Source organism: Mya arenaria, chromosome 1 (assembly GCF_026914265.1).
Source record: "Mya arenaria isolate MELC-2E11 chromosome 1, ASM2691426v1".
NCBI classification, from domain to species: Eukaryota; Metazoa; Mollusca; class Bivalvia; order Myida; family Myidae; genus Mya; species Mya arenaria.
The window spans coordinates 19,418,045-19,478,992 of NC_069122.1; the positions used below are offsets into that span (position 1 = coordinate 19,418,045).

The 60,948-nt window shown below is 34.5% G+C and overlaps 3 protein-coding genes across 3 annotated transcripts; 1 reads left to right on the forward strand and 2 right to left on the reverse strand.

The window, feature by feature from the left end:
* Nucleotides 1-11,146: 11,146 nt before the first annotated feature.
* Nucleotides 11,147-23,956, reverse strand: LOC128230544 (tRNA N6-adenosine threonylcarbamoyltransferase, mitochondrial-like). The gene is made up of 10 exons (XM_052942918.1): nucleotides 23,656-23,956; nucleotides 21,354-21,453; nucleotides 20,806-20,900; nucleotides 18,895-18,957; nucleotides 18,414-18,543; nucleotides 17,668-17,872; nucleotides 16,300-16,445; nucleotides 13,657-13,787; nucleotides 13,246-13,317; nucleotides 11,147-11,265 (listed from the first exon to the last, which is right to left on the reverse strand). The coding sequence occupies exons 1-10, from the start codon at nucleotides 23,865-23,867 to the stop codon at nucleotides 11,193-11,195; spliced, it is 1,227 nt and encodes a 408-aa protein (XP_052798878.1). The 5' UTR covers nucleotides 23,868-23,956; the 3' UTR covers nucleotides 11,147-11,192.
* A 244-nt stretch (nucleotides 23,957-24,200) lies between these two features.
* Nucleotides 24,201-45,477, forward strand: LOC128230543 (glycine--tRNA ligase-like). Its single transcript, XM_052942902.1, has 17 exons — nucleotides 24,201-24,452; nucleotides 25,329-25,430; nucleotides 26,140-26,239; nucleotides 27,233-27,374; nucleotides 28,580-28,668; nucleotides 29,536-29,612; nucleotides 30,731-30,876; nucleotides 33,881-34,030; nucleotides 34,627-34,792; nucleotides 35,188-35,352; nucleotides 36,369-36,476; nucleotides 37,893-38,038; nucleotides 40,796-40,881; nucleotides 41,548-41,657; nucleotides 41,958-42,051; nucleotides 42,937-43,124; nucleotides 43,809-45,477. The coding sequence occupies exons 1-17, from the start codon at nucleotides 24,228-24,230 to the stop codon at nucleotides 43,914-43,916; spliced, it is 2,202 nt and encodes a 733-aa protein (XP_052798862.1). The 5' UTR covers nucleotides 24,201-24,227; the 3' UTR covers nucleotides 43,917-45,477.
* A 799-nt stretch (nucleotides 45,478-46,276) lies between these two features.
* On the reverse strand, nucleotides 46,277-59,272 carry LOC128230548 (uracil-DNA glycosylase-like). The gene is made up of 5 exons (XM_052942931.1): nucleotides 59,143-59,272; nucleotides 51,495-51,714; nucleotides 51,130-51,177; nucleotides 50,129-50,307; nucleotides 46,277-46,527 (listed from the first exon to the last, which is right to left on the reverse strand). Exons 2-5 carry the CDS (start codon nucleotides 51,669-51,671, stop codon nucleotides 46,506-46,508), a joined length of 426 nt encoding a protein of 141 aa, XP_052798891.1. The 5' UTR covers nucleotides 51,672-51,714; nucleotides 59,143-59,272; the 3' UTR covers nucleotides 46,277-46,505.
* Between the last annotated feature and the right edge of the window lie 1,676 nt (nucleotides 59,273-60,948).

Below are 60,948 nucleotides of genomic sequence, written 5' to 3' on the forward strand. Positions count from 1 at the left end.
GTCAGCAATGTATGTGCCTTTCCCATGTTAACTGAATTATATAGTTGAATAATTGAACAAATATTTTGACTTGTTTAAATGGTTAACTACAAGGCATATCCTTGTAGTGTCCATGGTATTATTATTGTTTCACTCTGTGCATATAAACCTTGTCCTGTGTGAATATGGTTGCTATGTATACATTGAAGCATTATTTATATTCCTTGTATTAATGAGTTCATTTAAGAATCTTGCGCTAATGCCGTATGAACGCACTCGGGCACGCGAGCAAATTCCATGAAACTTGCTTGCAATATTTAGTCATTTAAATCCACCCTGCATAATGCCATGTCCACTTTATGTTTTCATGGTTTATGTGTATGTTATTTGTTAAGAAACCAAATAAGGAGCTATATGTATATGTATGTTCATATATATTATATATGATATATGGACATGTATATATGATCATTGTTTTGTTTAATTGTTTAAGTACGTTCATATATATACGATCAAACTTGTATGTTATAATTGTAAAAGTGAGAATTATCGTATTTGTAAAGTATGAATGGATATAAAGGAATGCCATTAACTGTTGATTTGTATGGATAGAGTTATTGTACTAGAAAAGCGCTCAAAAATAAAGATTCTCGGATAATCATGAGTGTGATGGAAGGCAGTTCTTTTATTTTAATTTTTAAATTTTGTTCCATGGAATAGATATTGATAGTAAGATTTTGTTAAATATACATATTGTGATAGAGCTGACACCGAATGTTAATAGAAGACTATGTTTAAAATGAAAAGATTTGATTGAAGGGAGCTAGATTAATCTTAAAGATTGTTAGCCATTGGGACATTAATAGTTAAGTCTGTGAGCTATAAATGAGTGCGATAAAAGGGACTAGCAACGATTGATAGTTATGACTGAGTGTGATTTAGAGGGGATAAAAAGATAAGTTAGTTAGTTATAAATGAGTGTGATGTAAGGGAGATTAATAGTTTAGCTTGTAACTTATGAATGATTGTGTTTAAGAGAGACAAATTTTAAAGGTTTTTAGCATAAATAAATGTTATGTAAGGGAGATTATTAGTTGAGTTTGTAAGCTTTGAATAGGTGTGTTTTAAGAGGGAATAATCTAAAATATTTTAGCTATGAATTGGTGTGATTTATTCGAAATTTATAGTCAAACCTGTTAGTTATGAATGCGTGTGTTTTAAGAGACATTAACATTCAATATTTATAGCTATGAATTAGTTTGATTGAAGGGAGATTAATAGTAAAGACTGTTAGCTATGTATGACTGAAATATAAGGAAGAATAATCTTTAAGATTGTTAGCTACGAATAAGTGTGATTTAAGTAAGATTTATCTTAAATAATATTTGAATTTGATGACATGGACATTATTCTTTAAGTTTTTTTAATAAACAAGTGTGGTTGATTGAAAAAAAAATCATGTGAGCGATTAAGGACCATCGTCGCTCTCTTGTTCTTTAAACTAACGTGTTGTTGTTTTTTAAACAAAAGATCATTATATTATCAAGGCGTCCAACCTTTTCAATGATATTATTTTAGGTACGTATAAGAAGAGCGAACTATGTTGTAAGATATGGAACGTGTTTAAATGATGTCAACACCTCATTTTGTGTAACTATAAGGTTGTCGGAGATCGGCTCGTTCTAATTCTAGTAGACCATACATGTTTACTAAAAAAAGATTTCAGCTTTATGTAGACACTAAACGTTGATCGGGTTTTGGGGAAATTCGGTCTATTACGATTGAGGCTGCCGATTATCGATAACTTTGTCTCGAAATCAAATTTTTCTATGTGGGTTTATCCTCGGAGTCCATCAATAGAAAATGCTTAAAACAAGATATAACAATTATTTTGCATTCTTAAAAAGCTGCATTTTATCATTGAAACAATACTTCAACATATAAACAGCATAATAATTTGCTTTATTGTTCATTCATGGTTTAGTGCACTTATCTTAAACGTTTTATGAACTTTTGACTTCAATTAATCTCAGTTAAACGAAAAATGATCGAAATGGCTTGTCCGATTATTCAAATGATCAATTAAGACCGATTTTAAATCTCCCGCATAACTATGTGTTTTAATGGAAAACCCTCCATTTAAGGTGTCTGACAAGTAGGTAGGAAATACTTATACATGCTTGATGTGTAGCCTCCGACTTCTCAGCAACGTTTAATAAAAATATCATCCTATTAGGTTGTTATGCATGCATAGGCGTTTTATTCTCACAATATACGTAGGTGACATTTTTGTCAATAAAAATATCAATCAAGCGTAATAATTATATTTATGTTTTATGTTGCTACTGCTTCATATCATGTAGTGCTGCCTGGGCACATTTGTTCCTATTCCAGCACGCATATATTTACCACATACTCCGCCCTTCTTATACGTACCAGAGCCGCCATCTCATTAGAAAGTTTTGGATTACGTTAATGATAAAAAAACATTATATGTATACATGTTAAAACCAAATGATATCAGAATGAAATAAAAAGAATGAATGTTTACATTGCTTGTTTTATGTTTTTGGCTTGATTATGTCCTACTTACTATTTAAGATGTATACTATTACACCACGTGTTTTCAAAGGCCTTGAAGTGACGTCATAACGTACGTAACAGACGACTGCCTCGATGAGAATAATTGCACGTTAGATGTAAGATTGGACCTGGTGCCGTATTCACTTACGTCTTGAGTCTGATTTTGAGACTCAGACTTAGGAAACTGATTGTTTAAATGTTAAAAATATCTATAACTTTATTAAAGATGTGTGCCTTATTGTATATCAGATTATGTATAACATATACAGCAATTATGGCCATATTTGCTCCTGTAATGACATTTGAACAACAAACTTAAAATTATGCCTTGCTGAGTCTCAAACTCCGACCAAGGATATTGGTGAATACGGTTCCAGGAATCCTGGCTTTTGGGCGTTAAACTTTCAAAACAAGATTAATGGTTGTCCTGCCTTTCGCATATAATATGTAAAGAGACTCGTTTATTTTCTTTTGCGTTGGCAACACTTTTTTTAATTCTATTGAAATTGAAATTTTTTATTTACTTTTATAAATAACCAATAAACAACAGCTGGCATGTACTCATTTAAAACGCAGTTTTTGAAAACCATTACCCATCGTCAGAGTTATGATCTCACAATGAGCCATTACCCATCGTCAGAGTTATGATCTCACAATGAGCCATTACCCATCGTCAGAGTTATGAACTCACAATGAGCCATTTTAATACCCATCGTCAGAGTGATGATCTCACAATGGGCCATTACCCTCGTCAGAGTTATGATCTCACAATGGGCCATTACCCATCGTCAGAGTTTTGATCTCACAATGGGCCATTACCCATCGTCAGAGTTATGAACTCACAATGAGCCATTACCCATCGTCAGAGTTATGAACTCACAATGGGCCATTACCCTCGTCAGAGTTATGATCTCACAATGGGCCATTACCCATCGTCAGAGTTATGATCTCACAATGGGCCATTACCCTAGTCAGTGTTATGATCTCACAATGAGCCATTACCCATCGTCAGAGTTATGATCTCACAATGGGCCATTACCCTAGTCAGAGTTATGATCTCACAATGGGCCATTACCCTAGTCAGAGTTATGATCTCACAATGAGCCATTACCCTAGTTAGTGTTATGATCTCACAATGAGCCATTACCCATAGTCAGAGTTATGATCTCACATTGAGCCATTACCCATCGTCAGAGTTATGATCTCACATTGAGCCATTACCCATAGTCAGAGCTATGATCTCACAATGAGCCATTACCCATCGTCAGAGTTATGATCTCACAATCAGCCATTACCCATCGTCAGAGTTATGAACTCACAATGAGCCATTACCCATCGTCAGAGTGATGATCTCACAATGGGCCATTACCCTCGTCAGAGTTATGATCTCACAATGAGCCATTACCCATCGTCAGAGTTATGAACTCACAATGGGCCATTACCCTCGTCAGAGTTATGATCTCACAATGGGCCATTACCCATCGTCAGAGTTATGATCTCACAATGGGCCATTACCCTCGTCAGAGTTATGATCTCACAATGAGCCATTACCCTAGTCAGAGTTATGATCTCACAATGAGCCATTACCCATCGTCAGAGTTATGATCTCACAATGGGTCATTACCCATCGTCAGAGTTATGATCTCACAATGGGCCATTACCCTAGTTAGTGTTATGATCTCACATTGAGCCATTACCCATCGTCAGAGTTATGAACTCACAATGGGCCATTACCCTCGTCAGAGTGATGATCTCACAATGGGCCATTACCCATCGTCAGAGTTATGATCTCACATTGAGCCATTACCCATAGTCAGAGTTATGATCTCACATTGAGCCATTACCCATCGTCAGAGTGATGATCTCACAATGGGCCATTACCCATCGTCAGAGCTATGATCTCACAATGAGCCATTACCCATCGTCAGAGTTATGATCTCACAATCAGCCATTACCCATCGTCAGAGTTATGAACTCACAATGAGCCATTACCCATCGTCAGAGTGATGATCTCACAATGGGCCATTACCCTCGTCAGAGTTATGATCTCACAATGAGCCATTACCCATCGTCAGAGTTATGAACTCACAATGGGCCATTGCCCTCGTCAGAGTTATGATCTCACAATGAGCCATTACCCATCGTCAGAGTTATGATCTCACGATGAGCCATTACCCATCGTCAGAGTTATGATCTCACAATGAGCCATTACCCATCGTCAGAGTTATGATCTCACAATGGGCCATTACCCTCGTCAGAGTTATGATCTCACAATGGGCCATTACCCTAGTCAGAGTTATGATCTCACAATGGGCCATTACCCTAGTTAGTGTTATGATCTCACAATGAGCCATTACCCATCGTCAGAGTTATGATCTCACAATGGGCCATTACCCTCGTCAGAGTTATGATCTCACAATGAGCCATTACCCATCGTCAGAGTTATGATCTCACATTGAGCCATTACCCATAGTCAGAGTTATGATCTCACATTGAGCCATTACCCATCGTCAGAGTTATGATCTCACAATGGGCCATTACCCATCGTCAGAGTTATGATCTCACAATGAGCCATTACCCATCGTAAGAGTTATGATCTCACAATGAGCCATTACCCATCGTAAGAGTTATGATCTCACAATGGGCCATTACCCATCGTCAGAGTTATGATCTCACAATGGGCCATTACCCATCGTCAGAGTGATGATCTCACAATGGGCCATTACCCATCGTCAGAGTTATGATCTCACAATGGGCCATTACCCATCGTCAGAGTGATGATCTCACAATGGGCCATTACCCATCGTCAGAGTTATGATCTCACAATGAGCCATTACCCATCGTCAGAGTTATGATCTCACAATGGGCCATTACCCATCGTCAGAGTTATGATCTCACAATGGGCCATTACCCTAGTTAGTGTTATGATCTCACAATGAGCCATTACCCTAGTCAGAGTTATGATCTCACAATGAGCCATTACACTCGTAAGAGTTATGAACTCACATTGAGCCATTACCCATCGTCAGAGTTATGATCTCACAATGAGCCATTACCCTAGTCAGAGTTATGATCTCACAATGAGCCATTACCCTAGTCAGAGTTATGATCTCACAATGGGCCATTACCCTAGTCAGAGTTATGATCTCACAATGAGCCATTACCCTCGTCAGAGTTATGATCTCACAATGGGCCATTACCCTCGTCAGAGTTATGATCTCACATTGAGCCATTACCCTAGTCAGTGTTATGATCTCACAATGAGCCATTACACTCGTCAGAGTTATGATCTCACAATGAGCCATTACCGTAGTCAAAGTTATGATCTCACATTGAGCCATTACCCTAGTCAGAGTTATGATCTCACAATGAGCCATTACCATCGTCAGAGTTATGATCTCACAATGAGCCATTACCCTAGTCAGAGTTATGATCTCACAATGAGCCATTACCCTAGTCAGAGTTATGATCTCACAATGAGCCATTACCATCGTCAGAGTTATGATCTCACAATGAGCCATTACCCTAGTCAGAGTTATGATCTCACAATGAGCCATTACCCTCGTCAGAGTTATGATCTCAAAAAGGGCAATTACCCTAGTCAGTGTTATGATCTCACAATGAGTCATTACCCTAGTCAGTGTTTTGAGCTAACAATGGGCCATAACCCTAGTCAGTGCTATGATCTTACAATGAGCAATAACCGTAGTCATTGTTATGATCTCACAATGAGCCATTACCTTCGTCAGAGTTATGATCTCACAATGAGCCATTACCCTCGTCAGAGTTATGATTTCACAATGAGCCATTACCATAGTCTGTGTTATGATCTCACAATGAGTCATTACCCTAGTCAGTGTTATGATCTCACAATGAGCCATTACCCTAATCAGAGTTATGATCTCACAATGAGCAATTACTCTAGTCAGTGTTATGATCTCACAATGAGCCATTACCCTTGTCAGTGTTGTGATCTCACAATTAACCATTACCCTAGTCAGTGTTATAATCTCACAATGGGCCATTAACCTAGTCAGTGTTATGATCTCACAATGAGCCATTAACCTAGTCAGTGTTATAATCTCACAATGGGCCATTAACCTAGTCAGTGTTATGATCTCACAATGGGCCATTACCCTAGTCAGTGTTATGATCTCAGAATGAGCCATTACCCTAGTCAGTGTTATAATCTCACAATGAGCAATTATGCCAGTCAGTGTTATGATCTCACAATGAGCCATTACCCTAGTCAGTGTTATGATATCACAATGAGCTATTACCCTATCAGTGTTATGATCTCAAAATCAGCCATTACCATAGTCAGTGGTCTGATCTCACAATGGGTAATTACCCTAGTCAGTGTTATGATCTCACAATGAAACATTACCCTAGTCACTGTTATGATCTCACAATAAGCCATTTCTCTAGCCAGTTTATGATATCACAATGGGCCATTACCCTAGTCAGTGTTATGATCTCACAATGAGCAATCACCATAGTCAGTGTTAAGATCACACAATGAACCATTAACCTACTCAGTGTTATGATATCACAATGAGCATTTACGCTAGTCAATGTTTTGATATCACAATAAGCCATTTCTCTAGTCAGTGTTATCATCTCACAATCTGCCAATATCCTAGTCAGTGTTGTAATCTCACAATTGGTCATTACCCTATCAGTGTTATGACCTCACAATGAGCCATTACCATAGTCAGTGTTATGATCACAATAAGCCATTACCATAGTCAGAGTTTTGATCTCACAATCTGACATTACTCTAGTCAGTGTTACCAGTGAGCCATTACCGTAGTCATTGTTATGATCTCACAATGAGCCATTACCCTACTCAGTGTTATGATCTCACAATGGGCCATTACCCTAGTCAGTGTTATGATCTCACAATGAGCCATTACCCTAGTCAGTGTTATGATCTCACAATGAGCCATTACCCTAGTCAGTGTTATGATCTCACAATGAGCCATTACCCTAGTCAGTGTTATGATCTCATAATGAGCCATTACCCTCGTCAGTGTTATGATCACACAATGAGCCAACACCCTAGTCAGTGTTATGATCTCACCATGAGCTATTACCCTAGTCAGTGTTATGATCTCACAATGAGCCATTACCCTCGTCAGTGTTATGATCACACAATGAGCCAACACCCTAGTCAGTGTTATGATCTCACAATGAGTTATTACCCTAGTCAGTGTTATGATCTCACAATGAGCCATTACCCTAGTCAGTGTTATGATATCACAATAAGCCATTACCCTAGTCATTGTTATGATCTCACAATGAGCCATTACCCTAGTCAGTGTTATGATATCACAATGAGCCATTACCCTAGTCAGTGTTATGATCTCACAATGAGCCATCACCCTAGTCAGTGTTATGATCTCACAATGAGTCATTACCCTAGTCAGTGTTATGATCTCATAATGAGCCATTACCCTAGTCAGTGTTATGATATCACAATAAGCCATTACCCTAGTCAGTGTTATTACCTCACAATGAGCCATTACCCTAGTCAGTGTTATGATATCACAATAAGCCATTACCCTAGTCATTGTTATTACCTCACAATGAGCCTTTACCCTAGTCAGTGTTATGATCTCACAATGAGCCATTACCCTAGTCAGTGTTATGATCTCACAATGAGCTATTACCCTAGTCAGTGTTATGATCTCACAATGAGCTATTACCCTAGTCAGTGTTATGATCTCACAATGAGCTATTACCCTAGTCAGTGTTATGATATCACAATGAGCCATTACCTTAGTCAGTGTTATGATCTCACAATGAGCCATTACCCTAGTCATTGTTTTGATATCACTGTAAGGCATTACCCTACTCAGCATTATGATCTCACAATGAGCCATTACCCTAGTCAGTGTAACGAACTCACAATAAGCCATTATCCTCGTCAGAGTTATGATCTCATAATAAGCCATTACCCTCGTCAGTGTTATGATCTCACAATGAGCCATTACCGTAGTCATTGTTATGGTATAACTATGAGGCATTACCCTAGTCAGTATTATGATCTCACAATGAGCCATTACCCTAGTTAGTGTAATGAACTCACAATAAGCCATTACCCTAGTCAGTGTAATGAACTCACAATAAGCCATTACCCTAGTCAGTGTAATGAACTCACAATAAGCCATTACCCTAGTCAGTGTAATGAACTCACAATACGTCATTACCCTAGTCAGTGTAATGAACTCACAATAAGCCATTACCCTCGTCAGTGTTATGATCTCACAATGAGCCATTACCCATGAGCATCAAAATTCCAGGCGTAAACGAATTATGGTTTTGAAGAGTCACCTGGTTAATCAGTAAAATTATACCTTTGAAAATATCTAAAACGTCACAACCCAGACCTTAAATATTAAGCATGTATCATTATATAGTGGTTCTTGACCAAATTTGCTAAAATAATGCCACTGGGGTCAAAGCTGGTCCCGCCTCAAGTTTCTCAGATTTTCTGTATAGTATATCAGTGTAGAATATTTGGAAAAACTTTTCTGGAACCGCAAGGTGCAAAACCTATATTTGGTATGTAGCCTCATATAGTGTACATTACCAAGATAACCTACATACATTCATAGCAAACAATGACAGGCTCAGCAACAAATGACTTCCATAGCATCCAATGACTGCCTCAGCAATCACTTTCTTCCGTAGCAACAGATGGCCTCCTTAGCAACCAGTTACTTCCATAGCAACCAATTACATCATTTGCAACCATTGTCTTACTAGGTCACCAATATCTTCTTAAGCAACCACTACCTATATCAATAGCAACTACATACATACATAACAGCCAATAACTTCCTTAGAATTAATAGCTTCCTTAGTTACATATGACAACCTTAGCAACTACTTAAATCCATAGAATCCAATGACTTCCTTAACAACCAAGGTCTTCCTTGCCAACTGCTTTCAACCATACCAACCAATGACTTCCTTAGAAATTAATGACTTCCTTATTTAATAATGACTATCTTAGCAACCAAGGACTTCCTTGCCAACTGCTTTCATCCATACTTACCAATGACTTCCTTAGGAATTAATGACTTCCTTATTAAACAATTACGTTGTTAGCAAACAATGATATCTTAAATATAACCTTCTTCCATTGCAATCATTGACTTCTATTGTAATCATTGACTTCTTTTGCAATCATGGACTTCTTTTCAATCATTCATGGACTTCTTTTCCAACATGGACTTCTTTGGCAATCATTGACTTCTTTTGCAACCAATGACTTTCTAAGCAACAATTGACTTCCTAAACATCCATTGACTACCTATGCAGAAAATTACTTTCTTTGTAACCTTAAACTACCCAAGCAACCAATGACAACCTTAGCAACCATTTTCTTCCTACATCCATATCAACCAATGACTTCCATAGAAACCTTTAATTTCCATAGCAAAAGTCGACTTCAATTGCCATCAATTTTGTTTTCCCTGGAAACAACTAGCTGACAATGTAATGACTTCCTTACATGGACCAACCTCCTTATCAACCATCAAATAACTGGGTATTTACTTACAACCTAGGAAAGCAGCAACATCATAAATAACCACCGATTTGTTGGTCATTTAACTGATGTGAGCGATATAATGCCATCTTGTATTAAAAACTAGTAGAAAGTATCTAAATGCTATGTCATAATAAGTATAATGATTATCTGCTTATTGCTCAACTCAATGTTATTCTGTGTTGTCCTAATTGGAGGAAATGCATTATGTCTGTGTCAAAGGCTCACTCGAATGGCTCAAATTGTCGCCAATTGGCGTCTAGTTAGATGAAGCCCTAGATGTTGAAAAATGGTGATCCGATGTACAACAAAACAATTTGATCTGAGAAAAGCCAACTTATTTTATTGGTCATATTTTTGGTATTTTATCAGGTTTTCAGTTTGTAACCAAAGTCGATTATGATCCTTGTTTTATGTTGTGAAACATGTGTGCCCAAATTCTTTTAATCCGTCTAACCATTCATGACTTATAGTTTACATAAAACCAGCAGACAGGCTGACAAACTAGCTTAACTTCTATATACCTCCGAACTTTGTTTTGTGGGGTTACAATAAGATATCGTCTTTGCATGTTAGTATTTTTGACATATTCTGATATATCTTGAAAACTTTACTTTGAGCTTTTCTTTCTTCGAAAAAATTATGAACACTGATGGATGAAGAAGCACCCGAATGCTATACATTAAAATGTTGTTGTTTTTTAAAAATGTATGTGTTAATAATTGATGTTTGTAATCACATCTTATAAGTAAAAAAAATTTGCAATAATTATTTTACTCCCTATTTTTATATCTTAAGCGGAAAACGGACGTTTACATTGTGTATTGATCACCTCAAAATGTGAAGTCTTGAATCTTAAAATGGCATTTTTTTGGAATTCCTCTAAAATCTTATTTTTATACTATATTCAAGAACAGTTAAGTTTCAACAACTCCTCCTTGAGTACCAAATTACCTTAACAAACAAAAATCATTTTTCCACAAAAGAATGGCACATTGGGAGGTATATAACGCAAAGCATGGCAAATATATTTTACATATATATTCATAACAACAACAAGCAACAAAATGTGTCACAATTTCATTGGTATCACTTTAATGTTTTCTCTGGTGACTTCTTCGCTGATGTCTTGACCTAATGGACTTCTGAAAAATATGTAAAGATACTTTTACTTATCAGTATAAACTATTGCTCACCTACAAAATGACCCATGGTCCAAAATATCATATATAGACTGATAATTGAACTTTTATGAAGATCATAGATTATACTAGGTTCAGTGTAGGAAAATGTGACTGACTTAGAGTTTGATTTGACAACATGGCTCACTAACAAACTTGACCTTAATTTTATAAAGACACTTAGCAAGACCAAGTTTTATTAAGATACTAAACATGACCCACTGTAAAATTTGACAAAGATTACTTAAAAAGCACACATTCTGACCACATTTTATTTACAATGTGTAGAAAATATAGATACTTGAGTGTTAACAAGCACATATAAGCATGGCATGATCAACACGGCAGAAATTGCCTTAAAATACAAAACAACGTATTCAAATTAACAATAGAATTACAGATATCAGATGTTTTGCTTGATGACCTTAATCTTTGATTTGTTGACTCATAAATCAATGAGGTAATTCAATGACCATGACCAATGTGCATGCCAAAATTACAGACTCTACACCAAGAGTAAACAGACAAATACGTTGATGATGCAGACGACAATGCTTGACAATGCTAGTATATCATACAGTACAAAGTGCATATTTATAAAAAAAATATTTTTCAATATTTTTTTACATATTCGGTATTATAATTTCTAGGAAGGAATTATAAGATTTTTTTTGCTTGACAAAGTAATCCCTATTGTGTCATCATGCTTTGCAGGTACTACAAAACACGAATAACTGTCTGTTGATATTTTACAGTCAGAATAACAGTAAGAACGCAAGACATAATAAAACAGCCACTTGAAACGCAAGGAATATAATTCACTTGGGCTTAAACACAGTTATATTTTTGTGCATATATACTCTTGCATGGGGATGAAAAAAACACACGAGCCATATTCAATAAGCAACTTGGATTGAACTTAAGTTTAAGATTAGAAACTAAGTGTTTTCATTGGCCTGTATATTTAGCTGACCAATAGGCTAAATGGAATAACTGAAGCATGTCTAAGGATTAGGAAACGGTCAATATTGAATACTGGTCCAGTCTTGCAAAAACATGAACATGCTTACAGGTACTTTAATCCTTTTATAAACAGTTTTACCTGTTTATCCTATGCAAAAGAAACGTCAATTATTCTCTATGAAAAGACCTGGCCCAATATCACGAAAATACTGAAGTCAAATCTCAATCTCAAATTAACTTTTTTGACCATATAACATCAAAATTTACTAAAAATCATATTGTTTTTACACATTTTAAAGCTGCACTCTCACAGATTTACCATTCCGACAACTTTTTTATTTTTTGTCTTCAAATGAGCCAATTTTTGCTAAAATCCATGGAAACCATTCATATAAGACTGCTGAAAAAACATTAGATCCCAGATCTTTATATTTAAGTTCATAAATTGATGTTTTATGCATATTCCTTAAACCGTTAGTAAAGCATTAATTTTCGAACGGAAATATGTAAGTCTGGGATCTGATCTTTTGTCAACAGTCTTATATCACTAGTTTGCAGATATTTACGCAAAAATTTGCCCTTTCCAAGACAAAAAATAAAAAAGTTGTAAAAATGGTAAATCTGTGAGAGTACAGCTTTAAGAGCCCATTCTATCATAGAATATTATGTTGATTAAACCTTTGGTTAAGTTTCCTATGAAAAAATATTACACAGCCAAAATAGTGATTTGAGTACAATCCATCATTTTTTAACAATTACACAAGTATAGTTTTGCCCTAGAGTTATTTTTTCTTTCAAATATCGACATTTTTTTATCAACACATTCCATTAAAAAAAATTTTTTCAAAAAGTATAAAAACATGCAAGATTTTGAATCATTCTGTGCTCTAATATGGTAAAATGAGTAAAGTCTGAAATTGAGATTTGACTTTCATGATATTTGGGCCTTATGAATGTAAACATAATACTGCCAACACTCACTTGGGCTTAAATTTTACAGCAATTGGGTCATCTGCTATTCCACGACCAGCTAGAAGCTTTTCCATGCCATTCCTACAACAGAAACAAAATACTGATTGTGATATTTATGGAACAGTGCAATTAGCTCATTTTATCAGTTGATGAAGTCTATAAACTATTAAAATAGTTTTGCACATTTTCATTTTCTTGTAATAGTGAGGCAAGCGATGATGATGATGATGATGATGATGTTGTTGTTGTTGTTGTTGGTGGTGGTGGTGGTGATGGTGGTGGTGGTGGTGGTGGTGGTGATGATGATGATGATGATGATGATGATGATGATGAAATGATGGTGGTGGTGGCCGTGGTCTTGATGGTGATGATGATGATGAAAATAATGATTATGAAAAAAAACGTAGCAAAACAACTAACCATGCGATCATAATGCCATTATCAGTACATAGGTGAGGAGGAGGGACGACCAATCGTGCTCCATATTTGTCACACACGCGCTGTAGTCCCGCTCGTAAGTATTGGTTACATGCAACACCTCCAGAAACAACCTGAAAACACCATCGCCACGGATTATCATCATTCAAGAAAGAGTGCCAAAAGGTTTCTATACTGAAGTGAACAAACAATGGTAGCATGCAAGGCATAGAGGATAATTGTTTCGGTGTAAGGTCATAACATATTTCACACAGTGAGCACAAAGAGATATATTTCATGAGTGGCGTAGCCGCAAGTGAGATTTTCACATTCGGTGTTCATGAGTCGAAATAGAATGCTATCTTACACTAAAGCGAGCAATTTTTCTTTTTCTTATTTGCATAAAATTGGAGTTAAAAGTCTTTTTTTTTACACCTTTTAATAAAAACTTGCCAATTTGTATGTGCAAATAATGTCATTTTGGATAAGACGCTTTAAAAATTGTGTCCTAGCCCTGTGTATGCTGACGTCTGATTTGGAACTGAGAGCGGGCTCAAATTTCAAAACAGTAATTTATCAATTTTATTTCACTGATAAATCTCTAACAAGAGGCCCAAAAGGGCCTATGCTCTACTGGCATGGCAACAAATATATAGTTCACTTTTAGTGTTTGGGTTAGCTCAAAACGCTGCACGTTCAACATCTGAGGACAGGAAGTGTTGTAAGCAGATTAGTTGCATGAACTATTTTAATATGTGCCAAGTAAAGGTAATCTGAGGGAAAAAAATATTTGCTTTCAAAACTGTACTCATCGTCAAAATTTCATTTCTGTAGCTTTAAAAATAAAAAGTCGGTCAAAGTCAAGGACATCCGAGGACAACATTAATGCTTGTTTGCAAAACTGTTCACATGGTCAAAATTTCATAACTGTAGCTTTAAAAATTAAAAAGTAAGTCAAAAGGGGTGGGGCCAGCTTTTGCCCAAGGGGCATTATTTCAAATGTTTTCAATTGCATCATATGATGCTCCACAACAAATATCAAAGGTATGGGCCTTGTGGTTTGAAACAAGAAGATTTTGAAAATATTTCTTAAATAAGTCTCTAGGAAAATTGTGACACCCAGGGCAGTGCCAGTTTTGACCCAAGGGGCATAATTTGAACAACCATGGTAGTGGACCACTAAATAAAGCCTTGTTCAAAATAGCAAGGATTTGCATAGTGGTTTCAGACAAAAAGGTTTTTAACATTTCCCAATTTAAGGGGGGGGGGGAGTCCATCCCTTACAAAGAAAAGAGAACTCTTCCCTGGGCCTCCGCCAACGTCACCGAGGTCGTTTGCATTTGCCGCACTGGTCCCTTGCGGGACAATCTCCGTGGGGGGGGGGGAGTTATGACCCCAGGGGCATAATTTGAACAAACCTTCACAAGCAATTGTGACTTTACATGTAAACTTGGCTTAAAATAGACTTTGCTCATGTGGACTTGACCATAAATAGACTTAGCTTAAAATATCACTTTTTATACTTTCAAGACCCATAATCCAGGCATGCATGGGCAGATCTGGCTGGTTTTCTAATGGATATCTAAATACTGTACAAGTTTCATCGAGATACAATCAAAACTGAAGACTGTATCATGTTCACAAGCAATTGTTTACAGTCAAACTGACTTTTCAATACTTTCAAGGCACATAATCTACGCATGCATGGTCAGATCTGGCTGGTTTTGGAAAGGAACCGAGCTCTAAAGGATATCTAAATACTGTACAAGTTTCATTGAGATACAATCAAAACTGAAGACTGTATCGTGTTCACAAGCTAGTGTTTACACAAAGCATTTTTTATACTATCAAGGGCCATAATCTAGGCATGCATGGACGGATCTGGCTGGTTTTCGAAAGGAACCGAGCTCTAATGAATATCTAGATACTGTACAAGTTTCATTGAGATACAATCAAAAATGAAGACTGTATCGTGTTCACAACCAATTGTTTACACAATAGCATTTTTTATACTTTCAAGGGCCATAATCTAGGCATGCATGGGCAGATCTGGCTGGTTTTCGAAAGGAACTGAGCTCTAATGGATATCTAGATACTGTACAAGTTTCATCGAGATACAATCAAAACTGAAGACTGTATCGTGTTCACAAGCAATTGTTTACAGACGCACGAACGCACGGATGCACATACTACGTACACATTACCATCGCATAAGCTCTTCTGGCCTTTGGCCAGTAGCGCTAAAAACCACCAAAAGCATAGAATTAATAGCTATATTGTTCGAATACAGAATACAACAAGAGCACCATGGAGAGAACGCCAATGTTCATCTGTTGGTTTTTCATTCAATCAAAGGGGCATAACTCGATAATAAATAAAGCCTTGCCTTGCTGTACAAGTGTGTTTTGTCTCCCGACAACCTGTGTACAAAGTTTCAGTTAAATATCTAGAGCAGTTTTTGAGGTGTGGTCTAGGTTAAAGTTCCTTGCCAACAATGACACCAAAGCTATCACAACCAAAGCTATCACAATAACCCATCTTTTTCTTCTTGGAAAAACAGACCAGCTAATAATGTGTTTTTAGGTATTATCACCTTGGAGCTCAAAGAGCTTTTGAAAACTCGCAAGAGCGGCTCAATATACGAACCAGTGTTTTGGTTTCTGGCAGAAGGTTGTTGTAGTCACAGAACCTGAATGCCCTTTCTATAGGGCGACACATGTGTCGTAGAACGGCAAACTGGAAGGATGCACAGACATCAGCGGCATTAGAGATCACCCCACTGGCTACAATACCTGGAAGAAATTAAATGAATGAACGCTGTTTTCTATAAATAAATTGAGTTCTTCTTTTATACTTTCTTTCATAAAGATAAACACGAAATCAATTTAGCATAATATTGTGCAAATTTTGTCATCAGTTATATATATTTAAAGGTAGGGCCTACACAATGATTTTATTAAAATAAAGAAAACAAATTCAGACTGTGTTTTATCTATACAAGCAGGGTATTTATCTATAAGTGAATATTGGGACTCCATTTTTCTCATTTAATAATATATTCTGGTACACTAAACTCTCATGCCCTAAAAAGTGGCCTTTAAATGAGAAAACATGTAGAATCTATCTATCCTAGTGTAAATACTACGATATTGGTACCTTGTTCTTCTTCTAGGTAGTATATTATCTTTCCTTGCCTATTAATAATAGATTAAATTGGTACCTCACTTTTTTCTTCTAGGGTGTCGGCTATCTTTCCTAGCCCATCTTCTACAGTTTAAATTGGTACCTTACTTTTTTTTTCTCTTAGAGTGTATATTATTTTTCCTAGCGCATTTTTTACAATTTTATTTGGTACATCTATTGTTATTTAGTGTGTTTTGGTACCTAGGTTTTTCTTATTATGCGTGTTAAATCTAACCTAGCATATTTTCTACAGTTAAAGTTAGTACCTTGTTATTCTTCTTGTGTGTGATTTATCTACCCTAACACATTTTCTACAGTTAAATATCATATGACACCTTGTTTCAGTCATTGTAATTAGACTTAAGGATGAACAAGCCCGAATTCTTATACTATTGGTTGACATAAAAAATTTGAACAAGCCCTGCTATATAAAATTCAGAATTTGAGCAAGTCCCGAAGACATTTTACCAGTGCAGGGCTGGTGGGCTTGTGTTAATTTCGACTTTTGCAACTTATGTGTTTATTATATATCCCAGTGCTTCTTCTGCAGTTTAACTCGGTACCTCGTTTTTCATCTCTGAATAGGCGACAGTACTATCTATCACTGAGCATTTTCAACACTTAAATTTGGAACCTTGTATTTTTCCGTCTTGGGTGCATATAATCTATCCTAGCATATCATCTACAGAAAACCTGTACATATTACCATCTTTCGCTGAGTATTACCAATTCTGCAGCATTTTCTACAATTTGATTAACTTGGTACCTCATTTTTCATCTTAGATGTGTATTACCTTAGCCTAGCGCATTTTCTACAGTCTAAATCTGTACCTTGTTTTTTTTCCTCTTGTTCAATGTAAGTACAGTAGTGGGCCTTCATGCCCGCAAACGAGAAATTACAACTACGGCTTTTAGTGTACACGTGTGGAGCCTCAAACATGTCTGGATCGCCTTGCTGGGCCATTAATTCTATCGAGGCCCCGCCACTTTTTCCATAGCATTGTGGGAGATTCTTTAGTTTCATTCTACGTGCAACCTGAAAACCCAAGAGGGTATCATCACACTTTACATTACAATGACTTGGTTCCTTATTGTTTTAACCACACAAAGATTTGTGGTCGAAATCAGCACATGTTTGCAAGTCATGCACTGTAAGAAGCTTTCCGAGCTTGCTCGAAATTCTGGATTATACTTTTAATAGCAAGGCTTGTTGATTTATTTTTAATTACTAGTGGAAGGAGTTGAACTTGAACGTTTATTCAAAATTCTGATGTCTGCCTTCATAACATAGCAATGTGACCTCATGAGATAATATGTAAACAACAATATAAAATCACCAACCTATTAACCATATATTTTGACTTAAAAGTAGGATTATTTTATAGGTTTTCAGAAAATAGGAAAACAATGGAGGCCTTTAATAGTTAGAAAAGTAGGAGAGCAGGAAAGCCTGTCCTAGGGTAAAAACTTATTAATAGGGATTTGGAGTGTCATTTGGACCATTGCAAACAAACAATTAAATAATAAATTATTTCTGAAGCACAAAACCATCTACATCTTCTTCCATTATGGTTTACCTTGTCAAAAATCTCTCCAGGGGCGTTGTCAATGCTGCTGCCTAGCAACAAGAAGTCATCAATGTCCCTGGCAACGGCTAGCAAGCAGTGCCCCCCACTCACCAGTAGTACAAGGAAGGGGAACTCTACACTGTAGGGAATGGATGAATTGTTTTTCTAGTATAATTATACTAAAATAATTGTAATTTTTGAAAGCTGATAAAATTACTTCAGAGTCAATTTCCTCTGACAGTAGAAACCATTTCTAGTAGCAATTTAGAGAGGCCATTGAAAAAAGTTACCTTGGTGGGGATCAAACGCTAACCAAACTAATATGCACTCTTATCAGAGTTCAAACAAAATACTTCTTAATGAGCAAGTATACAAACAATGCGCTAAATGTTCAAATATCATTACCTTATTTAATTATAAAAAAATACCACAGATACACAAGTTTTAATTGAGAATAAGCAATTTTGTATCCGAAGGTTAATGTTCGAACCTGTCAATCATTCTGGCCGTAAGGGCATGGGCCTCCATATGATGTACAGGTATCAGTGGTACTCTGTAATGAAAGGATCAAGATGAGGTAAGATATCACTTAGCACTCAGTAAGTCGGTTTAGAAAATAATGGTAACGGTAATTATTTGCAAGGAGATAGTTTAAACTTATATTTAACTTCATGAAACAGGTTGTAACAACATTATATTAATCAGTCTCATAAACACGATGCAACACGTGAATGTGGTTTTGTAATGGGTGGAATCCAAGTACCCAGAGAAAACCCACTTGTTAAAGACTCAGAAACAACAAACCAAATTCACAAAGCCAATGGCCGAAATCACACCCCAGAATGATGCCTTTGTTAATGGGGAGAAATTGATATGCTAACTCGACAACAAACTGACATTAATATGTATAATGTAGTTGGAAATTTGGCCTAATTGCAGCCCCAACAAAAACACACTCTGATGCTTGTCCATGTAACTCTGTTGACCAAGGAGCATAACTTGAAAAACCTTTAAAGCAAGATTTATAGACCTTTCTATCACATGAGTGTTATTTCACTGGCTAACATGTATTTAGTTTCGTGTGAATATCATAAACATATTTTAGATTATTTTTTTGCAACGACAACACCAAGGCTTGTATGTGATATTTTCTTTATTTTTCCTTGTTTTCAAGTTGATGCTGGATCCGATGAGACTTATATTTTTAATATTGTAAATATTGATACATACATGCCATATTTTCTGGAGATCATTCAGGGGGATTTGTTCAGAAAAGATGAAATTTAGGGGGATTTTGGTAGTATTCAGGGGGATTTCTTTAGCAAGTTTAAGTTGGCAAAATTTCAAAGTTTTTTTAGACGCAAGTACGAAAAAATGTATTCACATATATATTGTTATGAAAACCTCTCACTTTTTCATTATACAGAATTATTTTATGTCATGATTTATCATATTCTTATGATACACTGTCATGTCATGCTGTAATACTGTAAATTAAATTTACCTTCCCCCAAAGTCTTTTAAAAAGTTCTGTTTAATACTATCAGCTATGATGACTTTCAGACACTAAGAGAATGGAATGAATATTATTAATTTCTTCCTTTTCCAAAATAGTAATATTTCTTTGCCTTTGATCATTACTTCAAATTAATTGATCACTTGTTGTTAAGGTTTCCTTTTGGCATTTATCAAACCTTTTTTAAACAGTAATTTTACGCTTGGGGAGTTGTTTCTTTACAGTCAGTTTCACCCACATACTGTGGTTTCACTTTGTCATTATTGCCTGATGTAAAATCTCTTAAAAAAAAAAATTAAATTCCGGGGGATTTTTACCTCCCGCCAATGATAAATATTGGGACAAGTGTAAGGTAATGCGCATATAAAATAGTTGAAACCTGTAAGTAAACTTGCCTTCATTAGTAAACATGTGTTTCACTAATTGTTTCAAGTTGGTAGTATTATCATATACTGTGTTTGTGTTGTTCGTATATTCGTCTTTTTGACTATGACATGGGCTTGTACCTGTAGTTTCCATTGTATTATTAACATATGTCAAAACCAGTTAAAACTTCCACTTTTTTCAATCCATTCAACATACAGTAACCTTTTGTAGGCATGCAATTAAAACTACCACCAGTTAACCAAAGGTTGTCCATATAGCATAGTGGTAAGCGCACTCACTTCTCACCAAGGTGACCCGGCCTGGATTTATGTTGAGTTTGGTTAGTGGCCAGACAAGTGGGTTCTCTCCAGGTTCTCTTTCTCAGGTAACTTTCTTCACAATAGTTGTTAAAATAAATATTAAAATGTTTAAACTAATTAACCATTAACAGCTTAAAACTTATCTTTACATCATTGACTTTTAATTATTAACTTAATAATTGAATTATAACTTTCCTACCTATTTTCCATCACAAGTTTCTGAGCATGTTTGAGCCCAACATCTAGACTGAGAGGAAGCCCTGGCTCCACCGCTACTGCAACTGCATCAAGATCCTAGAAGCATAGAAACTTATCTTTAGTTTAGGCACTTAATGTTTTACTGGCTACCTGTTTTTCTTCACAAGTTTCTGAGTAAATTCTACTTCTTGCTCAACATCAGCCAACTGTACAAACCAAAATTATATATATTTTTTTCATTTAAACACTTAATAATCCAGACAAAAAAATCAATTTTGCAGTGTTCTTTAGATGAAGTGAATATTGAATTTTCTGCAAATGTACTACTTCAACAGAACCAGACAACTATATATTGCATGATAATGAGGTAAATACTGTATCCCAGTTTAAGGATAAAGTTAATGCATACATGCCATATCCCCGGGCTGAGGGAAAATCCACCAAATTAATTGTGTGATATTGACCAATCATTTTTTGCCTGCATCTAATCTATCTCACCATATTATTTACCATAAATTAGGTAATTAAACCTGCTGTTGCATGGCTTACCTGTATTTCTACTCCTGCTTGGGTTAAGGCATCTTGCACAATGTTGTGGATGTGCTTCTCATGTAAAGCTTTGGCATATGGTGGTAACACCCCTCCCAGTCTTGAAAGTAAAAAAAGACTATTTTTCAAATACTAGTAGATGTAATAGCTACTGCATCCATTACCTGAGTCTTTAAAAATATACACAATAAGTGTTATGTTTCACAAGGGTTATAATATACACACAGTAATTACAATACATTTATAGCACAAGGGAGTCAAGTGTATGACAGCTGCATGTGTAAAAAACACATGTTTTCACAGACGGCTGCTCAAGAACATGAAAAATGTAATAAAAACTTAAATTACACAATGTTGCGGGTAAGGTATATGTACAGGACCTTTCCATCAGATAGACACAATCCAAAGCTTTTGTTTTATTAAGTATACAATTGTATGGAAACAGGATTGTTCACCTAATTTGCTCAAAATACATATTAATTTTTGTAAATGAGGCAAGTGCTCTAAAATTGTGAAAATAGAGACAAAATGCATAATATTGGGAACTACTATTAAACTTCAAACAAATCAAAACCTCTTTTAAGATTCTGGACTTGAAGAGTTTTAAAAGGATAAGGCTCTAATTCAACATTTGTACAAGTTTTACCTGTTATGTGTTGATTTGAAAGTAATAATTTGGATTGTGAACTTGAGTCCACAATTACACTCTAAAAGAAAGTAATAATTTGGATTGTGAACTTGAGTCCACAATTACACTCTAAAACACAATGTATTTTATACGTATAATCTTTTCAATTTTTTTTAATTTTTAGTCCAAAGTATGTTGGAAATCTCTTCTTTTTTGTTAATTCTACGAAGCAAAATGAAAATGTCCACAATAGGGGGGGGCTTAAAAACTGTTGGTCAGGTTGTAAGAATCCAGGGGCGTAGCTAGTCCGTTTCAAAATATACGCACAATTGCGGTTTAACTGGGCGGAATGCCTCGGAGCTCTCGGTTTTGTCATAGGTCAGAATGATACTGTATAGCAAAATAAATTTACAGTACAGGATCATCAGCCATTAATCAGTGAATATTCAATTCAAAAATGCTATGTCTAAAACGGCTTTGTCTGGGGGTCCAAGGGATTTTGGTGTTTTGGGAGGATATTTTCACGGGGTAAGAACAGTATACAAGTGTGTCTGGTAGGTTATTTTGTATAACAAATACGCGGTACGTTCTTATTGGGTAACAATTTTTTTATAAATATTAACATGTCTTACATCTCGTGTCTTTATTACACTTTTATTAACGCATGCTTATTCTTATTCTACATCACACAAAAATGCATAAAACTTCCTTGCCCAACATGAAAGGTGTTTAAACACACACAAATCGGCCGTATAGTGCCCATGTAAGTGCACTAACCCTCGAAAAGAAAAATTACTAAAATAGCTAAAAGAATGGCATACTTTGACTAAAAACAAAGTTTCAAGTCACGCAATTTTCTACTCTCACTTTGTAAACAAGCAATCGTTCAGCTTATACATTAAATCACTTTTTTTGTTAATGCCTCTAGAAACATAGGGTAAAGAAATGAGGGAAGCTTACACGTGTGGCCTCTGGGTAGGAGTATTTATATTGCGAGATAATTGATATAACACACTTACCAGGTGAAAATATCCTCCAAAAACACCAAAATCCCTTCGAACACCAGCATTTCATTCCGCATCACACATTTTCCTCACTTAAAATTCGTGAAAAACCCCTGTATCTTAAACTGTGCTTTATCGTCCTCTAATATCAATTGCTACGGGGCACTACACATTTAATTATGCTTCACAAATAACCTAAAAAAAATGTACCTCCTTGGGAAAGAAAACTCATAGAAATGTTTCCATTTTGCTGCTAAAATGTTTAGTTTATCAGCTTTGTCAACTGTTTGAAGATTATCTTTGAACTTGTCAAGATGAGGAGGTTCAAGGGCATTTGATTTTTTGAAACTGGCCGCTTTGTAAACATCGTTCGGATATATTCAGTATTAATCGACGATTCATTCATGACTGAACAATAAGGGATTTTTTTAAGTAGTTTTAGCTGAACTTAACGGTAAACGAGGCTCTTTTAGATTTTATTGTCTCACATATTCAAAATAGGCGGCCCTTCACCCTCTTACGCTTCAGTTTTTATTGCATTTTTGGCCCCAAATATTTTCTGACTTGTGCGACGAATTGTACGCATGGGCGTATTGTGCGTAACGGCAGCTACGCCACTGGAATCCATATTTGTCTAGCTTGAAAAATCCCCATATATGGAAGAACTTACGAAACAGATATAGATGTTTGTGAATGCAATGCATTTCCGAGTATATGAGCGTTTTCGTCCACAACTGCAGCGCCTGTATCATCACATGTTGTTTCAATTCCCAAAATTTTGTACTTGGAGATATTTCTTTGATTTGAGAACGACTGATATTGTGTCATTCGTTTGTACAATGTTTTGCACACGGAATACGTCAAACGTGATTTTAAAATCATATTGATTGTATTGCTATTCAAGCAAAATATCAGTTAACAGAAAAAAACAAGGCTTATATTTTTGGACATGTTTTCTATAGGGCGCAGACATCTTGAATCCTTCCCAGGGTGCAATTATGTGAACATGCGAGGAGCAAATTCTCGGATTCGACTAATAATTGTTTGTTTCAATAATTGCTTTTTGGTAGAAATATTTCATATTTGTTTATCTGAAATCTGATCTACCTAAGTCAAAACATTCAGAAACTGCAGAAAACATGAGCTTTCAGATTTATCATTTAGACGAAGTCAAACTCGAATACAACATTTCATTTCCTGTTTCCTTTCAAATTAGATCATAAACACCGGCAGCCGTGGCAGATGTCAAAACTGATGCAATTAGTCTGCATACAGCTGGCAAAACAGTTATCATATTATTGCAACGAAAGTTTTAAATTTGCAAGATTAATTTCCACCTCAGTTGTTGTCAAGAAAACCATTCCAGGCTTTGGAACGAAGAGGCAGACGTTTTCAATTCGGGGTGAAATCATGGATCCAGCTGTTGAGGAACTTTTGACTCCATATCGTCAGTCTGTTAAAGAACAGGTATAATAGTTTCCTCAATTTGATGAGTTCAATGAATTATAAAGGGTAGTTTTGTTTTGCATCCCAATAAGGAACATGTAAAATAGTTAATTGTTCTTAATCACATGTAAATATTAGATTTTAAAGTGTCTGTATGTTATGCACCAGTCAATTGTAACCACGGCTCCCCTCCCCCTCCCCAGGTTCCGGGGCGAAACCAGGGATAGCCTGAGAAATGGGCCATGTTTTCACCTTCCATGGAGTGGTTTTGTCTTCACGCCAAATATAGCGCGGATGGGCCTTACCTAGGGTTCCTGGGTTAGGTGGCATTAGGCGGTGATTTTACCAGCAGTTTGTTGTCGCTGGGTGGGGATTTTACTGGGGCTTGGCTGACCAAAAGTCAATGGCCCCGCTATTCACCGGATCTAGGGGGACTGTGGTTACAATTGACTGGTGCATAATATACAAATCTGTAAATTATAACATCATTACATTCACAGACTACGCTTTAAAAATATGATATGTACCTGTATTTTGGAACAATCGACCATTCCAGATGGATAACCATACTATGATCAATGAAGCTCCAACCAAAAACCCTATTAGAATTAGATATGTAGAGTCTGAATCTGATACGCTAACCACTCATGCATATCATTGTAGTAGAATTACAGGCTAGTCTATAATAAAAGACGCTCAAGAACAGCGTTCTTCTAGTCCCTGACAAGTATTTAAAGGGGAAGGATTTGCCATATATTATAATAAAAAAACATAAAACTATTCTCCCCCATACAATTATTTGGACTGAATTATGGGTGTACTACTCCCCATTTACTATTTTATTCAAGAAAAAAGAACATTTAAATCAATCAAGTTAATTTAAAAAAATTGCTCCAGGGTGATCTTGTACGCAAGCTCAAGGATGAAAAAGCGCCGGATATCGACTTGCAGAGGGCAGTAGCTGAGCTAAAGAAGCGAAAACACGCTCTTACTGATAAGGTATTTTCATGTTCTTCAAATAAGAGGGGTGAAAGCAGAAGAGTCAAAAGTATTTATATATATATTTTAGAGATTTGTATCATTTTCATCCGAGATGAAGATAAATGTGATTTTGTGTTGCCTGCGAATCATGGCTGAAACATAGAGATTGCTTTGTGTGGAGTCTGCATCAAACTTTGGTTTCAAATTAATCTTGTTTGAACAACTTGGTAAGGAGTTTTCAAATTTGGCTAGCAAATTTGGTCATTCTCAATTGATGACCTCTTTTTTGAGGTCAAAGATCAAGTTTATAGTGACCTTTATAATTAAAAAAATGAAATTCTCAACCTGCAACTCTGTTTTTGTGTACTTTGAAATGAATAAAAAACAGCTTAAAAAGTGATCCTGAAATCTTGTGATCTTCTAGCTGATTTAATGTTTGGTGTTTAGAACTAAATTTTGTATTCTATTTTTTTATCTCCATATGTACACCAAGAACACAGCAAGACAACTATGTGCCTTGCAGTATAACTAAACTCTAGAGGCGGGAGTATCATATTACTTAAGCTAAACATTAAATACAGAACACTAGATACATATTAAGAACATTCAAATATCAGTAATTAATCGTTTTAACTGTAACACTTTATTTAGTCAGTTCAAAAGCTCACATGAGCCTGTGATGTGTTGTTGCTATAAGTCAGAATTTATTTATATATGTATTTTGCAGGAGTTTGAGCTGTCTCCAAAGGATAATTTTGACCGAGCCAAGATGGAGGATCTGTTGAAACAGAAGTTCTTCTATGACCAGTCATTTGCAATCTATGGAGGTATAGACAATTGTTTCAATTCCTATTACAGTACTCAAAGCAAGCACAAGTTGGCAAGCCCTGCACTGGTAAAATGCTTTTGGGACAGGTCAAAATATGGATTTTATATAGCAGGGCTCCTTAAAAATTTCATGCTAAGCACAAGTGTAAGAATCTGGGTTGTTCATCCAAAAGTAATATTTCCATCACAGCCTTCAGTCTTTAGTCGTAACACTTCTTGGCCTGTTATCTCTAGGTCCCAAGACATGGCATGAGGGATTAAAGGGGCGGTACTCCGTATGATAAAATAGCGAAAAAAAAGAGATGAAAATTGTCGAAAACTGACATAAACTTGGCATCGATGTGTACAATGCATTGAAACTTACTGACTGAAGTACCACATAGTTTACAATTTATTTAAGTTTAGCAGTTATTTCTTATTTTTCCATTAAAAAAGATTACTGGGTGATTGGCAAGTCGGTGTTATCACGAGATATTACCGAGGTAGGTGTAAAGCTTAATTATGTCACCCGCCAATTAGAGTAAGCCGTCGTAGCTCAGTGGATACGACGCTGGACTGAACTTGGGCTCTGACAAAAAAAAAATACATTTTGGTATATATTTTTTTACAATTATGATATCAAAGCGTAAGACATTCTATTAGATAATTGTCCTGAGATTCCTTACAGAATAAAAACTTTTTTGGTGCAAAATTTGGTGTACAGTCCCTTTAAGATTTAGGAGAAAGACTTTAAGAGTAAGGAGCATGGTATGGATTTGTGTTATTATGTAATTGGCTTGCAGGAAAAATAAAGTAAATATACAACCCAGAAGTAATGCCATGAAGAACTAAAATCTTCAAGCAAGTGTTTCCTAGGTATCATAATCAATAGTCTCTATGACCAGGTCAATAGGCTGCACTGTGAAGGCAATTTGTTATATACATGGAGAAATTATTTAAATTACCAACTTTGTTACATGTATAAAAATCATTCAGTGTATCTAAATTTGCAGGCATCAATGGTCTCTATGACTTTGGTCCAATGGGCTGCGCTGTTAAGGCAAACCTTCTACAAGCATGGAGAAATTTCTTCGTTCTCGAAGAAAATCTGCTGGAAGTTGATACTGCTGTGTTGACACCAGAAACCGTCCTCAAGTATGTACAGTAACTGTAGAATGGTTTCATTTTGTGAAAGGTTAATTTTTACCTCATTAATATGCATTCTGATCACCATGGCCATTTTCCATGGAAAACAAATCTCGGATGCACATGTATGTATATGGACAGTTTACAATATCAGAGATTTTTACATTCAATATGTTGCAAGTAGTTTGCATAGTAATTTCAATTAAGCATTTAAACTTAATGACTTTACTCTTTGGAATCTTAATTATTGATGCAATAATCCACTTTACTGGCAATCAATTTAAAATTTGTTATACAAAATACAAGTTAAAACACTACAGTTAGTTTAAATTGATATTCAAAATTACATCCAAGGTTGTTTTTCGATGGAAAATGGCGTAGGGGTTCTAAATAATTATTATGGTGATAGATTAACTTTTGCCACTTTAATATGATGATGGCTTAATTTTTTTTAATATTTAGTCAGAAAACGATTGAAGCACAGACAATAGGTTTAATTTAGTGATGTTTTAATTTTCAATAATATTTGTGGCATCATGAAATTGCAAATAAACATTTTCTGAAATGTTAAACATATGAGTTACATCTGTAACTCAGAGAAGCCTTGGTCACATGTATGAAAACTTCATCATTGTGTCAAAATTACCAAGCATCACAATATTCTTGAGTAAAAATGTAGGCTAGGTCTGCTGTAAAAATAAATCAAGACTATGTTACACAAGCTGCAAAGTTGGAAAGGTTTAACACCCATTTCTGGGCTACAATCAGCCAACACCAAAGCAGAACCATAAAGTCATGTCTAGTATCAGTTACCTGTGCACTCGCATTCATTACCAGCTACGAGTAACAATCAAGTGCTCTTTGTTCAATCTGAGTAGATAAATATCCACTTGTGGAACTTTGTAAGCTTAAGCAAAGTCACTCAAATATTTTACAAGTTTGCTAGTCCAAATTTGAACCATTGTTAGTTTTCTTCTTAAAATCTAAGTTTCCGTTTTCATCTATTTTGTATTACCGCATGAGGCTTTGATCCTATGCTGTGGACAGAAAATAATGTTAGAGTTTGAAAAAGTCTTTCTACAATTAAGGAGTATATAATTAATTTATTATATAAATACTGCGCCGCATTAAGGATAAAAGCTTTAAACTGCAACCAGAGAAAAATGCTGGCTGAGGCTGACAAATTTGACATCACTTTCAATTTTGCATTGCAGGGCCTCTGGACATGTTGAAAGATTCCAAGATTACATGGTTAAGGACTTGAAGAACGGGGAGTGTTTCCGGGCCGACCATCTCATAGAGAGTGAGTTATTCAATAATGTATAACGCTTTCATTTTAGGAGTGTTTTGTTTTACCTTGTTTAGTTTTACATAAAAAATATCTATACAAAAGATTTTTACTCGCACAATACTGAAACTTCAGAAATTTATGAAAGATATTCATATCAGTTATATCAATAATTGTTTTCAGTAACATCTACAAATATGTCTGACTAAACCATATATGCATGCCAAGTGAGCATTTGGGTTCACAGGGTTTTGGATCACCTCTCGTTGATTTCTGGAATTCTCACTCCATTCTGTTTGCTGTTGTCGATCAAAATCATTATTACTTAATACTTATTTATTTAAGTTTGATTAAAAGCCACTTTCAGGTCTATGTCTTTGGTAGAAACCTGTAATAGTGTCTTTGATGAGATGCCTTGAAAAAGGAATCCCTGTTGGTATCGAATTCACAACCTTTTGGCTTTGAGGCAGACACCTTTACCACTAGACCACTTTCACGGTTAAACATTTAATTGTGGTTCTGCTGCTGTTGCCTGTATATTGGCTCATGACATTCAACTTTCAATTAAATTATCATATTTTTTGTCTTTTGGAACATTGTATTGTTGAAAAATGTGAGGAAGTCAAGTGGTATACAATGTAGGTGGTATAGGTGTCCCCCCTCAACCAAGAGGTTGCGGGTTTGAGCCCCACTAAAGCTACTGTTTCTTGGTGTCTCAAAAAAGACTCTAGTACTTGTTTCTATGAAAGATACGAGGTACGTCTTCAAGCGTGATTCAAATGATTCTATAACCTTCATCACAATTATGCTTCAATAAATAATAATAATAATAATAATAATAAACTTACTCTTCCATTATTTATTTTGGTCATTTTATTTCAGACACATTTGAGAAGATGTTGTCCGATAAGAAAGTGACTGAAGATATCAAGGCAGAAATTAGGTCCATTCTTCCTACAGTGAGTGAATGTAGTTAATGCTGTTAAAAAAGTGTATATATTTTGCTGGCACGTTGGTAAAAAGTTTGGAGGGCATATTCAAGGTTTAAAAGAACAATTTTGAAAAAAAAAATATAAAAAGGAAAGATATTTTAAATATCACAGTGGAAAACATTTTGATTTTCGCCAGGTTTTAAGGACAGGGTGCTGCAGAAAAGGGACAGAATGCTAGGGGTTAGAAGGGCCGAATGTGTTGGGTTGTGTAGAAACATTTGAATTTAACAGACAGTTTTAAGAATTGTGCTTAATTGAAATAATATTAGGTCTCAACTGCCAAATATGTCAAACTTTTATGAATTTATAATCATATTTTGAGTTTTAATCAAAACAAAAGAAATATTGGATTATCTTATGCATTTAATTCAATGAAGGATGCATATGCTAGTCTCCATGAGAGCAGAATGGTGCTACTCAAAACGGTTATGATGCATCACCGTCCTGTAACTGTTTAGCTAAAATCCTAGAATACATGTACAAAACCTACTGAAGGTTATTCCATTTAAAGGTACATGTATAACCCGCACGAGGGGAGGCTTTTTAAAATGATACCACCCCCCTACAGAAGCATATTTACCCTTACGTTGTCCAAATTAGCAAAAAAAGACATCCATCCATATACTAAAAAAATAATTCCTTCCCCCAGGGGATATATGATTTACTGGAATAGCCGTGACAAAAAAGGATATTAAGGAAAGAAAACAAAGGAAATATATTTGTCATAATCATGATTTATTATCTACAAAATTTTCCTAATCATCTTCTTAATAGGAACAAAGTTTCTTAAGAATAGGGTGGTTAATACCTGACCAAAGTTAGGAAATTTGGAAAATAGGAATAAGAAATAATGAGGCAGCAATCTTTACATTTGCCTGGCGCCATGTTTATCACCTTTACTGTAGCTCTTAAGCAATAATTCTAAGCAAACCCTGATCTTAAAGAAGACTATTTTTTAAAAGGAAAATTGATATATGAGGGTAAGAAAACAGCAATTTATAAATTATGGTGGACCAATTGTAAAATTAAGTTATTATACATTATCATCTTAAACATAATAGATATTCTTCACTTCCTCAACATAGGTTGACAATATGAGCAAAGATGAGATGGGGGAAACATTGAAGAGGTTCAGCATAAAGTCTCCTGTTACCGGGAACGACATATCTGATCCCCTCGAGTTTAACCTTATGTTCTCCACAGCTATCGGGCCTACAGGAACTGTCAAAGGGTAGGTATACAGTGTATAATATATTTACAACCTTCTTGAAATAGGCCCAGAGATCTGAGAAAATCTGAAAAGCATTGGCTTCTATAGTCTAAGGGCTTCTTGCTTTGCAGGGTTAGACACTAACATTTTTCACAAGGTAGTCCCTCGGACTACTGGATCCGAAATCTGGGTAGTCCAGCAAAAATTCTGGTAGTCCAAAAAAATGCAAGCCTGCAACGGATTCCTTCAGTGTTTTGTGAGACTAAGCCTTCTTAGAACATTGTCAGTATATAACCCTTTGATTGGTCATGATTTTTATCTGTCTCAATCTTAAAATTTCCACATTCTTCAAAACAATATTTGGTTTTTAAATTTAATTCTAAAACCTAAAAAATGCTAAAAACCATGCTAAAATACCTCAGATTAAAAATCTAAAAACCATGCTTAAATACACCATAATCTGTCACTTTCAGGAAAATATTGCAATAAATCACTTGACACTAAAACACATCGACTGAGATCGTTACTAAGTTATGGCACAAATGACAGACATCCTACTAATAAGCAATATTTGATTATTGGCATCCTACTATTCAGTATTCTTTGTTAACGACATATCATATAATGCTTAAAAACATGATGAAATAAATTCCAAAAGTGGTATTAATTTTTTTTTATATGGGAGTAAGATAACAATTAACATGACGCTGCCTGTCAGTCAAACTAGCTGATCAATACCCGACTGACCAATCAGCGTCCAGATTAGGCAGGGCTCATCAGTTGCCATTGCTATCCGCCATGACCTCCGACAATCCTCACATATTAACAGTTTACGCTGTTATATATATTTAACACAAATTATGTCTCATAATTGAGTGATAGTAAAGACAGTTTAAGAAATCCGAAATACTAACATTTTCCCTTGATGCTGCTAAAATTATAATTGATAACAAGGGACTGTTTAGTAGACTAATTCAATTCTCAAAATGTCTTAATGTAAACGTACATAATATACGTATATTTCCGTTTTAATAGCCTTAAAATAAGAAATATTATTATGAGAATTAGTGTACAATATTGATATCTTGCGATTTACTAGTAGTTTGATTTTGAAATTTGTCTCCTTATTGTGCGAAAGGTTTTAAATCCGAAGCATATACATTTGCTTGTAAGTTTGTTTGACATATTAGTGAAAAAAACACCTCAGTTTATGTGAGTTACATTTTTTATTAAATTTAATTAAATATCTGATATATAGCTTAAGGTCACAAAAAGTATATACGTATAGATAAAACAAAATCATATTTTTAAACGACGCAAATCAAAGTAAAAACCTTTGCATTTATAATGACTATGGTCGTTTCAAAATTTCTATGCTGATTGTTAGAACAGTTTTGCATTTCATTTAATACGAAAATTTATTCATTGAGAAAAACAATAAGGTAGTTATATCAACAATGATAATAATGCATTACACTTGTATAAAACAGGTGATTCTGAATCGAGAAAGGAAGAAAAACAGCGAAATCCATTGAGTTTTGACAATGGATCTATACAAACATCTTTTTTGTTGATTTTCGGATAGGAAATTAATACATGTTTTGTTTCCCTTTATTTGAGTTTTAAAATAAAGACTGTTATTGTACTGTAACATAATCCGATGTTATTTACAAATAAATTATTTTAAAGTCTAGACATTTTTCTACCTGAATTATACATTGCATACAATTAATAATAATGAACTTATTTAATGTTATACTTGCTTTTATTGCTATGTTTTACCATGTCGCATGCATTTAATTTTTATCTGATTCTCATTGATAACTTTTGTATTATCATGGTCTGCTTCTGGGTATTTGTCGGAGGTCCCCAATTAAGATGTCATGTGACACTGTAGGTGTAGCCTTATCGCTATCGGCGTGGTGTCAATTGTTATTGGCCCTAGCTTCAATGTATAAAATGTTACGACATTTTGGCGCGAAAATTAACGCACACAATTCTGTCGTTGTCTGCACTTACACTGCATTATACCTGTTTTGGCAATATGATTAATTTATCAGCTGCTCTTCTAAAAGCCAGTTTAATAGATTTCATACGCCAGGCATAATGTTCCTTCTGTTTGCTTAATATATATATATATATATACACCGACATTTGGCAATACCCTAAACCATAATAACCATGAAGTATTTTCAGAAAATCTAAAAATAGTAACAACCGTCAAGTGTTTGTCTACATCGTATCTTTCATTGTTTTTGACTGAAAATGCAAGGGATTTAGAAATTCTGCCACTTGGTCCCAAATCTACCTCGCTGACATTGGCAGAGGTGCACATGTCTGACGATTAAAACACACCATAGAGTACGAAAACAGTCCACGTTGTCCGGAACTGCTCGGCCATCTTCGGCAAGCTTTACGATGAATGTTTACCGGTGATAATCAGCTTCTTGACATCACGTTTTACGCTAGTTTAAGCGTAATAAAGATTTTATGCTCAATTATCTGATGTGATATTTACTTTCTTCTAGTAGTCCGACGGACTATTGACTTAAAATGTCTTGTAGTCCGACCTAAAATCTGGTAGTCTCGGACTACCGGACTACCGTTAGTGTCGAACCCTGCTTTGGGTGTCAGTGTTCAAACTTTTAAAAGGAGATGATGATGTCCATAAATCTTTTTAGAAGATCAAGGCTTTAGTTCAATCTATTCAAGTATTAAAGATTCATATTCAGTTAAAGAACTACACTAAAAAAATTGTTATTTTCTATTTCAGTCTGCTTCTTTAAAACATTTCTTTTGATTTTAGTATAAGTTTATCTAAATTTGTAGAGTCATCAAACTTGGTATGCACATTGGATATGCTTGAAAGATGACCCCTATTCATTTTATTTCAAAGGTCAAGGTCATTCTGACTGTAATTTAAAAAATGACTGGTGCTCGTGTCAGGTGACACTTCCTATTTTTTTGCTTATATTGATAAAAACTTTCAAATTGGTTGATTGGATATGCTTTTGTACAATTTTAGGTATCTCCGTCCAGAAACAGCTCAGGGTATATTTGTCAACTTCAAGCGTCTACTGGAGTTCAACGGGGGCAAGCTGCCATTTGGAGGAGCGCAGATAGGGGCGGCATTCAGAAACGAGATCTCACCAAGATCTGGGCTTATACGTGTCAGGTAAATATAGCTTAATATTTGCTTAATATTTTAAATGCCATGTTTTATATTGACAATGTTTAATGTGAATATATTGAAACATTTCTGTATATGTTTTTAGTCCCCTAGCAGTTTCACCATAGGGGATTTTTGGTTTACCCTTTTTCAGTGCGTTTCTTTGTCCGTCTGGAAAAACTGGACGCTGCAAATACTGTAGAAATAAGCTAGCTAGGTTAATGAACTTGGTGTATTGTATGTTTGTGGCAACGAAAATAGTAAAAACGCCTAAATCACTCTTTTTATCTGGATCTTGCAATAACTGAAAAGAAGTCAGCAATCTACATGTAGGTAAATGAAACTTGGTATGAGGTTAGAAGACCATAAGAAGAATATGCGTGTCATGTTAATTTTCCATCATAGTAAAGTAATAGACCAGCTACTACTTTTTCTTCTCAAAATTCAATTATTTTCCAGATTTGAAACAATTGCCACTTAAACCATCCATTTTGGCTTGCAGCCAGTTCTTATTTGATATCACTGCCAAAGCGTAGAATTAAAGACAAAACATTTATTATTTGGTTAAAATGGGTTAATAAAACCTGCTCTCGTTATTTCAGAGAGTTCGCAATGGCTGAGATAGAGTATTTTATGGATCCGAAAGAGAAGGAAACATTTTACAAGTTCGAGAATGTTCGTGACCTCAAAGTGACCTTGCTGTCGGCGTGTAAACAGATGGAGGGCAAGGCACCAGATGTGAAATCTCTCGGGGACGCTGTGAAAGATGTGAGATGTTTATTTATACAGCCTATCATATGTTCCATACGCATGCATTTGCCTTTAAGGTCAAGGCCGCTTTGAAAATGTCACATGACAGATAGCCTGGTTAGTGTCAAAGGTCAGATCTCTTTTGTGTCCAATCCATATCTCCTTGTTCAGATTAAATATTGCCATTTCCACTGATACCCTTGTTTACTTAAATTCATGAGGTTTTTGTACAAGAAAAATTGAGTATTATTTAACCATCATATGACCATTTCAAACCTTTGAATTGATATCACAATACTCATTTCAAGTCATGGACAGATTGTTAAAAATATTGCTTGTTTGAAGGAAGACCCTAAGCATTACATTAGTACAAATTGTTTTATTTTTTATGTTTCTTATTTGATCTACCACAGGGCACTATAGCCAACGAGTCGCTGGCCTACTTCATGGGACGTATCTACATGTTCCTGATGAAAGTTGGTATTGATAACAACAAGTTCCGGTTCCGACAACATCTCGCTAATGAGATGGCTCACTACGCCTGTGACTGTTGGGATGCCGAGATGAAAACTTCTTATGTAAGTGCACATTTGATTAGCCTTTAATTAATATTTTTGACAGAACATTTTTAAAATTGAAGCTTGTCTGGGGTTTTTTGAAGAATAAAAATGGAATTCCAATAGCTTTGGTCTCATCAGCATCGAAATGCAAAAACTTAAAGAACTGTTCAATATATTCGAATGAAGCTTTGTAAACATGTTGCCAGAAATAATATATGCATGTATTGCAAGGCGTATAACTCTGGCGTAATCAATTAATGAGAAATGCTCCTTTTTTCACAAAAATAAACAAGATTTGTGTGTCGCTCTTGTTTTAAATTCTGTTAAAAGTTTTATTTTTGCATTTGATTTTAGCTTAAAGGGACTGTACACCAGATTGGCACCAAAAAAAAGTTTTTTTCTGTAACGAATCTCAGGACAATTATTTAATAAAATGTTTAACTCTTTGATATCATAATTGTAAAAAAACATACCAACATGTAAAAAATAAAATCGACTTGGAGACCGGCTTCGAACCGGTGTCGCCAAAATTGCAGTCCAGTGTTGTATCCACTGTGCTACGAAGGCTTACCCTAAGCAGTTGGAATATTTAAGTTATATACCTAACACGGTAATATCATGTGATAATATCCACTAGCCAATCACGCATAAGGAATTAATTCTACTAGGTAGACATACCTAGTAATCATTTTTAATGGAAAAATAAGAAAAAACTGCAATAAATAAATTAATTGTAAACTATGTGGTACTTCAGTTAGTAAGTTTCAATGCATTGTACACATTGATACCAAGTTTATGTTAGTTTTTGACAATTTTCTGGGTTTTTTCGCTGTTTCATCATATGGTGTACAGCCCCTTTAATATCTGGTTTTATTGGAAGAAAAAAAGAGGTGGTGTTGTTTCTTTGTGGCTACAGCAATGAAACTTGGCGCATTTAGTTGTATACTATATAGAGGACAATGAAACTACCTGTATAGGTACTGTGTTGTCTTTCAGGCCTATGATAATCAAGTATTATTTCTTCTTTTCAATAGGGTTGGATAGAGTGTGTAGGTTGTGCTGACAGGTCGTGTTACGATCTCCTCTGTCATCAGAAGGCTACGGGGATGAAACTGGTCGCCGAGAGAAAATTAGCAGAACCTATATCCTTTCATTGACTTTTGGGTTTCACCAGAGTTTGTGTCCTATTTTTATACGCCCATCTTACGATGGCCGTATTATGGGAACACCCATGGCGGGCGGGCGGCGGGCGGGCGGCTCCACAATGTTGTCCGCTCTCTAACTTGAACATTTCTCATCCAATTTCCACCAAACTTCATGAAAGTGTTTGTTGGTGAAATATCTAGGTCAAGTTTGATAACCAGCCAAATCGCTTTAGGCACTCCAGAGTTATGGCCCCCTGAATTTGTCAAAATTGGCCATTTTAGCTTTGTCCGCTCTCTAACTTGATCATTTTTCATCCAATTTCCACCAAACGTGATGAAAGTGTTTGTTGGTGAAATATCTCGGTCAAGTTCAATAACCAGCCAAATCGCTTTAGGCACTCCAGAGTTATGGCCCCCTGAATTTGTCAAAATTGTCCATTTTAGCTTTGTCCGCTCTCTAACTTGAACATTTCTCATCCAATTTCCACCAAACTTCATGAAAGTGTTTGTTGGTGAAATATCTAGGTCAAGTTCGATAACCAGCCTAATCGCTTTAGGCACTCCAGAGTTATGGCCCCCTGAATTTATCAAAATTGGCCATTTTAGCTTTGTCTACTCTCAAACTTGAACAGTTTTTATCCGAATTTCACCAAACTTGCTACTATAAATGTTTGTTGGTATATATTCTTGGCAAAGTTCTATAACCAGCCAGGCTCTTCAGGATTATGGCCCTTGAATTGGTCAAAATTTGCCATTTTTGCTTTGTCCACTGTCTAATTTTTTCATCATTGCTATTTCTCTTTAATCTGCATTGGCAGTGATTCAAGATATAAAGAAGTGTTTAATTAAGGCCCATTTGAATTATATTTTCGTTAGCGATCTTTCTTTATATATTGAGATTTTAAAATGTCTGACTTCTGGGAAGTGACCTTGGTCAGATATTCAATTAAATACTTAAATGCTTCAGTGATTTCATTCAGAGCTTTTCCATTTAAACATACCAGACATCTCAGGAATGTTGTCAAGTTGGACTTTATCCTCAAGAGAGATTTTTATACTTGTTCTTGACCAAAATGGTTTGGTTTTATATTTAAATGGAATACCGGTAGCTCTCTGGTGAATTGATTTTACAGTTCAGTTGACAAAGAATGTTTATTGGCTAGTGCAAAAAGTCTACAATAGTTAAGAATGTATGTTAGTTTTAAACTTTATATGCTATACAGGAATTGTGAAGAAAAAAACATATGCTAAGTCTATGAAGTCCCTCTCATTGGCATGATATATTGTGCGAGAGTGGTTTTGGGTTCGGGTGGGGGGGATGCTATGGGTGTGCCCAGAGAAAATTTATCTGGCTTGGGTTACAACAAACAAAACTCATTCATATGACTTCTATGCTCCTTAACTCCAAAGCACAAGATGATCCAGGTTGTGGAATGTAAGGTGAACAAAGGTGTCATCGGCAAGGTGTTCAAGAAAGATGCCAAGGTCGTCACTGACTACCTTACTACTCTCGAGTCCGAAGGAGTTGACACATTGGATCGTTCACTGCAGGAAAATGGGTGAGTGTGTGCGTGAAAAAAGAAGTTGAATGAAGAAGTAGAATTGTAGGTATTGTTAACAGGGATGCCAATTTACCTCTTTTCAGCTGATTTCCACTTTTTTGGTCTCAAAACCTAAAAATTAAAATTGTTGCCTTTTATTCTGATCTATACAAAAAAAACAATTTGTCGTATGTAGTGTGATTGGGATACTCCTTTTTAGTACATGTCTCCTCTTTTTTTACAAATTTGCGTTGGCATCCCTGATTGTAACTGTCTATCTAACTTCTTTAGATCAGGAGATGAGGCATTGGATCGTTAACTTCAGGTAAAGAGTAAGTGTCGGTGTATAGTTATGTAGAAGTTCTATTGTTGCATTATCTAGTTCAGGAGATGAAGCATTGGATCGTTTACTTCAGGAAAAGGGTAAGAGTTTGTGATTAGTTATGTAGAATTCTATTGTTGCATTTTCTAGATCAAGAAATGAAGCATTGGATCGTTTACTTCAGGAAAAGGGTTAGAGTTTGTGATTAGTTATGTAGAATTCTATTGTTGCATTTTCTAGATCAAGAAATGAAGCATTGGATGGTTTACTTCAGGAAAAGGGTTAGAGTTTGTGATTAGTTATGTAGAATTCTATTGTTGCATTTTCTAGATCAAGAAATGAAGCATTGGATCGTTTACTTCAGGAAAAGGGTTAGAGTTTGTGATTAGTTATGTAGAATTCTATTGTTGCATTTTCTAGATCAAGAAATGAAGCATTGGATTGTTTACTTCAGGAAAAGGGTTAGAGTTTGTGATTAGTTATGTAGAATTCTATTGTTGCATTTTCTAGATCAAGAAATGAAGCATTGGATTGTTAACTTCAGGAAAAGGGTTAGTGTCGGTGTATAGTTATGTAGAAGTTCTATTGTTGCATTTTCTAGATCAAGAAATGAAGCATTGGATCGTTAACTTCAGGAAAAGGGTAATTGTCGGTGTATAGTTATGTAGAAGTTCTATTGTTGCATTTTCTAGATCAAGAAATGAAGCATTGGATTGTTAACTTCAGGAAAAGGGTTAGTGTCGGAGTAAAGTTCTGTAGAAGTTCTATTGTTGCATTTTCTAGATCAAGAAATGAAGCATTGGATCGTTAACTTCAGGAAAAGGGTTAGTGTCGGAGTATAGTTCTGTAGAAGTTCTATTGTTGCATTTTCTAGGTCAAGAAATGAAGCATTGGATCGTTAACTTCAGGAAAAGGTAAGTGTCCGTGTATAGTTATGTAGAAGTTCTATTGTTGCGTTGCACATAAGTACTGTAACTGACTGCCTTAATTCTATGGACATCTACAAGTTGATGGGTTGGATCACATAGTGCACAAAAAAGGGGCGAGTTTTTTGTTTGTTTATGTCCAGTTGTTGTAGTAAAATAATGATGCTGACTGCCTTAAGCCCTTAGCTAGTATACATACTCTTTTCCTTTGTGCGATTGTGGCAAAAGTGAATAGCTTATAGAATCATGCTTGAGATGATTTCCTGAGTAGTTACCTGTCCTGGTGTCAATTTTTAAGAGGTCATGAGAAAGTACCTTTTGTGGGGATCGAACCCACAATCTCTTTGGTGAAAGGTTGACACATATACCACAAGACCACTTTCACAGCCATTCAGTCTTTACCAGTTGATTTGCTGGTCCATTGTTTGCATATAGGTTCATTTCTGATTTTAAGAGAAAAAAAACTGTATTATCTAAATGATGGTGTCAACAGCAGCACTGCAAAATCTTTAAATGTGGCCTTAAATGACAAAAATATCAAGATTCTTTTATGGAAATTAGTATACTTGTATGTCTTACCAGTAACAAAAATATCAAGATATTGCTATGGAATTTAGAATACTTGCATGTCTTACCAGTAACAAAAATATCAAAATATTACTATGGAATTTAGAATACTAGCATGTCTTACCAGTGACAAAAATATCAAGATATTACTATGGAATTTAGAATACTAGCATGTCTTACCAGTAACAAAAATATCAAGATATTCCTATGGAATTTAGAATACTCGCATGTCTTACCAGTAACAAAAATATCAAGATATTCCTATGGAATTTAGAATACTCGCATGTCTTACCAGTAACAAAAATATCAAAATATTACTATGGAATTTAGAATACTCGCATGTCTTACCAGTAACAAAAATATCAAGATATTACTATGGAATTTAGAATACTCGCATGTCTTACCAGTAACAAAAATATCAAGATATTCCTATGGAATTTAGAATACTCGCATGTCTTACCAGTAACAAAAATATCAAGATATTACTATGGAATTTAGAATACTTATATGTCTTACCAGTAACAAAAATATCAAGATATTACTATGGAATTTAGAATACTTATATGTCTTACCAGTAACAAAAATATCAAGATATTACTATGGAATTTAGAATACTAGCATGTCTTACCAGTAATAAAAATATCAAGATATTACTATGGAATTTAGAATACTTATATGTCTTACCAGTAACAAAAATATCAAGATATTCCTATGGAATTCAGATTACTTGTATGTGTATGTCTTACAAGTGATACTATGAATTCTAAATATAACATTAAGCCAACTCAAAACCAAGATTTTTCTGTTGCATTAGTTTTTCTACAAGTTTATCGAAAAATATTTAATCTAGAGCAAAACCCCGATACGTTATGTTTTTTCTTCTTTATTCGAGAATGTTATGACCAATCAAAACTTGTTCATATGTGAGATTTGATTGAATTATTTTTCATTGTCTTTCAGGGAAGCAGAGATAACTGTGAAGGACCAGAAATACACTTTGAAGAAAGACATGATCACAGTGTCTAGATTTGAGAAGAAAGTGCATGGTGAGTATTTATATGTACAAGTTATATTGATATTTACGAGTTGTACATGGGTTGTTCTTAAAGTTAGTGGACAAGCTTTCTATTTTTAAATATTAATATATTTATGTCATATATTTTAACTCTCTACGATTTAAGAAAGCAAATTTTGTTGATATTAGCATATCGTATTGTAGTACGGTGCTAAGAAAACTATGTAAAAGGTATGTTTATATGTGCGGGTTGTAGTCATATGTTCAATTTCAGTATATTGTGTACCAGTTGGATTTATATGTACTAAGTGCTGCACTTCTAAGATGCTTTTCGGCTTTGCTCAAATTCTCTAATTTATATAAAAATGCTTGTTAAAAAATTTGGTTGCAAGCATTAGTGTCATAATAATGGGGTTGTTCATTCAAAGTGATCCAATTATCACCTGATGTTCAGTTACTGTAATGCTTATATATGTTTAATGAATTAGTTGCATTATGCTGATGGGGATAGCGTAGTACTGGAAGGTGACCACAAACCAAACTCATAAGCTTTAGGCTTGGAATCGAACCTGGAAAGCTTTTCTTCGGGGTGAATTTGCAAACACCTATGCTTATTAGACTGACAATGTTCATTAGAGTTATATGAAAGCTAAATACAAACCATGATATGAGTAAGTACAACCTTTCTCTTTTACAGTTGAAGAGTTTAACCCGTCTGTGATAGAGCCCTCGTTCGGTATTGGGAGAGTCATGTACTCGCTTTTCGAGCACAACTTCAAGATTCGAGAAGGAGATGAACAACGATCGGTAAGGAGCAGTCTTTGTATTCCTGCTTTTAGTAGCAAATAAGGATGATAGAAGAATGGTTTGCCTTTGTTAAAATAAAATAACAAAATAATTTTTTTAACAAAAGATATAGCGTACACAAAATGTTAAGCTAAGAAATAGTAAATTGAACAGTACATTATAGATAACAAAAGTTGTGCTGCCGCCCTTAAATAAAGTGAAACCACTGCTTTGAATATTGGAAAATGAGATCATTTGACAAACCTAAGCTGTTAGAATGAAGCCTAAGTTAATAATTGCATGATTTGTTGTCTGTTTCAGTACTTGTCACTGCCACCCATAATTGCCCCCTACAAGTGTTCAGTGCTACCGCTCTCAAACAACGCTGATCTTCTGCCTTTTGTTTCACAGCTGTGTAAGTATGAATTAACGCTGTGAATAAACATGAGCGTTACAAACAAAATGTGTCTAAGGCCACAATTATTAAAAAGATTGTTTGGTGTTACCGACCGACTTGTTTTTAGTACCGTATGTTGTTTAGATAGTCATAAAGGTGTGGGTTCTTTTAGGGTTTTCATTATGGAATAAGAAGGTAAAAAGGCAAAAACCTACCTTCCTACCTTTCCACATCGAAAAATGTGGGTTGAGAAATGTCAAACTAATTTAATAATTGTGGCCCTCTCATAAATTTTGAATTATTAGTTTTCAGTACCGGTATATCAGATTATTTTTTAAGACATAAAGGAAATGATAATTACCTTATAAGTATGAATTACTTTAAAACACACCTTACCATTGGAACTGCAGTTCAATTTTCATTAACAAGAAACTTACAATGTCATATTGTTTGCTTAAGGCATATTTACTAGAAGACCCATTTCTGCATGTCACCGGTTACATGTACCAAGTTCATGAACTTCAAGAAAACTAGGGCTAGTTTCATGACCAATCTGTGGAAAGAAAAACGTCCATTTTGAAACCATATAAGTCTTGATAACAATAGCAATCCAATTAGAAAAGTTCTTCTGTTGTGTGAATTGAGAGTATTTTGGGACTTGTGTCAGAGAATTCGCATAAAAGTAATTGCTTTCTGAAATACCTTTTAAGTAATATTCTGGTATTTAAAATGGTTAAACAGATTTTCATTGATTACTCTCTATTGATGATACTTCTTTTGGTTATAGGTTCATATGAATTTCTTTCTGTAAGTTTGTTTGGTTCAATGTAACAATTTTCCATTATGATTCTCCAAAAACCTGAAATAAGATGTTTTTAATTAAACATCCATTCACCATTGTAGCCAAGGACCTCCTGAAGCACGACATCTCACATAAAGTGGACAGCTCTAGTGGGTCAATAGGACGCCGATATGCGCGGACGGACGCAATCGCCATCCCATACGGCATTACTGTGGACTTTGACACGCTGAAGGACCCACACACAGCAACGCTTAGAGAACGAGACACTATGAAACAGATCAGGGCTCCAGTATGTAACATTTTAATTTTTTTGTAATTTTATTATTGGGTTGAATGTTAAGGTAAGGTTTATTTTATGGTGCATTAACGGACAGGAAAATAAACTGCAGAGGTTTTTATAAATTTGCATTCAATGTTATTTGTCTTCAATGTATTGTGAAGTATCGCCTTTTAATCATGGCCATGTTGGGCTGTTTGTTTAGAATTTTGTTAAAGTTAACGTGTAAAACGACATCGTTGTTAACTTTTAAAAGTGACATATTTGATGATTTTGTAATATATTCAAATAATTCAAGCACAGCTGAAATAGTTGTCTCAAATCTTGTTAGGAACACTGCAGATCACAAGTGTATCCATAAAACGTCCAGAGCAGTAAATATTTGAAAGTTAACGATGGTGATGTTGACAACGTTGTTTACTTTAACAAAGTTCCGAATTATTTGCCCATTGTCTTCATTCTTGGTCGTATCATCTTTCAAAGGTTGTAAAACAATCCTCCAATCTTGGATCAGCCAATCAGCAAGTATTGCTCTTTAATCTTGGGTATATTCTCTAATTCCTGGACGTTTCATCTTTACATGTGGGCCATATGGTCCACCAATCTAGGAACAACCAATCATCCATTAACATATTTTTATTTGACCTATTCCTGTGAGATTTAAACCTAACATACTATATTCATTATATTTTACAGCTATCTGAGCTAGCCGAGATTGTTCGAGACCTCTCCCAGCAACGACGAACCTGGGAGGACATTCTAAATAACTACCCCATCTTTGAACAACAGGAGTCAACGAAATAGTCCCCGTGTAAACAGTGTCCACAAACAAGTTACCATAGAAACAGTGTCAGAGGATCAGAAATTCACAAACTCTTCCTGAAATTCGACGAATAAGGAATCTATGAAAATAGTCTCCATGGCAAACAATTTCCAATAATAGTAACCATGGCAATTAAGAGACAAAATAACAGAAATTCTGAACAACTACCTGACCTTAGAACAACGGGACTCTACCAAATAGTTGCCATGGCAAAGGTTTCAAAAATAAATATTTTCAATTACAAAAAAATAACAGTGTAAATAATAACTGACAATTTCAATAACGCCTGTTATTTTAACAATGTTGGCTTTTTGCAAAGGCAGAAACTGCGTTCTGTAGGACAATAAGAGAGTGCTTAAGCAGCAATGACACGCTTTTTGTAATTGTTTAAGCAACGCACCCCTGAAGTTTACTATATGTAAATGTATTTGCCATGGAAACAGTGTTGTGATAAGAGTGGTTGCCATGGAAACGTGTTTGCAACAGTCCCATTGATGATTAATATAAGTGCTGTCATATAAATACTCTTCAGATTTGTAAATTTAATTTTGTGTATTATTTTTTCTGAGTTATTTGTTATAAACTTTATCAAAGCAAAAATATATACTGCTTAGATTTTACAAAATATTAAATTCATGGATATGCATGTATTTTTATAAAGAAGGCTTGTGAATAATTGTTTTGGATTGCAGCCCTGACAATAAATCAATCTGTTGTTATCACACAGGGTTCTTTATGATATATATAGGGTAAAAAAAATCGAGAGGAACCCCAGTGGTTGTTATAATGATAAATTCAATGTTTTATCAATGCCGAGTAACCAACTTTTCTTTTTATTAAGTAATTTTATTGTTGTTTTTTTTATCAACGGTAACAGGAAAAAAACAATTATGAAGATAAATCACGTTTTGAATGAATCTCATAACTATATATGATAGTAGCCTAGATTTTCGGTGATGGGATCTTTTTGAACAAAATATCTCCTTAAAGTACTTCAGATTAAATTTCCAGGGTTCCCTCTGGGTTGTGAAATTGTTGCCACTTTTCCGCCGGGGGTTAAGAGGGCCGAGGGAGGCAAAGCCCCCCTGAAGCTCCTGGGGTTTAAGCATTTTAAGAGCCTAAGATTGCATTTAAACATACCTAAACATTTTAATATAAGACAGACAAAAAGTAGGACTATCATTAAATTTTTATTATATGAATTACACATTTAATTAGCACATTTTATTAGCACATTGTCATTGAAAAACACTTATTTTATTGTATAAGAAGCACATATTATTAGTACTTTGTCATTCAACAACATATCATTTTTATTGACAAATAAATGGGCTTAAAGTTATTAAATACAAAAACAATTCTCAAAATATTGAAAAAAAATCCTGCATACAATAGTGTCATAAAATTATTTCTTTTATTTCTGTTAATTTTCACAGTTTAAAAAAAATTGGCAATAATTGTTCTCTTATTTACGATCTAGATATTTTGCATTGAATTTAAGCTAGATATATTTAGATGATAACAACAACAAAAAGTTAATGATAATTGACATCAGAAATAAATTCTATCATTTTTTTCTAGTCATATAGTAACATGTTGCTAAAAGGATTTTTCAGTTTTGAATTTTCAGTTTAAAATGTATTTACACTTTTTTAGGATTTTGACATTATATCACAAGAGTGTGTCTAGGTTAACTGGAAAAAGCGTAAATATTTTTTCGAATACAAGTACGCATCTTTTCCTTTTTCCATTTTGTAAAAAGGGCTATCTTCGATTATAAAAAAAATGGCTGACTGTAATCATTTGTTATCTGTTAGTTTTTATACTTTTTCATGAGATATTATTTTAACAATGAAACATTATGAAATGAAGAGTTGTACCCATGAATTTCAATCATGACAAATAAACAATTGTATATGATTTTGTGTTTTGTAATATTTTTTTTGACATATCACAACAACTGAAGTTTTGGTTACTTTGTAAGCAAGTTTGCTGTCAAACTTAGAACTTAGAGAGTCGATGGTTTTTCTATATCCATGTTTGAAAGCTGCACTCTCATAAATTGAAAGTTTTGACCTTTTTTATTATTTTTTGTTTGTTTCAGAATCAACTCATTTTGGCATCAGTGCCTTCAATTCAGTCATATAAGATAACTCACAATATAACAGATCTCAATTGTTTGAAAACACCTGAAAATTACGTTTTTCTTAAAGCTTTAGTAACACTTTTAGCCATTAACCATCAGTTTTCACATATAAATATGAAAACTGCAATCTGCTCTTGTCAGCAGTCTTATATCACTGGTTTTCAGACATATATGGAAAAATTGGCCCGTTCCAAGACAAAAACATAAAGAATTTACCAGAACAATCAATCTGTGAGAGCACAGCTATAAGCTAGATTATGAGGACTGCTGTAAATTGTATGGATTATAAATTCGAGCACATTGAGTGGTCTAGTGATATAGGTGTCCGCCTCTCACTCTAGAGGTCATTGGTTCGATCCCCTCCAGGGGAACATTCTCTTAGCCTCTCGAAAAGGTCACAATACAGGTTTCTTTCCATCAGCTGTCAGATGTCTTTTTCAATAGATCTAAAATAAATTAATATAAACCAATCATAATTAAATTTGTATTCTGTAATGAAAAATGGTCCTGTATTTGAATTTGAACAAGGCCTGCCACAGTCAGTGACTAGTGCCCCTCCAGTTCGACAAATTGTGCAATTACTGACAAGTCATATGGTAAGTAAGGCCATGTCCCTGTATTAAACTATTCCCTCATATGAAACAATAGCGTTGTTATTCTCGGAGTTGGTCTTGCTCATCCACAGTGTATGTTACAGCATTTTTACAAACTCTTGTTGCAATACTACATCGTGGCTGCTTTTACAGTACCGTCCTTCAGCACTTTCAGTGCTTTGAATGAGTTATTGTGCAGACAAAGATAGTTGACCATGACCAGCTAACCTCATAATCAATAGGGGTCATCTGCTGGTCAATGGCAACATACCACATAAGTTTCAAGAGTTCAATAGATTTTTTGTGCGGCCAAGTTCACTGACTAACCATCCGACCGACCGGCATGTGTCTTTTTATCAAAAGAGAGATAACAAATTTAAATCATAAAACAAATATTTTTGAGTAATGACACTACTCATGTTGTGCTGTGACTTACATACAAGATTGTTCACTTTAACATGTATATTGCAAATCTTTCACAGTGAGTGGTCATTCAATACATAATTATTTTGTTATCATTTATTTTAGTAAGCGAGTTTAGTTTTCATATGGAATGAACACGAATGTAATAATATTCTTGGAATGATCATGAATGTGATATTCTATATCTATCATGCATATTAATGCACTATTTATAGCACTAAACACATGAAACATCCCAATAAAACATGCACACTTTACAATGATATTCATTTATGACGTCACAACTAAAGTACATCAAAAATATATAATGACATAATTTCATGATGGCTTTATCATTTCTGATTATAATATACGGTACATAAAAGACCTATAAACTCAATAATTTTAATGTATTGCTACTGAATAAGGAGGGACTGGCAATGACAAGTTCAACTAAATCATAAAATGGGAGACGTGAATAATAAACCACAGTGAGTAAAAAGGACATAAATTTATTCAATGTCAGAACTAAATACTAACTACGAGTTTGACATCCTTCTTACATATTATTCACGACTAGCATTTTCTTAGATTACATTGTGATTCTTTTTTCCTTCAAAACAAAAATATTAAAATTTAAGCATTTATAAAGGTTGTTTTTCATGTTTTATTTCATGAGTTAAACATGATAATGCATTAAAAAAATTAAAAATTGGCATTAAAGCTGCACTCTTACAGATTAAATGTTTTGACAACTTTTTTATGTTTAGTCTTGAAACGCTCAAAATTGATTTTTTATGCATTTTTCTTACACTGTTAGTAACGGTTTAAGCCATAAAACTTGGAATGGAAATATGAAAATCTGCGATCTGATTTTTTGTCAGCAGTTTTTTATCATTGGATTGCAGATATTTATGCAAAGAATTTCTAATTCCAAGACAAAAAACAAAAAAGTTGGAAAAACGGTAAATCTGTGAGAGTGCAGCTTTAACCTTTATTGTGTCCATTTAAGTCAGCAATACTTATGTGAAAAACTACAGAAACAAGCTCAGTAGCAAAAAGTTTAAACATAAACCCGGTTTAATGGCACACGGCAAAGACATTCTAACACAAAAACAAAAAATCACAAACAAGAAACATTGAAGAACAGCACAAAACTCCACAAACAGCACAATGCATACATACTATATATATATATAAAAAAAACTACTAGTATGTATGTTTATTAAGGATTGTTAGGTACCGCCTTGGAACAGTCAGTAAAATGTAAATTTACTGTGGGGTTAAACCAGTTTGTGTGCACAACCTCACTCTTATCCCAACAATCCTGAATAAAGTAATAGAGTAAATATGGATTCTGAAAGACAGCATATTTCGTTTTATCCTCAGTACCCAGACTATTCATAGCATGCAACTTCATTAAGTATTCAGTAAAGAAATGAAATAATAACTTGTGAATTCCAAAAATGACTTGTCTTAATTTCGAGGCACATATTTTTTTTCAAAAACTTCAACAATTTATTTTTCTAAGCCTTTTTAAAGAAATGCATGCCTATATTTTTTATATTTGGTTACTTTTATATCAAATCTAGCTATGGAGATAGGTAAAAAAAAGTATAAGAATAATCAAAAGGCAATAACTCCAAAAATACCAAATACAGAATAATGTTTCTTTTGCACTGCACTTTTCCTCTACTCAGTCAATATGTGTTTGAAGTCAATACCTCAAAAACATATGGAGCTATGAAGAAAAGTAGACTTGTCCCGCTAAAAAGAAAGTTCAAAGGAAAACAACTCAAAAAATAACACAGACTGTTTCTTTTGCACAGCACTTCTCCTCATAACTGTCAATATGTGTATAAAGTTTGAAGTCAATTCTTCAAGAACATATGGAGTTATGGAGAGAAGTAAAAAAAAATACAAATAGTATAAAATAAATGGGCAATAACTCTTAAAATACCATACACAAACTGTTTCTTTTGCACAGCACTTCTCCCCATAACAGTCAATATGAGTATAAAGTTTGAAGTCAATACCTCAAAAACACATGGAGTTATGGAGAAAAATAGACTTGTTAAAGCCGGTCTTCACCGCTCCCGATGCGGCTGCAGACGTCGTTTTGAAAACGGTGCCTACACATGCGAGCCAGACAATTTAAGGTATCTTTTAACATTCAATAAATACTTATAATTTATATATATCCCTGTGAGAAATTCTATTAACGTCATTATTCCAATTCTGTCTACAACAATCAGTAATTCTAATTTTAAAATGGTACATAAATATATTTATATTCTCGTTACATCCTGGGCAATCCAAGCAAAGCACAATATTTGTCTGGTACCCCGCGTACTCTGCACAACAAGAGTAAATGGTAAGAGCATGTAACCCAGGTTAAGCACAATGTAGTCATTCTAAAACGCCATTAATTCACAATCCGTACTGTACAACTGTTACCTACATGAGTTAGCTCCCTTATTACATACAGTAAATTACACATTTCATATTCAACATTCACACTTTACACTTAAATCCAGCAGAATTCTTCAGTTGACAAAGACTAGCTTCTGACTGAAGAAGTGGTTAATGTCAAGTTGTCTCAGCTGTTAATGTTTTTTTAGGTTGATCCGGTGATCGAAATCAATGTAGAAACCCAGTTTCTCTACCATTGGCAAATGTGACCGGTTACTTCGGGTTCAGTTCCAGTTTATAGGTGTCATGTTGAAGGGCGTTGTGGTCAGATATGTGTTGCATAGTGAGAAACAACCATTTCCGAAAAAGTTGTTCCGCCGTTCTGTTGGATGCACTGCTTCAATCACCTTATGTTTGCTTGTATCGATGAGTCCCCTTTTACTTTTAGCTAATTTCCCCCAGAGCATAAAGACCACGTGCGGGCATGTATCGCTCACTAACTTAAAGGCTCGGTCTGTTAAAGGCTGCCAAATTTTTGCATGGGAGTTTGGATTTTTAGCTCTGACACCATGGTCAGATGTGTTTTACAATTAATAATTTACTTCGTTAAACAAATACAGGAAATACAAAATTCACTTACTCCACAGTGAGAGCAGCATTGATCATGAGAACTCCCTGTCTGGCCAAAGGCTCCAGACACCCATGATTGGGGCGCTGATATCCTGTGATGCCGGGGTCCCGGTCAAGTTCACTGGATATTTTATACAGGGATGGAGTAATTGGCACCCCAACGGGAATTGAGAATGACAAACCCATTGCCTGAAATTCAGAATGTAGTCAATTAAAAGGTATTTATTTTATTGTCTTCTTTTGCTCAAAAGCAGTCATGTATGAAGAAGTTTATAGTACTTACCCTCTTAATACTCATTTTTAAAGCTGTTTTAATACCAGTATTATATATGTGAATATATAGAGGATAATTGTTCGTTTCATTGTAAGATCATAATATATTTCACCTAGTGAGCACCAAAAGTTATATTTCACGATTGGCATATCCACGAGTGTGATATTTACTTTAAGTGTTCACGAGGTGAAATAAATTGCGAAAAGCGTATAAAATGACAGTTAATTGAAGTTTTTTCCAGAAAAGCGCGCCAAAAACAGACATGATGGCGTTAAAGTTTAGACACAGCCCTGTGCGCTCTGCAGTTGGATTTGGAAGTGAAAGCGGGCTAACTTTCAAAACTTTTAAACAGTAAAGTAATATTTTTGTCACTGATAAATCTCAATAAATCACTGGAAAGCATATAATAAATAACATTAAATGACTTAATCACAAATTCTAAAGAAATTTGACCATGCCATCAATTGTTTGTCAGTGGTAACATGTGTTATTTAGCCAGTGTTATAGGCTTATAAAACATATTATGTGTAAAATGTCACAGATAATACATGTACCAAGTTCCATGTTGATATCATTAACGGTTTTTCAAGTAATTGCCTTTGATAGAAAGATTAATGTTTTGCATGACTGCCGCCGCTAAAGACACCATGGCCATTGAATTCTAATATTGTGACTTTTTTTCTTGACTAAGCAGAGAAACTATCAAGTATATATTAAACTACAAATGAATCACTAACCTGGCCAGGGTCATCATAAGGATCCTGTCCCACAACGACAACCTTCACCTGAAATAAAGGCAATTATATTTAAACATTGATACGAATCTAAATGTAAGTTCTCAGACTACTTCAGGCATTTCATTGGCTAGAATCGGGAACTGGGAGTGATTTTACTATAAATTGTCTATATTTAAAGACATGTCATCAGATTAAACTCGATTGAAAAAGGGTTTCAAATGTTGAAATAAAACCAAGTCAAGCACAACTTTTGTCAGCTTAATAGACATATTATAGATTTCAGTATCCAGCTACAATATGTAAGTACCAGTATAAGGTGAGATCAATGTTTTATCAATGGTATAAACTGAGAACATTACAAGTACCTGTGAAAGGGGAGTTAGATTGAATGCATTGAATATGAGACCCTTTGGTGGATAGATATCTACTCCTTTTGCATATTCTGCAGCTAATGTTAGCTCTGTCTCCCTTATTGCTTGTAACAATGGGATCTTCCATTCGTCATAGCATAGCAGACGTTCAAGCCAGTTTTGAGACTCCATGACAGGCTTGGTTGGAGAAGTCTTTTCTGTGTAAACTTGACTTCTGAAAAATGGAATATTAAATTTTTCGATGCTTGAAAAAAATTAATCTGCAAGATATAATTGATAAAATTACAAATTAATAACTGGACCATCGTTTTAAAATGTTTACTTTTTAATTCAATATAGGAGAAAAAAGTAATAAAACACGCCTTAAATGCACCATTTTGGACAATAAATTGTTAAAAAAAAATCTTAGGGGAGAACTCGCAAACTATCCTGCCAACATTTTAAACCAAATATTTTTCGTTTTTGATGGAGGGGGCGCAGGTCAACAGTAAAAGCCCGCTAATTTACGCCCTCTAACGTCAAATCCTGGATCCGCCCCTGACCATACTTAACCACTGGAAAACATACAATATAAATATAGTGTGTGTATACCACGTGATAAATTGCGTCATAAATGCTTCGTCGGACGGCAATATTTTGCTTCGAATGAAGACTTTAAACAAAGATGACTTCACTATATCTTCGTCATTTTACACGCTTTTTCAATAAGCCGGTGTAATTGGTATTTTCGCATGTCTACGTACAGCAAACGGGATTAAATTAAGTTCATCCCCAAGTTAAGATTATTTTCTATCAGAGGGGTCACTGGCCTAATTTGTACAGGATAGAACTTTTTGACACGATTCTTTTTATCGGCTGTGATACATAGATAGTGACATTTCGAAAGGTTCGTGGCTGTCGTCGGGTGAGTGTGGACTATTAAAGCTGCACTCTCACAGATTGAACGTTTTGACAACTTTTCATTTTTTGTCTTTGAACGAGCAAATTTTAGCGTGAATATCTTAAAACCAGTGATGAAAGACCGAGGACTAAAGATCAGGTTTTCAGATTTTCATATTGGCGCTCCAAAATTGATGGTTTATGCAAATTTCTTTAGCCGTTAGTAACGGTTTAAGCCATAAACCAATAAATTTGGAATGGAAATGTGAAAATGTGCAATCTGATCTTTTGTCAACGGTCGTTCATCACTGGTTTTGCAGATATTTACGCAAAAATGTGCTAATTTCAAGACAAAAAAGGTTGGAAAAACGGTAAAGCTGTGAGAGAGCTGCAGCTTTAAATGTTTGTTTTTTTTCAAACCCGTTATTCCAGAATTCTGTTCCGTTACTTTACTTATTCCATATATGTTTGTATGCCATGGAAAACGTATTTTAACCTGTTTAAAGTCATGCTCTAAAAACAAACACGTATGAATTGTATGTCGCCAATGCTAGCTAATTCAATAAGCAGTTTAGGTATAAGTTCAAACAAAAACTCCTAACACTTTTTTAAGTCGAAAGAGTGTTTATCACGTCTGTAACGGATGAGGAACCATTTGCAACAAAATAAATTGGAGTCAGAACGTGTATTTTGTTTATGAGTGTGTTGAAGTGGTAATTTCGTAAACGTTCGTTTAAGAATGTAAGGCTCGTTATCTCAATTGTTATAAGTGTATTAACATTATCTATCTAAAGCTTCCTTCTGAACCACACATGAACTGATACGAAAACAGTGATAACAAACATTTAAATATCAATTAAATTTTGCTCAAATATCAGCTGTGAACAAGCCTGGGTAAGGTTCGTTTTGTAAGGTTCGTTTTCGAAATATCATTTTGTCAATTATGAATTTAATTGGCTCTTCATGCGAAAGCGTGAGGTTTTCACTTAGCAGAATTTGAAGTCGTTAACAGTTTGTATATGCCCTGCCCGCTTTGTCATATACCATTTTGCGTTTTTGACAGAAAATAAATCGAAAAAAATCATACTCACATGGTCAGGTTTTATTGTTTTTCTTGAAGCATACAATTGATTTCGATCTTTATTTTGTGTCACAGTGTGTCAAAAAGACTCATTTGCTCAGAAATATAGATGGTACCGTGTTTTATGTCATTGGCAGCAAACTTAAGGATTTCCAAAGTAATGTAAGGCTCGTTAACCTTTCTGATTATATTTCTTCATTTCGCCGAGGAATACTTAAGATGCCAATAAACACACACTGCATGCATATTTTTTCAATATCGTTTTATTCAAATTAATGACCATATCAGTTGTCATGGTATATGTGTTAGATTTATTGCAAATGGCTCACTATTGACATCTTTTTGTTACTTGGGTTAAAGCATATATTTCAAACAAGTATTTGCACTTCATAGTTCAATATTATTAAACTGTGGTGAAATAAGGTAATATGTAGTGTGTAAGATTCATCATTAAATAGTAACGAAACTTTCAAAAACTTCTTGAGAAATTTATATAGTGTTCAGTGAAGAAATATGCAAACTACGTAAACAGTTGTTTAGTTTTTGTACAGGTGTACATTGATTTAATATATAACCTCCATTCTTGTAAGAAAAGAATGTATTATCTCATGGGAAGCACACATCTTATTGTTTCAAATGCATAGTAATTAAAAGCCTTATATGTAATTGTAAAACGTATTATGTTAAAACAATACATAAATGTATACTCCAGTTGTGGATCATTGGTTTGTGCAGAATTATTTCAATTGAATGCAAGATATTTGCATTTTATCTACTACGAGAAACATTTAATCTGAGGTAAAGAACCTTTCAATATGAAGCATAATAACTTGTTATTAACCCAATCTTTATTATTTGCGCGTTAAATGGCAAACGTTTAATTATTATTTCTTTCAGGTCACATATTAATGGCAAAGTTTGCGACCTAAAAGATGAAAGTAAATCACCTTTAGTTATGAAAAAATGTAATGTTTAAATATAACGATCCTTACATACAAATTTAATATATTTGTTGTAAAAACATTATTCATGTAATATTAAGGAGAATAACAAATAAGATATTGAATTTCTGATTTATTTTTATCAAATAAACATGTTTATTTATCACAATTTTAATGATATTCTCAAGTATAGCGTAAATAAATTATTCATGTTTCTATATAAAATAGCAAATATATTTTCATTATTTAAAATTCATCTTGTACTGAAGATTTTCAATAAGACCTATATGTGATGGAAATTCAGTACATATATTGTACATCTAATATGAAATTAGATCATACCTTTCATGAAATGGTGTCGTTTTATCTGATATATGATGCAAAAATAAACAAGAGTAAGGTTAGTTACCATACAGTTACACTGCATTACCTCATACAAATGATACATAAACAGTCAAGGTTTACACAAAGATGTGGTTTTGATATGCTAGAATAGCGACACACCAAATAAACACAAAACATTGTGTGAGATCCTTTCATATACTAAATATATATATATTTTGTGCTGCACATTTTGTGCCTAGAATATAATTTTTAAGTGTTATTACAGTGTTTTATACTGTATGTCGATCGGTTTAGCATGGGTTTCAATAAATTCAATCAAAATGGCGGCTTCCGGTATAAACAATGTGGCTGGAATTTTGGAAATTAAATCTTATTTTTGACAATACATGTAATTATGTATTGAGCATGCTTGAAGTCATTGTTCATCGTCTCATGCACTAAAGGATCATTAATTAAAGAAATAAGTATGCAATAAAGCATGTGTATCTGAGACTGGTAGCTATACTATTGCGTTGATAGTGACTCGTTTTGGATAGAAATTGGAATGGTCAAATAAGAATTATCTGATTCCAGTCATAATACAAGTGACCAAAATTTTATCTTATTACGACGATGCTGAAGATGACAGCTCAACTTAACAGGAACATGAGTCATTGTGTGGTCAAAATTGATGTATCAAGCTCAGTTTTGACCAAATTCTGACAAAACAACAGTTTTGAACAAATATATTTTCACAAATAGCGATATAAACACTGGTAAGCCTAAGTATATCAGCATAATAATGGATTATAATGAACCAGTCAATTGAAACCACTGCCAATCCCCCCCCCCACCCCTGGTCCGGGGGTATACCGGAGACAGCGGAGGCAGGTTGAATGGGCCGTGTTTTTACTTTCCAGGTGGCTCCGCAATGCCGAGTGAATGCGGTGGTTTTGTATTCACTCCGTTAATAGCAGTGAATGGGCCTTACCTAGGTATCCCGGGGTGCGGGGGCATTCGGCATGGATTTTACCAGCAGTTTGTCCCTGAAAGTCGGGTATTTTACCCGGTATTGGATGGACCAGAAGTGAGGCTCCCCGCTATTCCGGACTGGGGGGCATATTCAATTGGCTGGTGCATAAAATTGACCATAAAAGTATTCTGAACATACCCTTGTTCTTTTTGTTTTGATAAACACATGCCATTGCATTTACTGTGATATTCAAAACGAAATAAAGTCAAGAAATTTAAATGTATATGGAGTCTGATGTTTGATGATGCCATTGTAAAATATGATTTTTTAAACATCCGAAATCAATCCTAATGAATGTCTAAATACAGTTGCAAATGATGTTAAATTGATTCAGGTACATTTATAAAAGTCTTTTCAGACTTTCTCCTAAACGCAGCTTTCTTTTTTATTATAAATGATCATCATGCAGTGATACTTAAAATATGTTTTAATTAAATTAGAAACTTGTTTATCCATATAATGTGTGTACTAAAAGCGAATGAATAAGTAGTATGTATTCTGACATTTTCCCAATGTACTTAAAGGTTCAGTTCAAGATTGCATTCAAATGGGGTTAAAGGCAATTCTATCCAACAATCTCTCTTATATTGATTATAATAAAAAAAATCGCCCCTCGCTCGCTTCGGTTTTTATGAAAACTGACAATTGTATTTAGTTATTTTTTTCGCTCGCTCGAGGAACGAAACATTTATTTGGTGTGGCCTTACTCTAAAATGCCAGTTTTTACGGTTCCAATTGGCAGATAAAAGACAATATCCAAAAATTTGCAATACATTTCAACTGATTAACAAACACCGGTTTCCAGCCCATATCACCAGCAACAGCAGAGTTTGGTGTGTATTGGTGTGATACACAATAATAAGACCTATTTGGCCAATAAAATCAGAATTGTATTGTTCGTTCTGAATCTACTAGATATACTATTTAAATATCCAAAGCTTATTTCCAACCACATTTCATTTGTCATTTGCGTTATATTTACAAATGAGTACAAATTAAATAAAATGCAGAACTACAGTATTTTTGCAAGAACATTTTTAACCAAACTGAACTTGAAATATCTATAAAAAACGTACCAGTGCACATGCGCATGTGCGAGCATCTTAATAATTCACATACTAGAATTTAGCATCTATTCTCCAACAATAATGGCTTAGTTGCAACAATGGCCTATCGAATCAAACAAAAAGTATTCATTTGTTTAAGAAATAATATTATTATACCTCACTTTTGTCTACAATAGTAAAATCCCATTACCCGAAAAAGAGATATTTTCAACCTTTTTGACACGTGACCAAGCGAAAATTCACTGTCAGGTAGTGTGACCGCAATGATATTTTGAATGTCATATAAGGGCAAATAACTACTTCAATATTTTAGCTTATTCGTGACGCGATTGCCTCCCGTTAACACATACAGCAGTGACGTCACTGTTCAATGTGTACACAAAACTATCAGACGACAGGAACTGTCATATCTTGAAGTAATTTTAGCATAATTAACGCTGGAATTTTGTTCTAGATATAATCATTTATTTATTTTTATATTTTGTTTACCTTGTAAACTTGTTTAATTTAATGAATTGAAAACATTTTAAAACTTTTTCTGTTCTTAATTTTGTTCGGTATAATAAAAAAGTATCATATGGCAGCATGTGTGACATTGATATTGTCAACGCTCGAACGCTAACGCATCGGGTGACATTCTGTCCTCGGGTTGACAATATCAATGTCACACATGCTGCCATATGATATTTATAAAATAGTCGTGGCAGGCAACAGCAATGAAGCATTAACTTATTGTATGAAAATAATTCACATGACGTTATAACATTCATATGTGAATTAGGGAATTAGGTTTTTGCTTCATATTTATTCATACAAGACGATCTTAAAATCCCGTATCTCAAGAGTAACAATTAGTGTGTATATTTTGTTGTTCATGTAAATAAACTTATGTCTTCACCGGTAATGATCCAAGCGTTTGCTCGTACCATGGGTCATTATCGTGGTCGATGTATTAACATTTCAAAATATAATTATTTTGAATAAGGCATGATTAAAAAACTTGTTTTCGGTCTGCATACCTACACTTAAAAGTTTGCACCGTCCCTTAAAATGTTTCAGCGTCATGCATATGGTCAGTTCAGCAGGTAAACGAAATTATGAAAATCGTATTAGGAAATAATTTATAACAAGATTTGATTTCATTATGTCAACTTTGTTCTTTTCTTTCAGGACTTCGAAGACGAATATACATTGAATAAGTTATACTAATATAAGATTTATATCTTCGCGATTTGCTTCATAAGAAATGATAGTAGGGGTTATATGTGTTAATTTGATCTTCTTTTCCGACTGAAAGCAAACAGCATATAAAATCTTGGATCGAATCTGGTGCAAGTTACAAAATATATCCGGTGCCCAAATTTCTATACAACTACTCATAAAATATATAATCTGGACCTTCGCTTAACCGACAAGCGAGGACTTTATTTCCATTTTTTATCCCTAAGATTGAATACAAAAGCAGGAAATTAAATAATACCTACTTCGATAACTTCTTTAAAAGGATAAACGTAATGATCAGGATGTAAATAGTTTCTTTTGCATGGTATTTGTTGTCAGAAATATGATCGCTGTTTTATTTTCATTCGTTTAGATGAATAGAAAGATGTGGGGCTTTCATTTTTTTGTGTTTGTTTGTCGATTGGTAAGGAAGTTATTCTTCAAGTATCAAATCACAAACATAATAACAGCACTTGCTCTTTGCTTTTCCGATTTATAATGTCCGCATTTTTTAACGTAAACACGACGGATAGATTCCGTATCGGTGCCGGATAGAACCCGCAAATAAAGAATCTGGACGGAAAGAACTCGCATTGCATCATCACCGTGCTAGTAGTGTGTTTTGTTCTTAAAAATTAAACTTTGACCTTTAAAGTGTCTTTGACCTTGAAACTGTAAAATGTATACCAACTTGACTATGAACATTGTTAAGTGTTAATATATATTTAAACGTGTTTTTGGTTTAATAATAACTAACAAAATATAAATTAACATCCCATTATAATATAATTTCTCAAATTACAAACATTAGCACCCATGTTGGACACCATCTTGGATTTAGGCACCATGTGGCTAAAGTCACTTTTCATATTCAATGAACATTTTCCTAACACAACAAATGGAAATAATTTGTTTAACATTCCGGACATTTTTTCACAACCAATGAGAAACTGGAACACACAAAAATTATATAATTATGGTAGTTTTGGTTTGACCACGAGCTTCATCTGAACACCTGAAAATATATCATTTACGATCAATTGACAATTCAATAAGCAATATAATAGTATCTGCATAATAATGTACATTATTTTACCTTAGTGGGTAATTCAGATATAAGTATTGTAAATACAAGGAGTCGTCAGGCCGGAGATTAGCTCCAAAACGTAGTTATAAACAACTGACTAATTCAATGTCTGAAATGCGCAGTACAGAATACAGGGTCACATTTCATCTCTATACAAGTATAAGCACATACATTGGACTCAATACAGTTTTAAGATAATATCGTAAAACTTTTCAACATAATTTGCTACACGATTTCTTAGTATTCTAAGTATATTGATGATAAAAAAGGTAATTTATGAATGAAAGAAATATACGGTGAAAAGAGATATATGTATTTATATGATTTTTCCCCGATTTTTTTTTCGATTGTATGTCCATATATGTGATATGTAGTTTGTACAGCGCTTTTGAACGTGTACTGTATATATGAAAAGAGCGCTATTAAATCTCGTATATAATAATAATAATAATAATAATAATAATAATAATAATAATAATAAAAATAATAATAACAACAAAAACAACAATAATAATAATAATAGTATGACTCCATCTATACAATTGACCAATGGGACATGGATTTCATTGTCATATAGAAGCAAAATGCAAAAGTTAATTTTAGTTTACAATTTTCAGCACAGTTTCAACAAACAGTCAATGATTATAATCCTTATAATCTGAGAAACAATAAAAAATGATATTTGAATTGACGCCTAGAAATAATCATTCGTTCAACGATATAATCATCCTTGTAATTTGTTTTTAATTCCCTAGATATAGAAACAAAACACTCACCAACTCTTTCTATTTTCAAGTGTCAAATAAAAAGATTAATTTAAACAAACCTTCATCCCATCGTCTTACCTTTAGAACGTCGCTTCTCGGTATATCTTAGACTTAGAAACTTTTGCAGTGACCTACATTTCGACTTGTTTAACAACCCCCTTCGAGACTAGACTGTGTATATTGCAATGTAGACGAAGTTGCTGAACATTTCTTATTTCGGTGTTCATTTTCGCCGACCAGCGATTAAATCTTTTCAGATATACTCGAAAAATCCATCCGCTTAGTACAAATAAACTGCTATTTGGTTTTAACAACACTTCAGAAGAGGACAGCGTCCTGATCTTTAATTAAATATTGTGCTAAACTTTGCATTGATATTCTCATATCAAATGTGTTTTCATGCAATTAAATATTATTAAACAAATGGGACATTGTGATTGGTTATACAAGTTACGTGTCAATTCACAAATCATCTGGCAACTGATATGAATCACTGGCGAGTCCGTTTTCTAGGTAAAAAACAGTACTGGTGTCCTTTTTGAGAGGCCAAGAGAACGTCCCCCTGAACGTTCCTCTGTGCTTTTTACTAGTCAAATAGTCATAACATTGGTTGTTATCTATTTGTATGAGTTATTTGACTTTCATTGCTGTGGTCCTGATATTTAATTGTTTGGTCGGTCGTATTCATCATGGCCAGTGCTCAAAATACTGTTAGAAAACAGTGATTCTAAATTACATTTTGATGATGAAGATAAGGATGACACCACTGCATAAATACTTCGATAGTACAGGTGTATATACTGAACAGGTTCACTACCTCAATCTTGGCAATCTGGTCAACTATATTGTAGCCAAAATTAAGAGAAAATGGGCAACAGAAAACCCGCATAGAAATCAGGCGTTGCCAGAGTCGTCAGTATATGATGAGACAATTAGCTGGCAAGCGCTCTGGGTGGGGCAAGTGACTTCTGTTCTTCGGTTGTAGAAAGAACTGCGCTTTGAATAAGTAGTTGAGAGGCTAGAAAAGATGTTTAACGGTGAAGAGTTG

Excerpts from the sequence above, each read along its gene's own strand:
- LOC128230544 (XM_052942918.1), bottom strand. The coding sequence starts at position 23,867 with ATGATTTTAAAATCACGTTTGACGTATTCCGTGTGCAAAACATTGTAC. Across the intron at positions 21,454-23,655 it reads CAAACATCTATATCTGTTTC|ACTGGGAGGGGTGTTACCAC; the intron begins GTAAGTTCTTCC and ends TTTACTTTCAAG. Across the intron at positions 20,901-21,353 it reads AAGCAGGAGTAGAAATACAG|GATCTTGATGCAGTTGCAGT; the intron begins GTAAGCCATGCA and ends CTATGCTTCTAG.
- LOC128230543 (XM_052942902.1), top strand. The coding sequence starts at position 24,228 with ATGTCAAAACTGATGCAATTAGTCTGCATACAGCTGGCAAAACAGTTA. Across the intron at positions 25,431-26,139 it reads AACACGCTCTTACTGATAAG|GAGTTTGAGCTGTCTCCAAA; the intron begins GTATTTTCATGT and ends TGTATTTTGCAG. Across the intron at positions 30,877-33,880 it reads CCTACAGGAACTGTCAAAGG|GTATCTCCGTCCAGAAACAG; the intron begins GTAGGTATACAG and ends GTACAATTTTAG.
- LOC128230548 (XM_052942931.1), bottom strand. The coding sequence starts at position 51,671 with ATGGAGTCTCAAAACTGGCTTGAACGTCTGCTATGCTATGACGAATGG. Across the intron at positions 50,308-51,129 it reads CTTATGATGACCCTGGCCAG|GCAATGGGTTTGTCATTCTC; the intron begins GTTAGTGATTCA and ends TCTGAATTTCAG. Across the intron at positions 46,528-50,128 it reads AATGCTGCTCTCACTGTGGA|ATCTATTGAAAAAGACATCT; the intron begins GTAAGTGAATTT and ends AATTTATTTTAG.